Raw genomic sequence first — 72089 nt, forward strand, 5'->3', positions numbered from 1 at the left:
GTTCAGGAGTTCAGGAGGAGCGAGGACAGGTGGGTACTCTCCCAAGAGTAGTGTACCCGATGAAGTAACCCAGTTCAAGAGCTCAAGGGACGCCCCAAGCTGTGAGCAGTGGACCTAGCTTGGGAGCGAGTGCTGCTGCCTGGGAACCGACGACAGAGAGTCCTAGGAGGACCCAGGGAACCTCTACCATTGGTGCTACCAGGGTGACTGGTAGAGGGTCGCCCAGGAGAGGCGGTCGGTGTTACAACTGTGGGGGACGAGGACACTTTGCAAGGGAGTGCGGTCGCCCCAGGCACGGTGGAAACGTGGCTTTCACGAGGATAGGAAGCGAAGAAGCCAACGATAACTCAGGTGATATGCCGGTGATGAGGGAGACGAAGATTAACCCCTTTGTGTGTGAGGGGACGGTGAAGATAAGAGGAGCTGATCATGTGCCAGCGAGGATTCTGAGGGACACTGGATCCGACTTCACCCTTGTTAGTGAATCCCTCTTCCCAGAGGACTACAGAAGTTCCAGTACAGGGGAAGCCCTGATGAGGACGTTGGGGAAACAAGTGAGGATGCCCCTTCATAAGGTGACTCTTAATTCAGACTATGGTTGTCAGACTCTCGTGGTAGGGGTCTGTGCTTTACTGCCCAGGATGAAAGCTCAGGTGATCCTAGGGAATGACTCCTGTGGGGGATGTGTTCTCCCGAATTTGATTTAGGGTGAGGAGTATATAGAGCCCTATCGACAGAGCAGCAGGACGGGCGCCAGCAGTGGCGAAATGGAAATTGCGAGAGTGGCATTTCCGGTATGTGCGGTGACGTCGGGACGAGGTGTCAAGGAAGATGATGTGAGCGGATTTAGTCATGCCGAAGGGAACATGCCGGGTGACCTGGGGCTCGATCGTTTGTTCCGGGAAGAGGCCAGAGGACAAGCGACAGGTGAGGAAGGGTCGGATAGGAGTGTCCAAGTTACTGTCACCAGTTCTCTAGGTATTGACCACACCCGTCTAGGTGAGCTGCAAAATGAAGAGTTTCCTGAGTTGGTACGGGAGGCGGAAGGAGGTCTAGCCGGACCCGAGTCACCGACTCACTTCTTTATGGTGAAGGGAGTGCTAATGAGGTAGTGGAGACCGGTTAGGGAAGAAGCGGGTGATGATATGCTGAGAGTGAGGCGTCAGGTGGTGGTGCCAGCGCAGTACAGAGGCGCGGTGCTAAAGCTTGCACACTCAGTTGATCCCGTGGGTCACTTAGGAGTAACCAAGACCTTAAGCCGGCTTCGAGAACATTTTTATTGGCCGGGCATGGACGCGGATGTAAGAAGAATCTGCAAGACGTGTTTCCCGTGCCAGAGGGCGGGGAAGAACGTCCCTGCCATCCCGAAATCACCTTTGGTTCCAGTTCCTGCGTTTGGCCAGGCGTTTGAACGGTCTAATAATCGACGTTGTGGGACCACTACCTAGGACAAGAAAGGCAAATAATTACTTATTAACCATCATGTGTGCTTCGACGAGATTTCCAGAGGCGGTCCCAGTGCGGAAGGTGACATCGAGATGCGACATGGGACACCTTCAGTGGTTCTTTGCTTGGGTAGGTGTGCCCAAGGAGATCCAGTCCGACTGTGGAAGTGTTTTCCAGTCGAGGTGGTTTAGGCAGGCTATTGCAAGCTGGGGAATAGCCCAACTACGATCGTCACCTTATAGACCTCAATCGCAGGGAGCGATTGAGAGGTTCCACTCCACTCTGAAGACCATCTTAAGAGTGTATTGTGCAGAACAGGGAGCGGAATGGGATGAGGCTGTCTGTCCAGCCCTGTTTGCGATCCGAGATGCTATAGTTGAGTCTCTGGGATTCTCTCCTTTCCAGCTAGTGTTTGGGCAAGAAGTAAGGAGCCCGTTATTGATGCTGAAGGAGCAATTGACGGCGGAGAAGACATTAGTGACAATGGAAGAGTATGTGCAGAAATTCCATGAACGATTGGAAACGGCAAAGGAATTGGCTGCTGATCACTTGAAGACAGCTCAAGAGAAGATGTCGATCTGGTACGACAAAAAGGCTGTCCCAAGGGAGTTCGAGGCAGGAGCCAGAGTGATGATGTTGCTACCTGGGAGAGGTAGAGTGACGGAATCACGCTTTGGTGGTCCATACTCGGTTGTTCGGCGTGTGGGTCCTGTAAGTTATGAGATCAGCAAGCCGAAACGCCCCAACAAGACACAGGTATGTCACATCAACCGTTTAAAGCCATACTTCCCTGAGGAGCCAGAGGGCGCGAGAGTGAAGGGAGCAACACAGTCGCAAAAAGGGAAATTGGCTCTGTGTATGGAGATGAGCCAAGTGTTGCCAGTAGAGGAAAGAAAGTGGGCCCGTGCCGATGGTACTCGCCTGTCTAATACAGAAAGTTTGGTACATCTAGAAGAGAGGCTGCGTCATCTGGATCAAGGGAAAAGGAAAGATCTAGTGACCCTGATAAGAAGGAACAAGTCGCTCTTCACAGATGTGCCACGACGGCACAAGAGTGTGGTGCACGAGGAAGATGTGCGCGGAGGAAAGCCAGTCAAGCAGAGCGCTTATCGGGTGAGTTCTGAGAAGAGGAAGATCATGCGACAGGAGGTGGAATATCTGCTAACGAATGATCTCGCTGAGCCCAGCAATGGTGAGTGGAGCTCGCCCTGTGTGCTGGTCAAGAAGAGTGACGGATCATATCGTTTTTGCACCGACTATCGCAAAGTGAATTCCATAACCGTGTCGGACTCTCACCCGATGCCCCGAATAAGAGATTGCATCGACCAAGTGGGAAACGCAAGGTTTGTCACCAAGGTCGATCTGTTGAAAGGATATTATCAAATCCCTTTGTCTCCGAGTGCGAGAAAGATCTCAGCGTTTGCTACTCCAGATGGATTGTACCAGTACAAAGTGCTTCCATTTGGTATGAAGAACAGCGGAAGTTGTTTTCAGAGGATGATGAACGAAGTGCTAAGAGGGATGGAAGGCTGCGCCGTGTACATAGATGATATTGTGGTGTACGCCGATAGCTGGAAACAACACATGAATCGACTGACGGAGTTGTTCCAACGATTGGAAGAAGCGAACCTGACAGTTAATCTGGCCAAGAGCGAATTCGGAAAGGCCCGATTAGAATACTTAGGTTTCGTCGTGGGTCAAGGGGAAGTGACTTCAGTAGACCAGAAAGTGATAACAATCAAAGAATATCCGAATCCCAGGACGAGAAAAGAATTGTCGCGATATTTAGGGATGATTGGATACTATAGAGGATTTTGCAAGAACTTCTCGACAGTGGCACACCCTCTGACTGAGTTGCTATCTAAGAACGTTAGATGGAAGTGGAGGGAAGCTTGCCAGGAGTCTTTTGAGAAGACTAAGAATTTGTTGACTGAAGCGCCAGTGCTGATTTCGCCTGACTTTGAGTCAGACTTTATCTTGTACCTCGACGCTAGCAACGTGGGGATTGGAGCCATGTTAGCTCAACAGAAGGACGGAGTCCACCGTCCAGTGGCATTCTACTCGAAGAAAATCGAAAAGTACCAGAGGGCTTATAGTACAGTGGAAAAGGAAGCCTTAGCCCTGATCCTGGCACTGAAGCATTTCGACGCCTATGTGGGGTGGAGGTACTAGACCGGTGCGAGTGTTCACCGATCATAATCCGTTGACGTTCGTGCACAGGATGAAGAACTCGAACCAGAGGAGAACAAGATGGGCCCTACTGTTACAAGAGTACTGGCTGGAAATCAGGCACATTAAAGGAAGGGAGAATGTGGTAGCAGATGCCCTCTCCCGGATTTACTAACCGATATGACTCTTATTTTAAGAGGAGGGGTATGTTACTGTGCCTTCTCCTATTTCTTTCGTTTGCCTGCTTTAAGAGTCATATCAGCTCTCCCTACTGATTCTCTGAGATACAGGGAGTCTGTTGGTATTTGTGGCGACCAGACCGGCTGCCAGATAAGGGAGAAATTTACATTATAAGTTGTAGGTAAGGGGAAGGTGGCGCCCTGATATAAATGAAAGAGTACCCCCTACCTGCAGATCCGCCATTTTGTAGAAAACGCTAGCCGATTGCGGATTGGCCGACTTAGGTCACGGGCGACCAATCAGAGCCCGCCGTGACGTCACCGAGTGCCCTGGGTGGCGCCAACGTCAGAGTTGACCTGACTGTGGAGGTGAGAGGACGTGCCTCGGTCAGCTCTCAAGGATTTGAGGCTTTACGAGCCTTTCTCATTGGATGAGAGCTAGCCATCGCAGCCCACCATCGTTATTGGAGACCCTGCGCTTCTGGGAAGCAAAAAGGAAGCCAAGTTCATTGAGCGGAGGAGTGCCAAACTTGGAAAATTGGTCAGCGACGACGCTGGGCGGCGCCGCTCGACGCTGAGGATCTGGAAGGTGCGGCGTGCAGGCTTAGTTGTGATCGGGTCACATTCACTGAGGGCTTTGGAGGGACGACACCGTTCCTAGGACAAGGAGCAACGCCTTGTGGAAGGGACGAGTGCGTGCATTAGTGACTAGCTCAGTGCCCACTGGCGAACCAGGATTGGGATAGCTGAATCTCTGGGATTGGATCGGCGATGACGCGAAGGCTTCATGACACCTGAGGACCTGTGGAACGTTCCTGGATCGTCAAAGACCGACTCAGGAAGCGTGGGAATCTCACACCATCAAGGGACAGGCGTCATGAGCCAGGAATGTAAAGGTAGATCAAATTTCCCTCCCATTACCCCTTGTTTGAATAGGCTAGATAGGCCACGATATTTGCATATGTATGTTGCGGTATAGCATAAATACTTTAGTAGTAGGATAGGCTGCAGGGCAGCTTGTGTCCAGGACTGTTGGAGAAGACAGTGTGCGTGGATGGCAGGACAGTTGAAGAGGAGGTGGCGAAGAGGCCCTTCTGTGAGAGTGTGTGACTCCTGTCTAATCTGCCCAGTTGAAGGAGTGGTTGGAGGTCGTGAAAGAAGAGTTGCTGACGATCTCCAGATTTATTATCCTTATTTTCCTTTTCATGTATTGCTTGTGATTGTATGTGTGAACATGTAATTTGTGTCAGTAAATTCACACATTTTATCTTTGTGTTTAAGTGTGCCTCCATTATAATATTTCTCTATGAGCATACACGAGGGTTATCATAGTGCAACCTAGGGAACATCACGTTCTCTATAGACGTTCTTATCGCCTGGAGAGTGGTAAAGCGGCACAGACATATAAAAGTGTACCCTAGGCCATCCGACTAGTATCAGAGCCTGACTGGTGGCAACAGGTAATGTAATGGCTGGAGAGAGGTAAAGCAACACAGACTTTTATGGGAGAGTACCCTGGGCTGACAGTCCAGTATCAGATCTATTGGAGTAGCAACACTCTGGCAACAAACAGTATAGAATACACCCCCTGAACTGCATCGCTGGGGTGCAGATATAGTAACCCAGCTGGCGACCTTGTTAAGAAGAAGATAGGGAAGGCAGGCGGGAAAGAAGTTCCTGCAACCTTTTTGTCTGGCAGGCAAGACTCAGGGAGCTTATTGTTATAAGGTAAGCCTGAGTCTTCCTTCACTTCTCCACGGGTCTAGGCCGGAATTGTTAACAGCATTTTCCCCGTGTTTGACTGAAGGGCTCCCAGGGTGAATCAGTGGCACCCCCCTTTAGTGTTGGGAGCAAAGACCTGCGGTGGTGGGCATTGCTGGTCCTCTCCTGTGGGACCAAGGAGACTCTGGTGAATCCCGGGAGTCGGAGGGGCTGAGTATTCTGCCTTCTGAGCCCCTAGCAGTCGAGTTCTAATAAAGCCCCAGCCCACCCCTTGTGACACCAGAGACATGGCTCACCTTAACAGTGACCAGAGACATGGCTCACCTTAACAGTGACCAGAGACATGGCTCACCTTAACAGTGACCAGAGACATGGCTCACCTTAACAGTGACCAGAGACATGACTCACCTTAACAGTGACCAGAGACATGGCTCACCTTAACAGTGACCAGAGACATGACTCACCTTAATAGTGACCAGAGACATGGCTCACCTTAACAGTGACCAGAGACATGGCTTACCTTAACAGTGACCAGAGACATGGCTCACCTTAACAGTGACCAGAGACATGACTCACCTTAACAGTGACCAGAGACATGGCTTACCTTAACAGTGACCAGAGACATGACTCACCTTAATAGTGACCAGAGACATGGCTCACCTTAACAGTGACCAGAGACATGACTCACCTTAACAGTGACCAGAGACATGGCTCACCTTAACAGTGACCAGAGACATGGCTCACCTTAACAGTGACCAGAGACATGGCTCATCTTAACAGTGACCAGAGACATGGCTCACCTTAACAATGACCAGAGACATGGCTCACCTTAACAGTGACCAGAGACATGACTCACCTTAACAGTGACCAGAGGCATGGCTCACCTTAACAGTGACCAGAGACATGGCTCATCTTAACAGTGACCAGAGACATGGCTCACCTTAAAAGTGACCAGAGACATGGCTCACCTTAACAGTGACCAGAGACATGGCTCACCTTAACAGTGACCAGAGACATGGCTTACCTTAACAGTGACCAGAGACATGACTCACCTTAACAGTGACCAGAGACATGGCTTACCTTAACAGTGACCAGAGACATATCTCACCTTAACAGCGAGGAAATTTGGTGTTGGAGTATGTGTGATATACGGGTCGTTGGTGTGCCTCTGAAAGACTTAGTAGAGGAAGGCAATCATGGAAGCTCTTCAGTTCTCTGAAGGTAATGAAACAAGTAATGGTTCTCTAAGGAACGTGTTTCAGTTAGGTAGGCCAAGGAAATCACTATAGTTTGCCATACAAGTGATTTCATCTCTTTATAGTAAAATGAGGAGAAATCAAAGTTTCTTAATTTGTTATAAGATGTGAGATTACAGTGTAGGAGACCCGTTAATGCAGATGTACTCACCTAGTTGTGCTTGCATGGGTTGAGCTTTGGCTATTTGGTTCCGCCTCTCAACTCTCTATCAACTGATGTACAGGTTCCTGAGCCTACAGGGGTCTATCATATCTACAATTGAAACTTTGTATGGAGTCAGTCTCCACCACCTCACTTCCAAATGTATTCCCTTTTTTAACTACTCTGACACTGAAAAAGTTCTTTCTCATATCTCTGTGGCTCATTTGGGCAGTTAATTTCTACCTGTGTCCCCCTTGTTTTAAATAGCCCGTCTTTATCTACCCTATCAATTCCTTTGAGACTCTTTTATGTGGTGATCATGTTCCCCCAACTCTTCTGTCTTCCAGCGACGTGAGGTTTAATTCCCGTAGTCTCTCCTTGTAGCTCATACCTCGCAGTTTGGGTACTAGTCTGGTGGCAAACCGTTGAACCTTTTCTTTTTTAGTCTCATGCTTGATTAGATATAGACTCCATGCTGGAGCTGCATATTTTTTTTATTTATTTATTTTGAGATATATATAAGAGTTTTTACATTCTTGTACAGCCACTAGTATGCGTAGCATTTTGGGCAGGTTCCTGGATACGACTCCCATGAAGAATCGTTTTTACAACCAAGTACCCATTTTACTGTTGAGTTAAACAGAGGCTACAGTTAAGGATTTGCACCCAGATACTCCCCGGCCACGATACGAACCCATGACAAAGCAGGATATTGCAGGATTGGTCTGACATATGTGGTATACAAAGTTCTGAATGATTTCTTACACAAGTTTCTAAAGGCCGTTCTCATGTTGGCCAACCTGGCATATGCTGCTGATTTTATCCTCATGATATGGGCTTTAGGGGATAGGTCTGGTGTGATATCATCCCCCAAGTCTTTCTCTCTCTCTTACTCTTGAAGAATTTCATTTCCCAAATGATACCTTGTATCTGGTCTCCTGCTCCCAACACCTATCTTTATTATATTACATTTCCTTGGGTTAAATTCTAACAACCATTTGTTGGACCATTCCTTCAGTTTGTCCAGGACTTCTTGAAGCCTCAAGCAGTACTCCTCTGTCTTAACACTTCTCATAATTTTGGCATCGTCAGCAAACATTGATGTATCTGTGTCTTTTTCCTCGTGTTCTCAGCCTTTATGATGAGTGTCAGAGTAATGAGGAGAGCGGGAAGCAGCCGAGTGTACATCATCTCTCACAGTGTGGTGAGTAACAGAGGTGTGAGTACCCCGGGTGGTCGGGTTGGATGCCAGGGACGGAGTGGTGTGAGTACTGTCAGGTCCCCAGACCTCATGGCAATGGTCGGCCTTGGATGATCACCCAGAGATTATGACAAGATGGATGTAAAGCCGTTTTCATGAGCGAGTGGACTTAATGTCTTGGATCTGGAGTGGTTGGAGTCAAGATGCTGGAAGAGTTCTTCAAGGATAGTAAGGGAAGATGGAAGCCCAGGATGCCTAGGTTTCAGTTCAATCTTGTTTAATATTTACTAACCTTAAGATTTAAACAAAAAATCGCTTGTTTCAACTTTGAATAAATATGAGATTTTTAACAAGCAGGGTGACCATCTCCACAAATAATGCACTGATGTGGATAGGCCTGGCAAGCTGATCAGAAGCGTCGAGCAACAAGTGTGATAAAGTGTATCTGTATTCCGACAAACATCGTCTCCATGATTGAAGGGTTTCATAAATTACACTCGACGAGGAAGTATCCATGAAGGGGATTTGCCCAATTGTGTCCAAGGATTGAATAACACATAAGGGCATCAACCACTATTACGTAATTATATGTATAGTCTCTTCTTTACTTAGATGGTTTGATAAATGACTTGTAATCAGCTTCTGTTGCATAATTACAGATTATTATTACAGGTCGTTACCCATGGGGCTTGATGAGGATATTCCTCGTGTCGTATACGGTGGCTGTCGCATTTTTCTTCACACGGTACTTACAGCAGCAGGTAAGTAGTTATAAACTGACACGTGTAGCTTCCTTTAATTCAGTGTTTTACATTATTGCACTTGTTTTATTTTTTATTTAACCAACTGGGGAGCTCGTCATCCCTCCATGAAGTACAGGGCCACATCTTCATTACACACAATTTTCATCTTTGTAACATTTTCACGACCATAACAGACTCTTCCAGTTCTCGTATGAAAACAAAATATGTAGATGATGTCATATAGATTACAAAAGCTTCAAAGGAAGCCTATGGAAGAACAACAGAGATGAATCCCCATTTAACCTTTGACTTCCCCTTGATTCAGCTGATAAAGTGTTGTCAGTTATTTGTACTTACAGAAGGTAGATGATGCATTATTTAATTTAAAAGAAAAATATGAACATTTTGGGAAGTTTTAATTGTAGTTTATAACTGAAACAAAGAAACACTTGCTAAATGACTACAACTACCACCAATGCCATTACCTATACACTATTTGCACAACAACCATCACTACCACCATCATCTTGGTTGATGATTTCAACTTATGGCATCTAAAATGGAAAAAAATATGGCAAATACAGTCATTCCAGAAAGCATCTTAGGAAGAAGTCTAAATGAACAGTCACACACAAATGACCTCATGCAAATGTATGAGAGTTTTCCTTTAAACAGCAAATAGTAGAACCAACTAGAAAGGAGAACATCGTAGATCTTATTTTCACAAACAATGATGAGCTCATTAGGGTCATAACAATTACCAATACATGTTACTCCTATCACAACCTAATAGAAGTTCAGACAAGCATGACCTGTGCAGCCAGTCTCAATTTCAAAATGAGGAGAATTCAGTATATTCAATTTCAATAACAAACTGATTAATTGGGAACTAATAAACCAGGACAACGCAGAAATATGCTGGGAAGAACAGCTAGATAATGCAACTTTAACTAGTGTGTCGAGAACGTAGGCACAATAGTACAAGATATATGTGGAAATCACATACCATTAAAGAAAAAAGAGAAAAAGAGGCAAATTGGAACGAGAACGGCACTCCCTCTATATGTGAAGAAAATAAATCACAGAACATCTCAAATGTGCCACTCTATCCTGTGACGGTAACGCGTTGGTGTTCGGCTGTTCAAAGCTAGGGGTATGGCCTCGTCACATAGAATTAAAAAAAAATAGAAAATCTGGAACTTCGTCTGTGGTAAGGTAAGGAGAAGACACACAAAACACAAGTAAATTTTAACAATGAAATTTTAATTACGTTAAATAAACAAAACATGAATAAAATGGACATACAAATTCGTATAATAGAATTAATCAATCAAAATAATAAGAATAATTATATGACAAAATGAAAAGTTACGTTAAGACAAGTGAGCAATAACAAGCTGTGCAATATACAATAAAATGAGAGGTGCAGGAATATTGGCTTTAAGCTATCACCTCTCTTAGTACACGTAAGCCAAAGCTCAGTCTACCAGGAAGAAGTGTTAACCATATGAAAGCACTGAATATTCTGAGGACTGAGGTCGTGGCGGCCCCAGACATCAAGTAGTATGGTGGGTGGAGTGCAGTTGCAGCCAGACCGGCGGCCAATCATCGAGGAGCCGGCAACAAGACAGGTAGTTTGGCGGTTTGAGGCTGAGCAGGTGTTCCTGGCTGCATACGTTGTGCGCTCTGGCAAACCTTGCTGGTGTTGTTGTCATTGTTGGACATTTCTTCCATAGTAGTTTTATATAGATGTATCGACGTATTTTTGGAGGGAAGAGCAGGCTCAATCTCTTGAAGGAGATTATCGTCACAATCCCAACAACGACTAGGTGGAGATATGGAAATGCTCGAGCTTAAGGTGCAGAGAATCATATAATTCAGGAGAGGCAAAGAGTACAAATGGCTATAAGTGCAAAAGAGAGGAATAAAAAAATTCTTGTTCTCAAGTTCAAAATTTAGAATAAAATTTACATATAGCATTGGACCTTGAACAAGTGTGATGGAATGTTTACAAATAACAAAGAAATGAATGAAATACATAGGCTACAGAACGACTCAGACTCCTTGAATTCTACATTCATCAAGACGTGCACAACATCACATCACAGGCTGTTGTGCATCTGTGCATCCTAAGTATCTGTTGGATAGGAAGCCTAGATACCGGTGTTATCCCTTACGTACTCAAAACAATGGAGATCGCGCCACATCAAAAAGGAAGTAGTAAATCAGATACGAATAATTATAGACCAATGACCCTAACAACATTTGTCATACAAATCTTTCAAAGAGTGCTAAGAAGTAAGATCACTAATCACATGGACTCGCAATATCTATATAACCCTGGACCACTTGGTTTCAAAACAGGGTGCTCTTGCCTCTCACAATTGCTAGATCACTTTGACATGGCAATAAATGCCACAAGAGGAAAGCACAATGCTGACTTATTATACACAGACTTTGTAAAAAGCTTTTGACAAATGTGACCATGGTGCTATTGCACACAAAAGCATTCAAAAGTAATTACTAGCAAAGAAGGGAAGACGGATCCTTAACTTTCAAACGATGAGAAATCAGAGTGCAATAGTTAACAAAGTAAAATCAGGATCATCCAGAGGGAAAAGCTCCGTCCCCCCAAGGTACCCTGCTTGCTCCTGTATTTTTTTTCTTCCATTTATCAGACATATGCAAGTAAACAATCTATTGTGCTGTGTCATCCTTTGCATATGGCACTGGGATTTTGATAAGAGTAGACAATATAGAGGACACAGAAAACCTCCAGTCTGATGTTCAGGTCATTCAAAATGCCACAGATAATATGTTTAATGGAGCTCATGTGTTCTGAAAGAAACGAAAATATAAAAACGGAAACTATAAAATCACAGTTAAGGTGCTAGGTGACGATGCACCGAAACTTCCTCAAACACAATAAATTTTTGTTGTGAATAATCTTCATGGTAAATGGTCCAACGTTTTCTAATAGATCAACATCAAACCATGAAAAGAAAAAAGTTATAAAAATTGCAAAAAAAATCCCGATTTGAAATTAGTGATAAAAATCTTAAAATGTCAATAATTGTTATTTTATTAGCAGTTGGAGAACATATGTGGGAACCGACCTGTGAGATTTTTATTTATTTAATTTATATGAATTTATATATACGTTAATTTATATACTTAGATAACAATTTGTATAATGATAAGTGGACTGTATTTCTGCAATAATCTCATAATCTCACAAATCGATCCTCTACACATTAGGGGGTTTATTAAATTTATATATATGCAGCCAATCAAACTACAGTAATAGACTACATACATTGAAGAGGTTCCTTATCTTATTGTACAGCAGGCCTTAGTCCACCAGGTATAACCAGGATGTAGACACCACATTTTCCCTCTTTGAGGTAGCTTCCATCACCCTGGTAACTGATGCACAAAGCATGCTTCCTCGTCTTGACCTGTCAAAAGGGCGCTAGCTGTGAAGCCAGAATCCTAGTATATGACAGGTATATCAGAGAAAACACTGTACAAGGAACCATGAAGACCTGGCTAATTACCTTTAGTATGAGGCGATCTTATGCTCTAACCGATATCTAATGACATTAATGGCCATAAATGATAGATAAATGGGTTTCGGTAGAACACTTAACTTGAATTTGTTGACAGCGTGTTGATAATGATACACCTTTGGTTTCCATAACACTTCGTCCAAGTAAAATTAACAGGAGCCGTATTTGCTCCCGTGAGCCTCTGGTCTAAGTCTAACAATGGCTGCCCCTCCTTCCTCACTGACGCTACTGGCCTACATTGTCCAGATGACAGTAAGTGATAGAAGGGTCACATTTACTCTACTTTAATTCTGATAATTAAGTTAATTTATATGAGATGTTTTTATGATGGTAAAGTCCAAAGACTAATGTATTTAAGAATAATTCCCACCATAATAGGTGGTGAATTTTTAATAGTGTGTGGTAATGATATTCCGTTTTCTGTAGACGGTAATTCCACTACAAGTTACGTTTTCTATGGGTTAACTTGTTTATACAATACAGCAGCAATTATCTGTCTGTATGATATTATTATTAAATGGTGTCGGATTTTCCGACATAATTCCCCAGGGGCTGCTCACGGGTCGAAGTCCTATTTAGAACAGACGAACACCGATACTCCTCCTTCGAATTATTAGATTAGTTTGATGTTAGTAGTTAGTAATCACACATTTGTGCGTCTGTTCGTACAGGACGGATGTCCCGTACTAGAGTTGCAGGGGTTAGAAGTCTAATGCGATTTCATTTCCCTGTTAACTCTTGAAAGGCTAATATTCAAGCCTAAATACATATTATTTAACTCAGAAGACTGAATGTGATCAAGTACTACAGTCAAGTATGATTCAGGGACTGCAGTGAGATCAGTGACATTAGATATAACTTGAAATTTGTTCAGGTAACTGGTCACTGATATATAAACACTGAGGCCCATGGAATACATCTTGATTAAATAATAAATGTATCAAATCAGTCATCAGATTTATTGGGGTTTAATTTAGTTAATTGATTCAGAAGATTGAATAGCTCATCATTAAAGTAAAGTATGGTTCTGAGACTGCAGTGGGTTCAGTGACATTGGTCGCAGTGACTTGTAGCTGTTTTAGGCTACTGTTCACTGATTTGCCACTGAGGCCTCATGAACTCATCTCCAGCTTCAAATGATGATACTAACATCAACCTCTGTTACTATAGTCAGCTGTAATCTCCTTAGTATAATGCTACTGGAGAAATATAAACAGCTGACAAATTTAGATTTCTATTGGTATTGTTTATCTGCAGGCATAGGTCTCCTCAAGCTTGATACTGGGCCTGAGAGTAATTTACCTCCTGCAGAGTTTAACATGGTTATACCCTGATATTTAGTAGGGCTACTGATGAATCGATGACAATAGTCTGTCCCTACAAGGAGACCGAAGTCGGTGAGGTGATCAGACTTAATATTATCTGCCAATTTTATTCCTCTATTTCTCAGGAATTTGGCTGTTGCTCTCAGACCTTGAACTTGTAGGTCTACTGGTATTTTGTCCACCACAATGGCTTGTACTCTACAGACGTACCTGCCTAAACATACTGATGGTTGTACCACCTGGTAGACTTGAGGTCCTGCATCTGTTACAAACCCTGAGATATTGAATGACATCTGGGCTACAGGCTTTAATTGTAGTTCATCTGCCAACTTTTTAGTGACAAATGTTCTCTGGGATCCTTGGTCAAACAACACACGGGTATGGACCTTGGCCCTCTTATTCAGGATGGTAATTTGGGCAGTAGGTAAAGTTGTATTACCTTTAGACTTTGCTGATTGGACACTCTTTGTTTGTTGCACCTTGCAGTACTGTACTGTGGTGGGAATGCTATCTTCCACCTGGGGTCTTGAATACGTTAATTTCGGATATTTGCACAGTGCTGCATGGTGCCTACCTCTTCTACACCTGTTACAGGTGTTGAATTGGGTATCACAATAGTCTATGTTGTGTGACTTGAGACACCTCGAACATCTCCCTAATTCCTGGAGTCGCTCAATACGAGTGTCTCTGACTGGATAATTAGCACAACAGTATGTTGAATGTTTCATTTTGCAGAACATACATGTCCATCAGCCTACTGCACGTTTGGAAGTTACTGGTTTGGGTGAACTAGTAACAGTAGGCTTGGAGGATGCTGCTGCATTGTCAGATTTTCTGCACCTTGATGTTTGAGTAATTGGTTGATGTTTATTTGGGGTAGTTGTTTTACCCTTTAATTGACTCTTATTTTCTATTTCTGAAGGCTTGCAAGAGGCTTTAACTTCCTCATTTGCTCGTCGTTTGTTTATGATGGAATGTAAACCTTCAATGATGTCCTGTACTGTCAGGATGGTGTTATGTTGATGTGAATATAATTCATCTAGTATGTTGCTGGACAATTTTCGTTGAAGGACTACTTTGGTATCCATTCACTAGTAGTTTTATCAACCTTAAGACTGAATGTTCTTAGTAGTGACTCTAACTCCAAGCTGAAGGATTGTAATGAGTCAGCAGTCTGATCAGGTTGAGGTAAGTCCAGCAATTGTAGTACTAGATGTATGACAGTTTTCTCATTGCCAGCATTATTCCTAGAAGACTGGACTGGGAAATTAGTGCTGTCGCTATTTTCATTTACATTTTCTACTACTGGTTCAGCTTCACCTCTAGTTTGGAGACATGTTAACTTAGTAGCCTCAGGTATTGGGTTTTCAGAATCCACAGAGACTGTGGATAAATTGTCTGAGAACTGCTTAATTTCTGGTGGTATAATATTGGGTGAAGCTTTACTAGGTGAAGCTTTATCCTTGATGATTAAAGGATCTAATCTGGCTTGACATTTATTCTCAAAAAGATCCAGATCATCCATAACAGTATCAACTTTATTTGATGTACTCGCTATTTGTTCTGATTCAATTATCCTGTGTAAATGTTCCAACCTGCCTTGAGTTTCTTCTTCATATTGTGCTAGGTCAGACAGGAATGGTTCCACATCTTCAACTACTACGTCGTCGTGGACTTGATTTTGGTAAGATTTCCTATTTGCTTTCAATATATGCAATTGGGTTTGAATCTGTAATAGTGGTATTTTCAACCGATGATAATTAATTACAGGCTCATATAACAACTGTACATATTGGGCGAGATCTCTTGTTAGTTGGCGTTTGCTTGCTACTAAAGCACGCTTTGCTTTCTGTGGATTAGTCATGGTGACTTGTTAATTGGGCACCACTGGCTCATAAATTGTGAGCAAGTACTGATGGTAGCCTAGGGTTAAATTTTGCACTCACTAGGCGATAATCCTACTTCTACTAGAGGTTAGCACTTAAAATTAATACACATTATATATATATACAATCATACACACTAATGATTTGAGTGATAAACCAGTGTCATGGAAGTACCTTTAGGTTAGCTCTTCTATATCACCCTAGGATGGTAGAGACACTAATTAATCACTCAAAGGTGTAATGATCATAAGTAAATTATTATATATACAACTCAACTCGAGTTGATAAAAATTACACCCAAAATAGGGTCTGGACCATTCATTAATGGTGTTAGGTTGTTCAATATAGTACAACTGACTATGGTAATAATGGGACTAGGATGAACGATAAATAGTTCAAGTAGTCAATGGTAATTTCCTACCCTGTTGTGGGTTGGCAATTAGTAAATATTATACTGTGATCACTAGTGCAATATATATTAAATAATTCTCTATTTTGGAGAAATAATATACACAATTATTGATAATAGCCTCTTAATTGCCTCTATAAAACTTCTAATATTATCTAGAAGTATTAAATATTATTAGTGACCTCGCGAAATAAACTCCACAAAATTCGTAGATAATCTTTCACGAAATTTAACACCACGAAATCCGTGAACAATCTTGCGACACAGCCACTAATTTGGCTGGCTTCAATATTAGCGCTGTCATTTCACAGAATAACACGCCACCAAATCTGTGGGTGTGCATGAAACCGCTGACGAGGCTGATCTGAACTGAGCGGGGCTCGTGAACTTCACTTGAGGCAACGCCGCCGTCTTTGACTGCTGGCCTTTGTTTAAATCACACTGCACTAGTGGTTTAATGAATCCACTGGTTAACTGGTTCATCCGGTACTAAGATGACCAAATGTGGGTTCAGAGGACCAAATAATCCGGTTCGAAGGACCAAATAATGTGGGAACCGACCTGTGAGATTTATATTTATTTAATTTATATGAATTTATATTTACGTTAATTTATATACTTCGATAACAATTTGTATAATGATAAGTGGACTGTATTTCTGCAATAATCTCATAATCTCACAAATCGATCCTCTACACATTAGGGGGGTTTATTAAATTTATATATATGCAGCCAATCAAACTACAGTAATAGACTACATACATTGAAGAGGTTCCTTATCTTATTGTACAGCAGGCCTTAGTCCACTAGGTATAACCAGGATGTAGATACCACATTTTCCCTCTTTGAGGTAGCTTCCATCACCCTGGTAACTGATGCACAAAGCATGCTTCCTCGTCTTGACCTGTCAAAAGGGCGCTAGCTGTGAAGCCAGAATCCTAGTATATGACAGGTATATCAGAGAAAACACTGTACAAGGAACCATGAAGACCTGGCTTAATTACCTTTAGTATGAGGCGATCTTATGCTCTAACTGGGTCACCCTATCTAATGACATTAACACTTTCGCACTCTCGGTGCTCAAAAAAAAAACAATACCCAGATGCTTTCGGCACTTCGCGCGCCTATGCGGTAAGACCGAAAAAGTGTACACTCTTTTGACTGTCCTGACAACAATTGAAGGAGCACGTATTTAAATTTGGTATCACTGTGTTCGCAATGAAATTGTCTATAAGAGCATACCTATAAAATGCCGCCCAAGCATAAGGAGTATCAACACCAAATAAAAAAACTATGCAGATCACTCGCCGAGAGCGCCAAACAGCAACAAAATGTTTCCACTCTCTTAATGGTTGCGAAGCCTACAGTTGTCCTACATCGCTAATTTTGGTGTCATTGGAATCGCAATAAAATTCTCTACACGGACATATGCATATGAATGTTTAATATAGGTAATTGCCCACCCGCAAGAGTGTGTGAAGTGGAGAGTAGTTTGCCGCGAGCGCACTGGCGAAAACACAGGGGGGAAATCATGCTTGGAAAGTTTATACGTTTCCTGACCCTACTTTTCTATGTACGTATTTCTTTTTTATACCAATGTGTTCGCAATAAAATTTTCTATAATATGAACTGTATAACATTTGTACAAAGCATGTGTAAGAGAAGCGCCAAATATAGAACCACGTCGCTCAGTATGCGTTCGCGGCAGAAACGAACGCATTGTTTTCGTTCGTTTGATGTTTGTCATGTTTATACTTGTTGAAACATTTTATAATTTGTATGACAGTGATCGCAGTAAAATTCCCTACACAGACATATACATAACACATACAAATATTTCCCACGTGTTGGATATATCAATGGCTAATGGGAACCCACTGCCACACGCTCGCCACACCCCCAAACATACTTTGTGTATTTTTGTTTTTACTCATAGAAGTTTATGTGATATAATATTCATTCTGGTACCAAAAAATTCGCAAATAAATTCTCTACAAAACAAAAGTATCCCCATCCATTTCGGTTAAAAAATGGAATTTATAGAAATATTTTTTCGATTGACGAGAAAAGTAGGCTGTTATGCGGAATCGTAAGAAAAAACAGCGACGAGTTATCTCTAATCTAAAGCGCGAAAGTGTTAATGGCCATAAATGATAGATAAATGGGTTTCGGTAAAACACTTAACTTGAATTTGTTGACAGCGTGTTGATAATGGTACACCTTTGGTTTCCATAACACTTCGTCCAAGTAAAATTAACAGGAGCCGTATTTGCTCCCGTGAGCCTCTGGTCTAAGTCTAACAATGGCTGCCCCTCCTTCCTCACTGACGCTACTGGCCTACATTGTCCAGATGACAGTAAGTGATAGAAGGGTCACATTTACTCTAATTCTGATAATTAAGTTAACTTATATGAGATGTTTTTATGATGGTAAAGTCCAAAGACTAATGTATTTAAGAATAATTCCCACCATAATAGGTGGTGAATTTATAATAGTGTGTGGTAATGATATTCCGTTTTCTATAGACGGTAATTCCACTACAAGTTACGTTTTCTATGGGTTAACTTGTTTATACAATACAGCAGCAATTATCTGTCTGTATGATATTATTATTAAATGGTGTCGGATTTTCCGACAACATATCATATATATGCCAGAATGGCATACAATGTTCATGAATCTTTGATAAAATTATTGTTTGAAAGTACAGTATAGTTTACTGTAAAACATTTTTTTCAATGTGGCCATCCAAATATGTGCCAGATTTATAAGTAAAAAAATTATAACTCCAAACGTTATTGCTTTATGACTAAACAAAGTTATAGAGACGTTAGATGTAAGAACTTTGTACATAATATGTATAAATGGTGTGAATCGGTCAGAAACTTAATTTTTTATCAGGTCACAAAGTTAAATTCCTATTTTAGAGATAATTGAAGTTGAAATTATTGACTACCCATATTAAAATATGGGTAGTTCTAATTAATGAATTGTCTTTTATGTTTTAATAAACATTGCTTGGCATTCGTACTCGATCATGTGAAAGTTGTAGGTCAATTTGTTGAAATGAAGTAAAAAAAAAATAACCCCCCAAAAAACATAATATATGGACTCGTTAGGGATAACTGTAAAACAGACACTGGGCCCCTTAACTATCTAACAGTAGGTTAGACATATATATAAATGAGATTGGGTGGATATAAATCGGAGCTGACTGGCACGGGCCAATTGACCTTCTGCAGTTACCTTCATTCTTATATTTTTATGTTCATATAACGAAACATATATATTGAAGTGACTTTATTGTCCATATATAAGTGATGAGGCCCTCATATGCTCTTTATTCATCAATACAACCAAAATAGTCAAAGATAATAGAGCATGAACTCTGTAAATAAATCGGCCAAAAATAATGTAGGGAACAACTTCTGCCACCTGTGGCTGATTAACATGTTGACCAATTTCGTTCCAAGTTCACATGCTTAGTGCCAGATTTACATTCTCCAAGATGTAGAAGTCACAATAAAATCCGCATAGAAACAAAGGAGAGAGAGAGGGAAAAAAGAGGTTGTCAGCTTTTCGTACAAAGGAACATAAGAAATATCACCATTGGGCAATGTATTTATATGATAAATAATATAATACAGCATAATAACATACTAACTCATTATTATGTGTGAAATTTGGCCCTCCAGGTGGCACCAGGGACATATCCACTTTGTGGAGCCTCCTTACTACTACTTGTATTTTGTGTGCGTCAAACAGGTGCTTGTATCACTTTATCCCTGACTGCCAGTAAATACGTGTTATCGTTATTATCAGTACCGGTTGCCGCTCGTCGCACTCGCATTTATTTGTTAAAAGTTCGTAAAAAAATCCATTTCATAACATATTGGGATGAAATTTTCAGGACGCTGATGCCAAATAACGTGAGATTTGTTTAAAAGTTTTCACTATATTTCATATTTAGAAAGGTCTCCTCCATCACCGGGCCCCTAAAGTCATACTGTAGAAGGAAAAAGCTATGTATAGGATATTTGGTTTATCATATCAGTAGGATTTATCTTTAAAGAACCCACTTATCTGTTACAACCGAGAAAAAGGCCTGGCTCGATAACATGAACCTCTCAGACCAGGGCTGCTATACCAATAATGATAATTTTTAATAGTGCACTACTCTAGAGTGAAATCTTGTTGCACACTTACAGGCCCTTTCAAAGCTGGAGATATTGCCGACCTAGAGATTGGCATAGATTCTTTACTGCAGGAATCCACTATAAAACTTCAACATCTTTGGGACCGATTAAAATGTTTATATCTGTATTCTCTAAAGCTCAGGCAAGAGAGAGATATATAATAATTTACACCTGAAAAATATTAGAGGGATTGGTTCCAATTCTGCACAAGGAAATAACATCACATGAGACCAGGAGGCATGGCATGATGTGCAAAATAGCCCCCATTGAAATGAAGAGGTGCAATAGCTACTCTTAAAAGGAGCTCTATAAACATCAAAGGCCCAAGACTTTTCAACATTCTTTCTTTACACATAAGGGACATAACTGACCGGCCTCTCACGTGACAAAGACAGATCTCGATAAACACCTCCAAAGATTTCTAATCAACCAGATTGTGTTTCATATGCATTCAACAGCCTGATTAACCAGACCCCCAACCAGGAGGCTTGGTCAGAAACTGGGCTATGGGGACGTTAATCCTCAGAATCACCCCCAAGGTAGCCACCACTACGACCACCTCTACCATCAGAACTACTACCACCACCACTACTAATACAACAACTACCACAACTACAACTACCCCACTACTATAACACCACATCTACCCCTACCACTATAACCACCACCACCACCGCTGCAATCACCGTAGCTGCCTGCCACTGCCACCACCACATAACAACAGCTATTTACAATTTATTCACAATACAATAAATTTAATAACACTGAGACTTGGAATACTCTCTAGTTTTCTCTTGAAGATGTTCATGTTTTTTTCTGGCAATATTTCTTATACTCGCTAGGAGGAAGTTGACCAACCATGGACCTCTGATGTTTATACAGCGTTCTCTGATTGTGCCTGTGGTACCCATGCTCTTCACTGGTTCTATTCTGCATTTTCTTACATATCGTTCGTTCCAGTATGATGTTATTTTACCGTGTAGATTTGGGACCTCGCTCTCCAGTATTTTCCATGTGTATGTTATTTGATATCTCTCTCGTCTCCTTTCTAATGACTACATTTGGAGAGCTTTGAGACGATCTCAATAATTTAGGTGCTCTATTGCATCAATGTTCTCTGTACTCCCTTATATTTCAGCAATCTCTCCTGATCTGAAGGGAGAAGTGAGTACTGAGCAGTACTCAAGATGGGACAGCACAAGTGATTTGAAGAGTACAACCATTGTGATAGAATATCTAGATTTGAAAGTTCTCGTAATCCATCCTATCTTTTTCTGGCTGATGCAATATTTGGTTGGTTATGCTCTCTAAACGTAAGGTCGTCAGACATCATTGTTCCAAAATCCTTTACATGCTGTTTTCCTACTATGGGTAGATTTGATTGTATTTTGTACCCTTTATTACGTTCAAGGTTCTCATTTTTACCGTTTCTGAATACCTGGAATTTATTTATCATGTTATTTTTTGCTGGCCAGTCGAAAACTTTATTAATATCAGCTAGACGTTTTTCAATGTCTTCAGCAGAGGTAATTTTCATGCTGATATTTATGTCATCTGCAAAGGATGATACTAAGCTGTGCCTAGTATTTGAGTCGTTATCTGATATGAGAATACGGAAAAGCAGTGGTGCAAGGACTGTACCTTGAGGAATAGAGCTTTTTACTGTGCTTGGACTCGATTTTATATGGTTGACTGTTATTCATTGTGTTCTGTTCGACAGAAAAGAGTATCCAGCGTCCTACTTTACCAGTTATTCCAATTGACCACGTTTTGTGTGCTATCACTCCATGGCCACATTTATCGAATGCCTTTGCAAAGTATGTGTATACCTCATCTGCATTCTGTTTTTCTTCTAATGCCTCAGTGACTTTGTCGTAGTAGTCAAGTAGCCTTTTCTTTTCTACCACAGACGTGGCCACACATTTAAAATGTGTGCTAACATTGCTAGCACACTTGCAATGTATGATAACCAGCATATATACATTTTCTTCTGTCCTCCATGGACAGGGCGAGAGATCTGTTAAACACATAGGTCAGGGGGGTCATGTAGCTGTGAAAGGCATGATCTTCCTGCTCTAAATCCATGTTGGCCTGGGTTGTGGAGATCATTGGTTTCCATGAAAGTAGTGATCTGACTACTGATCACTCTCTCAAATACTTTTTATTATGTGAAACATTAGTGCAACTGGTCTATAATTCTTTGCCAATGCTTTGCTCCCTTCCTTGTGAAGAGGGGTTATGTCTGCTGATTTAAGCGTATTTGGTACCTCCCCTGTGCCCAAGCTCTTCCACCACACTATACTGAGTGCCTGCGCTATAAGCACTTTGCATTTCTTTATAAATTTTGAATTCCACGAGTCTGGCCCCTTGGGCTGAGTGCATGGGTATGTTGTCAGTTTCCCTTTCAAAATCTTCCATGCTTGTGTTGATATCAGTTATATTTACAGGGGTTTGAATATCACGCATAAAGAAGTTGTCTGGACCTTTCACTTTCATGTTGTTTATTGGAGTGCTAAACATGTTCTAATACTGTTTTTTTTTAGGATTTCACTGATTTCTCTATCATCCTCCGTGTATGAACCTTCACTTCTACGAATAGGTCCAATACTGGCAGTGGTTTTTGCTTTTGATTTCGCATATGTGAAGAAATATTTAGAGTTTTTCTTTATTTCTTGAATTGCTTTCTGTTCTATTTGCTTTTCTTCAATCTGATAGGAATGCTTCAGTCTCTGTTCTATTTCTTCAATCTCCCTTATTATTTAAATTATTCCTTCTTTGTTTAGAAAGTCGTGTATGATTAAGCATTTCCGTTATTTTTTGTCTTCTTTTATATTGTCGTCTTCGTTCTCTTTCTACGTTGGACCTCTTTCTGGCTTTCCTCAAAAAACATACCTTGAGACAGAAAGTGTTTGAGACACACTTCATATGCTTCAGAAGTCAGTTTTTCTATTCCTTGTGTAGGATTTTTATTACTTACAACAGTTTCCCAATAAATGTTTGAAAGGTCTCTGTATATTTTCTCCGAGTCTATTATTTTATAATTACAATTAAATTTACTGAATAAACCTTCTCGCTTGTTGTTTCTCTTGGACATACTACCGTTATTATGTTAGTTTGCACTTCAATGATCTTGTGGTCCGAATCTATAGTGTCTGAGATTGTAATGTCTCTGATAAGCTTATCATTGTTTGTGAATATCAGGTCCAGCGTGTTTTCGTTCTTAGTTGGTTCTGTAATCTGCAGATTGAGCGATAATTTTTCACAGAACCACAGTGGTTCTCTGACCTGTGGTTGGTTATTTCCAGGTTGATTTCCTGCTATAAAGAAATTGTTTACTATCCTCCATTTTAAAGTGAGTAGATCGAAATCTCCAAGAAATATAATACTTGGTACTGGGCTTGCAGGTTAACAAGAATAGTCTTTATTTTGTGTATCTGCTCAGAAATTCGTAAACTGTTGCCTCTGGCTGTTTGTATATTAGAATAATGATTAGATTTATAATTTCTATCTTGATCGCAAGTACCTCTACCACCTCATTGGATTAGTTTAGAAGCTCTGTGCATTCCTGTTCCTCTTTAATATACAGACCTTCTCCTCCACTTGACCTAATTACTCTGTCACAACTATACAGATTATATAATATGGGATCCATATTTCACTATCCATGTAGTCTTTCGTGTGGGTTTCTGTAAATGCACCAAATATTGAGTTCGGTTCTGTTAGAAGGCCGTTTATAAACTTAACTTTATTTCTTGATTTTGACTTTAGGCGTTGTATGTTTGCAAATATAAATTATTTCCCATACTGCATGTCACTTCTGGTGGGCTTTGGTAGTTCTCCACCCTGGACCTGGGTGTACTGTTTTGGTAGTGATTCGTCCAGTGTTGGTAGTAGTACGAGTGTTGTGTGGTGTAGTACCTGTGTAAATGATAATGACCTGCATTCCAGTCTTGTTGATATCACCCTCTTCCTCTGTAACCCTGGAGTGGTTCTATCTGCCTTTTCCTCTGTCTCATATGTTCTATTCTGTTTATGCCTGCCATTTAAAAAAAAATATAGTAATAGCATATTGATCTTCCCATCTATAACGCTGTGTACCTCTCATGTGGAATTCCGGCCAGTGAAGATTTTAACATTTTCTTTCATTGATTGAAAACTTACATAGTTTAGGGTGCACTCTATTTACAAACTATAAACTATTTACATAGTTTATCTGCACTCTGTTCCAAAATGGCACGAACCGCTAGAAAAAAAACTCCCTGCGTTTTCGAGGATGCAGTAAAGGGCATTTTGTGCCTTTTTCCAATATTTCCTGATTCCTTGTGCGTAATTTTTGCAAATATTCTCAGTTTTTATTTTCTCCATGTTATTTATACCTGCGCTTGTCTTGGCCACCTGTTTATTTTCCACCTCTTTTCATCGTCCCAATTCCTACGTTTATGCACTGTTTTCCACTGTTGCTCTCATTGTTTATATTACCTGGCTCTGCAATATGGCTGTTGTTTTGTACCACAATACCTTCTCCCTCCACACTACTGCTGTTGCTCTCTAAACTACCGGTTCCTGAGTTTTGGTTGCTGTCCAGTGCTGTTTTTCACAATCCGCATATATCGCTGGTAGCTTTTCTGTGAATGTTAATCTGTGTGCCTGAGGCATGACATTCGTCAGTTGGGTTATGTTTTACCATTTTAACCTGTCATTGTAACAAATCAGGTATATCCCATATCTTTTTGTGCATGGTTTAGATAATTCTGCACAGTTCAGGTGAAATCTTGTGTTGCAGATGTAACAATTGACGCCTACTATACGCCTCCCAAAAGTTTAAAAACACTTGCCACACACCTCCATTATCTTATGTATTGTATTATATTGTATTTGTGCTTTACCGTATGTATCCCATGCTGACTTTAGTAAATTTTACTATTTATAATATTATATGTATATATTTATGATATTGCATATATGGTTATTGGTTAAAAATTTATGGGAAGGAACTTATCATATAGTAGAGGGAGATGGTCACAGTGGGATGTACAGTCGACCGTTGTTGTCCCAGTTCGCGGGATGGATGCCACCAGTTGCCAGTTCCTCAATTAAAACATTGATTTATTGTTTGCCTGTATAACCATATAGAGTTTTCCGCCTAATTCCTGGTTTGCAATGGTATTCACTCACTCTATTACTAATTCTTAGATTTACATTCCCGTTTTAAAGTATACCTTCATAGTATATTATCACTGAGGAACGTCCCATACACTGGGTAGGCCTCGTGGCTGGTGTAAACACAGCCTAGTGCATTGCCTTCTTTTGGCATTTGTAGTTTTATCATTTTCCATGTGCAATTTGTTACGAACCTTACCTCCTGTGGAGGTTGGTTTCGGTTGTAAAATGTTGGTGAACACAGGGAGAGTGTATATTAGTATAAATCCCCAGCTGAGATCAGGGAGGCCGCGAGTCATCATTATTGCTCCACCCAGTAAAGTAGTGCCTTCTCAGCTGGAGATCATCAGAAATAATGTGAACTTGAAAAGCTTAACTAAGTAAGGGAAAAATGGACTCTATTAAAAAGTATGCATGGGGGAATATAGTAAATAAAATCATTAATGTGTTTGATAGCATATGTAAAGAGTAGAGTATTAAGGGGCGATGATGCAAGAGAGGTGGACGCAATCTTGACTGGAGGGGGAGGTGTATCGCTGCCGACCGTTCCTGCTATTTGAGGGGTTTTCTCTGGCCGTTCAGTCAGATAAGCCTATCCTTGTCTATATCCAGGGTTGCAAGATTGGGTAGAGTAATATTACAGAAGTTGGAGAGGTTTTATAAGAGTCCAGGTTTCCTAGAGGCAAAAATATATGTGTCGTTGGATAATAGCGGTTTGTGGCTGGGTGCATGACACCAGGAATTTGACAGTGAGCCGTGGGGCGGTCAGAGCCACTTGAGTTTATAATATATAGTGATCTTATGTTGTAAGGAAAACGCCTTGTTAAATGTAATCCTGTGTGACTTGTACGTATAAATTTGACTTGTGTACTAGGCTGTTTCCCTTACTCCTCATACTCCCTAGACAACATTGTAAGGACCACCACCACCAAATTCTCACTAGCTCTCTATGACAACAAAAACGTATCACTGCTGATGACATCAGTAAGACCAGGCCCCTACACTTTCAACTTATATATATGTGTTGTGTTACACGTTCCACTTCACTGCTCAACGAATCACTGTTCACTATATTTGACAGTGCATGCGGATATCAGCTATCCATTAGCCTCGTGGCACTGGCTCCCATGTGGTCACAAGTTTATTCTCTATTTAACTTAATGTTCCATTGTTAATGACTGTATTCACCTTTCCTTCGGGTTTGTGATGACTGTGATCAGTGATCCATGGCTGTAACCCTCCAAAAAACTGGTATATTTTGAAATTTTAACCGAGCACTGCCAACACGTCTTTCCCTCCCTTCACTCCCCACTAAGCATTGGGGGTGGTGTACAGTATGGACAAAAAGGCTGAAATATCTTGGAAAACACTGAACTGGGTAAACAAATGCCTGAAAGACAAGGAGCAAAAAGTCATAGACAGAGAGGCGGTTACAAAAAGGAGGAATATAGCAAGTAGGACACAAAAGGCTTAATCCTCGAAATGCTGCTATTTATGTCAACGACCTCCCAAAGCTGATGCGGAAAGTAAAAAAAAGGAGGTCTGCTGGAAATTATAGAAGGATGTTGATAAACGCCAGGCATGGAGGAGCAAACGGTGTCTGTGTGTCGATATTAACACCATCTGAGGAGTGAGGTGCGGCGATATCGACGCCATCTGCAGACCTGCTCTCCAACCCCGATTCATTAAGGTGTGACAAGGACAACGCTACCCGTTGGTGGAGGTGTGGCAAGGTCAGCACCATCTGTGGAATGCTCCTGATCATAACTCATTTAGGAGGTGGCTTGATGATACTGCCCTCTGGTGAGGGAGGTAACAACATCAACGCGATATCGTGTGCATCTGATCATATTTCCTCTTCCCTAAATGCTGTCATTCCATGTTATCCTCGTGTACTTATTGTCTGGCTAATGACTTTTATATCCGCAAAAGGGATGAGGAGGGTCTCTTGAGCTATTGAAGTCAGTTCGCCCATGGCAGTCCAGAACTCCCAACTTGTCCCAGCGAGGACAAGTGACCGGCGTCGGTAGAAGACAGTGTTTTGTCTATGTAGTGTTACTAGTTGAACTGACGAACCGTAACTGGCCGTAACAGTCTGGAATTCAGTCCCAAAGAGGTGTAAAATAATGATGATTGGAAAATGAGAAACGGAACCAGAATGCATCTACACCATAACGAGAGGCCAACTACATTGACTGGAAAGAGGGAATGATTTGAGTGAAAAACATTTCAGCACTAACGCCAAAGGCACACATAATAGGCAATAGGCAGCATATGTAATGGTAGTAAATAATAGATTTTAAATTCTAAATTAGCATTTAAAACCTAAATTAGGACTCCTTAAAGGCAATCTTCAACACATTGTTTAGACCAAAATTAAATAGCAGTACTGGCAAGAAATGAGGATATGTGATGAGGATAAACTAATGGGACTCACAACCCTAGAAGGTAGAATTAACAGAAGGGATATGATCACAACATCAGAGATACTGAGGGGAATAACCAAGGCGGCTATCTATCTTGAGATGATTTCGGGGCTTTTTAGTGTCCTCGACCAGGCCTCCACTCCCAGGAAGCAGCCCGTGACCGCTGACTAACACCCAGTTACCTATTTTACTGCTAGGTAGCAGGGGCATAGGGTGAAAGAATCTCTGCCCATTGTTTCTCGCCGGCGCCTGGGATCGAACCCAGGACCACAGGATCACAAGTCCAGCGTGCTGTCCGCTCGGCCGACCGACTCTCTTCATCAAGGTGAACAAAGACAGCTTCTTCAAATTGAGAGAAATTGGGACAGAAGATCACAAGTGGAAGCAGGAAATGCTAAGAAGTCAAAGGAATGGAAGGAATATACAATGTAGGGATAGTAAAAAAATATAATATACACAGAAAGAAGAGGCTAAAGAAGTCATCTCCATCCACAACCTTATAGCTAAATTTGATAAATTATTTGGACATCAGAATAGTTAAAATGAAATACAAAGGGGTACAACAAGGTTCGTATGTGGGGCATAAAGAACTTGATCTCACTACCCCATAGACAAGTGCTGACAGGTAAGTACACACACACACACACACACACACACACACACACACACACACACACACACACACACACACACACACACACACACACACACACACACACACACATACACACGATGCCAAAATTATGAGAAGGATTAAGACAGAAGAGGACTGATTGAGGCTTCAAGAAGACCTAGACAAGCTGAAGGAATGATCAAACAAATGGTTGTTAGAGTTTAACCCAAGCAAATGTAATGTAATGTAATGAAGATAGGTGCAGGGAGCAGGAGGCCAGATACAAGGTACCATCTGGGAGATGAAATACTTCAAGAGTCAGAGAAAGAAAAAGACTTGGGGGTTGATATCACGCCAGACCTGTCTCCTGCAGCCCATATCAAGAGGATAACATCAGCGGCATATGCCAGGCTGGCAAACATAAAAACGGCATTCAGAAACTTGTGTAAGGAATTATTCAGAACTTTGTATACAACATATGCTAGGCCAATCCTGGAGTATGCAGCCTCAGCATGGAGTCCATATCTAGTCAAGGATAAGACTAAACTAGAAAAGGTTCAAAGGTTTGCCACCAGACTAGTACCCGAGCTGAGAGGTATGAGCTACGAGAGAGACTACGGGAATTAAACCTCACTTCGCTGGAAGACAGAAGAGTTAGGGAGGACATGAGCACCACATTCAAGATTCTCAAGGGATTTGATAGGGCAGATAAAAACAGTCTTTTTAACACAAGGGTCACACGCATTAAGGGACACAGGTGGAAGCTGAGGGCCCAAATGAGCCAGAGAGATGTTAGAAAGAACTTTTTTAGAGTCAGAGTGGTTGACAAATGGAATGCATTAGGAAGTGATGTGGTAGAGGCTGACTCCATACACATTTCAAGTTTAGATATGATAGAGCCCAATAGGCTCAGGAACCCGTACACCAGTTGATTGACGGTTGAGAGGTGGGGCCAAAGAGCTAAAGCTCAACCCCCGCAAGTACAACTAGGTGAGTACACACACACATATGGGCGCCGGTGGCTGAATGGACATCATGCTGGATACATAATCCTGTGGACCAGGGTTCGATTCCCGGCGCCGGCGAGAAACAAAATGGGCAGAGTTTCTTTCACCCTGATATCCCTGTTACCTAGCAATAAAAAGGTACCAGGGAGTTAGACTGTTACGGGCTGCTTCCTGTGTGTGTGTGTGTGTGTGTGTGTGTGTGTGTGTGTGTGCGTGCGTGTGTACTCACCTAATTGTACTCACCTAATTGTGCTTGCGGGGGTTGAGCTTTGGCTCTTTGGTCCCGCCTCTCAACCGTCAATCAACTGGTGTACAGATTCCTGAGTCTACTGGGCTCTATCATATCTACATTTGAAACTGTGTATGGAGTCAGCCTCCACCACATCACTTCCTAGTGCATTCCATTTACTAACTACTCTGACACTGAAAAAGTTCTTTCTAACGTTTCTGTGGCTCATTTGGGTACTCAGCTTCCACCTGTGTCCCCTTGTTCGCATCCCACCAGTGTTGAATAGTTCATCCTTGTTTACCTGGTCAATTCCCCTGAGGATTTTGTAGGTTGTGATCATGTCCCCCCTTACTCTTCTGTCTTCCAGTGTCGTAAGGTGCATTTCCCGCAGCCTTTCCTCATAACTCATGCCTCTTAGTTCTGGGACTTGTCTAGTAGTATACCTTTGGACTTTTTCCAGCTTCGTCTTGTGCTTGACAAGGTACGGGCTCCATGCTGGGGCCGCATACTCCAGGATTGGTCTTACATATGTGGTGTACAAGATTCTGAATGGTTCCTTACACAGGTTCCTGAACGCCGTTCTAATGTTAGCCAGGCTCGCATATGTCGCAATTGTTATTCTCTTTATGTGGGCTTCAGGAGACAGGTTTGGTGTGATATCAACTCCTAGATCTTTCTCTATGTCTGTTTCATTAAGTACTTCATCTCCTATTCTGTATCCTGTGCCTGGCCTCCTGTTTCCACTGCCTAGTTTCATTACTTTGCATTTACTCGGGTTGAACTTCAACAGCCATTTGTTGGACCATTCAATCAGTCTACCCAGGTCATCTTGTAGCCTCCTACTATCATCCTCTGTTTCAATCCTCCTCATAATTTTTGCATCGTCGGCAAACATTGAGAGGAACGAATCTATACCCTCTGGGAGATCATTTACATATACCAGAAACAGTATAGGTCCAAGGACTGACCCCTGCGGGACTCCACTTGTGACGTCTCGCCAATCTGAGACCTCACCCCTCACATAGACTCGTTGTCTCCTGTTGCTTAGGTACTCCTCTATCCACCGGAGTACCTTCCCTTTCACTCCAGCCTGCATCTCCAACTTTCGCACTAGCCTCTTGTGTGGCACTGTATCAAAGGCTTTCTGACAATCCAAAAATATGCAGTCTGCCCACCCTTCTCTTTCTTGCCTTATTTTTGTTGCCTGGTCGTAGAATTCAAGTAACCCTGTGAGGCAGGACCTGCCATCCCTGAACCCATGTTGATGCTGTGTTACAAAGTTCCTTCGCTCCAGATGCTCCACTAGTTTGTTTTCGCACAATCTTCTCCATCAGCTTGCATGGTATGCAGGTTAGGGACACTGGCCTGTAGTTCAGTGCCTCCTGTCTATCCCCTTTCTTGTATATCGGGACTACGTTAGCTGCTTTCCAAATATCTGGCAGTTCTCCTGTTGCCAGTGATTTGTTATACACTATGGAGAGTGGTAGGCACAGTTCTCTTGCTCCTTCCCTTAGAACCCAAGGGGAGATTCCATCTGGGCCTATAGCCTTCGTCACATCCAACTCTAGTAAACACTTCCTTACTTCCCCACTGGTAATCTCAAACTCTTCCAGTGGTTCCTGGTTAGCTATTCCCTCACTTACCTCTGGAATTTCTCATTGCTCTAAGGTGAAGACCTCCAGGAATTTCTTATTCAATTCCTCACACACTTCCTTGTCATTTGTAGTGAATCCTTCCACCCCTATCCTTAATTTCATAACCTGTTCCTTTACTGTTGCTTTTCTCCTAATGTGGCTAAGCAACAATTTAGGCTGAGTCTTTGCCTTGCTTGTGATGCCATTTTCGTATTGTCTTTCTGCCTCTCTTCTCATCCTGACATATTCATTCCTGGCATTCTGGTATCTTTCTCTGCTCTCCAGTGTCCTGTTATTCCTACAGTTTCTCCATGCCCTTTTACGTTGCTGCTTAGCTAGCCTACATTTCTGATTAAACCATGGGTTTCTCATTTTCATTTCTCTGTTTTCCTTTTGGACTGGGACAAACTTGTTTGCAGCGTCCTTGCACTTCTGCGTGATGTAATGTGTGTGTGTGTGTGTGTGTGTGTGTGTGTGTGTGTGTGTGTGTGTGTGTGTGTGTGTGTGTGTTGTGTGTGTGTGTGTGTGTGTGTGTGTGTGTGTGTGTGTGTGTGTGTGTGTGTGTGTGTGTGTGTGTGTGTGTGTGTGTGCGTGTGTGTGTGTGTGTGTGCGTGTGTGTGTGTGTGTGTGTGTGGACAAGAAAATTAGTCAGTAGTTAGTAACAGTTGATTGATTGGCAGTTGTAAGGCGGGCCAAAAGAGCAGACCTCAACCCCCGCAAGCACAACTAGGTGAATACACACGCTCACACATACACACACAAACACACACACACACACACACACACACACACACACACACACACACACACACACACACACACACACACACACACACACACACACACGCACACACACACGCACACACACACACACACACACACACACACACACACACACACACACACACACACACACACACACACACACACACACACACACTCTCTCTCTCTCTCTCTCTCTTGACAAGGGACAAAATGGCAGGAGGCCGCAACAAGGACAAGGAAAGCAGCCAGGGAGATCAAACAAAGGAATTGCTAACCCAAGTTCTGGAGGAATTCAGAAGGGAGATGAATGAAATGAAGATTACAATTAACAATCTGCAAAGTGAGCTAGCATCAGCAAGGGAGGAGATCAAATCTCTCACAGAGAAAAATAAAGAGACCGAGCATCAGATTATCATCCAAAGGGAAGGTGGGAATGTTACATTGGAAGGAAATGCCTCTGTACCTGATACATTTGCGGATATACTGAAAAAAAACTCAGAAGCAATGGACACAGTGACGGAGGTAGCGATGCAAGCAGCTACGTCACAGGAAGCAGCAAGGTGCACCACTCAACTGCTGGAGAGGAAAAGATCAGTGGTAGTTGTAGGCATCAAAGAACAGGAAGGATCCAACAGGCAAGAATGGAATGGCAAGGATAGAGAGGCAGTACATGGGCTACTGAAGGGGTTACAGATGGAAGGGGCTGTACATAACATAGAGAAGGTTTTCAGGTTGGGCTGGTACAACAAGGACAGAAACCGACTTGTAAAGGTGGTGTTTACATACGAAACCACAAAGGAGGACATTCTCGAAAGGAAGAGTCGTCTGCAGCATACGGAGGGATACAAAAAAGTATTCCTGCAGAGGGACAGGACGAAGGAGGAGAGAGCCAGGGCAGCAGAGGCAAGGAGGAAGCGCAGGGAGAGAGGAGCAAACCAGGAAATCACAGCCCCCAACACAACAGTCCCAGAGGCAAGAGGAGAACCCAAAACCAGCATCCCAGCAACACCAGAGGGGGGGGGGGGCCACACCACCACCCCCCTCTGCATAGAAACCCTCCCTTCCCCTCACCCTACCTGCCCCCACCCAACCCTCCCTCCCACCCCACCCCATTCTGACCCTGACACCCCTTCCCTATTCCCATCATGTCCCCCCTCCCACGTTTTTCCCCCTGTCCCCCCTTCCCCTTCATCCCAGACCCTCCCTATCCCTCCTCCCCCTCACTGCATATCCTCCATGTCCCCCCTACCTCCTTAACCCACACCCTACCTGTCCCCCCTTCCCTTCAACCCCCACCCCCCACCCCAAAATCCTCTGAGACCCTGCAAACCACCTCACAGATCCTCTCACCCACGGAACAGCTTCCCACACCAGCAGAATGCTTGCCAAGAAAGGGACATGAAAATGAACAGAAGAAAGTGAGCTTCAAGGCGATGTACACTAACATAGACGGGATTTCAAATAAAACAAGTGAACTAGGAGAATGGGCACTAGAAGAAAACCCAGACATAATAGCACTCACAGAAACAAAGTTAACGAAAATCATAACAAATGCAGTGTTTCCACAGGGCTACTATGTAGTGAGGAAAGAGAGAGAAGGGAGAGAAGGAGGTGGGGTAGCTCTGCTACTAAGAGAAGGTTGGAGTTTCGAAGAGATGGTAATTCAGAACTGTGAAGGTTTCAGTGACTACATTTCAGGCACCATAGCAACTGGAGGACAGAAAATTATAATAGTAGTCATATATAACCCCCCACCAAATGACAGAAGACCCAGACAGGAATATGATAGAAACAACTTGGCCACCATCAATATCATAGAGAGAGCAGCTTCTGTGGCTAGCAGGAACGGATCCAGACTTCTAATCATGGGAGACTTCAACCATGGGAAGATAGATTGGGGGAACAGAGACTCACATGGAGGCCCAGACACATGGAGAGCTAAGCTGCTGGATGTGGCAACAAGAAACTTTCTAAGTCAACACGTCAAGGGACCGACAAGAATGAGAGGAGGGGATGAACCAGCCTTGCTTGATCTGATATTTACCCTAAATGAGTCGGATATAAGGGAAGTTAAGTTGGAAGCCCCCTTGGGAATGAGTGATCACAGTGTATTGAGCTTTGAGTACCTGGTTGAGCTGGGAATTATCACCCCCAAAAAAGAACTGGGAACCAAAGGGCTGGCGTACCGAAAGGGAAACTATGAGGAAATGAATAAATTCCTATGGGATATACATTAGGACACAGAACTCGGAACCAAGTCCGTACAAGACATGATGGACTATGTCACCCAAAAATGTCAGGAGGCTGTAAGCAGGTTTGTCCCAGCCCGACAGGAAAAAACAGAGAAGCAAAGGAAGAATCCGTGGTTTAATAAGGAATGTATGAAAGCAAAGGAGCAAAACAAAAAGGCATGGAGGAACTTCCGTAATAACAGAACACCAGAAAGTAGAGAGAGATACCAGAGAACCAGGAACGAGTATGTCAGTGTGAGAAGAGCAGCTGAGAAAAGGTATGAAAATGATATAGCTAATAAAGCCAAGACCGAACCCAAGCTACTACACAGTCACATAAGGAGGAAGACAACAGTGAAGGAACAGGTGATGAAACTTAGGGTGGGCGAGGACAGGTACACAGAGAATGACAAAGAGGTGTGTGAAGAACTCAACAAAAGGTTCCAGGAGGTCTTTACAATAGAACAGGGAGATGTCGCGGCGCTAGAAGAGGTGGCAGCAAACCAGGTGACCTTGGATAGGTTCGAAATTACAAGAGATGAGGTCAAGAAGCACCTATTGGAGCTGGATGTGAGAAAAGCTGTTGGGCCGGATGGATTCTCGCCATGGGTATTCAAAGAGTGTGCAGGAGCACTTTGCCTACCACTCTCCATAGTGTATAGTAGGTCACTGGAAACGGGGGACCTACCAGAAATATGGAAGACTGCTAATGTAGTACCAATGTACAAAAAGGGTGACAGACAAGAGGCACTGAACTACAGGCCAGTGTCCTTAACTTGTATACCATGCAAGGTGATGGAGAAGATTGTGAGAAAAAACCTAGTAACACATCTGGAGAGAAGAGACTTCGTGACAACCCATCAACATGGGTTCAGGGAGGATAAATCTTGCCTTACAGGATTGATAAAATTCTACGATCAGGTGACAAAGATTAAACAAGAAAGAGAAGGGTGGGCGGACTGCATTTTTTTGGACTGTCGGAAAGCCTTTGACACAGTACCCCATAAAAGGTTGATGCATAAGCTAGAGAAACAGGCAGGAGTAACTGGTAGGGCGCTCCAGTGGATAAGGGAGTACCTAAACAATAGGAAGCAGAGAGTTACAGTGAGGGGTGAGACCTCAGACTGGCGTGAAGTCACCAGTGGAGTCCCACAGGGCTCTGTACTTGGACCTATCCTGTTTCTGATATACGTAAATGATCTCCCAGAGGGTATAGACTCATTCCTCTCAATGTTTGCTGACGACGCCAAAATTATGAGAAGGATTAAGACAGAGGAGGACAGCTTGAGGCTTCAAGAAGACCTGGACATGCTGCAGGAATGGTCGAACAAATGGCTGTTAGAGTTTAATCCAAGCAAATGTAATGTAATGAAAATAGGAGTAGGAAGCAGGCGACCAGATACAAGGTATCACTTGGGAGATGAAATACTTCAAGAGTCCGAGAGAGAGAAAGACCTGGGGGTTGATATCACGCCAGACCTGTCCCCTGATGCTCACATCAAGAGGATAACAGCAGCAGCATATGCCAGGTTGGCTAACATAAGAACGGCCTTTAGAAACTTGTGTAAGGAATCTTTCAGAACATTATATACCACATATGTCAGACCAATCCTGGAGTATGCGGCACCAGCATGGAGTCCATATCTAGTCAAGCATAAGACTAAAATGGAAAAGGTTCAAAGGTTTGCCACCAGACTGTACCCGAGCTGAGAAGTATGAGCTACGAGGAGAGACTACGGGAATTAAACCTCACTTCGTTGGAAGACAGAAGAGTTAGGGGGGACATGATCACCACATTCAAGATTCTGAAGGGAATTGACAGGGTTGATAAAGACAGGCTGTTTAACACAAGGGGCACACGCACTAGGGGACACAGGTGGAAACTGAGTGCCCAAATGAGCCACAGAGATATTAGAAAGAACTTTTTTAGTGTCAGAGTGGTTGACAAATGGAATGCATTAGGAAGTGATGTGGTGGAGGCTGACTCCATACACAGTTTCAAGTGTAGATATGATAGAGCCCAATAGGCTCAGGAACCTGTACACCTGTTGATTGACAGTTGAGAGGCGGGACCAAAGAGCCAGAGCTCAACCCCCGCAAGCACAACTAGGTGAGTACAACTAGGTGAGTACACACACACACACACACACACACACACACATAGGGGCCTCGTAGCCTGGTGGATAGCGCGCAGGACTCGTAATTCTGTGGCGCGGGTTCGATTCCCGCACTTTCACCCTAAGTGCCCCTGTTACCTAGCAGTAAATAGGTACCTGGGAGTTAATCAGCTGTCACGGGCTGCTTCCTGGGGTGTGTGTGTGTGGTGTGGAAAAAAAAAAAAAAAAAGTAGTTAGTAAACCGTTGATTGACAGTTGAGAGGCGGGCCGAAAGAGCAAAGCTCAACCCCCGCAAAACACAACTAGTAAACACACACGCACACAGACAGTGCACCCTAAAGAGGGGTGCAGAAGCATTAAGTGTGTCTCTCTCTGTGGTGTATAACAGGTCACTGGTAACATGAGACCTACCAGAAAGCTGGAAGAACAGCTAATGTAATCCTAATATACAATATGGGAGACAGGCAAAGAGGCACTGAACTACAGGCGTATCTCCCAAACACGTATACCATGCAAGGTGATGGAGAAGATCGTCAGGAAACGGCTCGAAGAACATCTAAAGGAAATGATTTTTGTAACACACTACCAGCATGGCTAGAGGGATAGTAAATCGTGCTTCACAGGCTTAAAAGAATTCGATGACCAGGCGACGAAAATTAGGCAAGAAAGAGATGGGTGGGCAGACTGCATTTTCTTGGATTTTCAAAAAGCCTTTGACAAAGTACCGAAAAAAAGGCTGTTGCAAACGTTGGAGAAACAGGCAGGAGTAAAAGATAAGGGTGCTCCAGTGGATAAGGAAGTATCTAAGCAACAGGAAACAGCGAGTAACTGTGAAGGGGGAAGACATCAGAGTGGCGAGATGTCACCAGCGGAGTCCCACAGGACTCTGTACTTGAACCCATCCTGTTTCTGATATATGTAAACGATCTTCCAGAGGATATAGAAACCTTCCTCTCAATGTTTGCTGATGATGCAAAAATTATGAGAAGAATCAAGACAGATGAAGATAGGCAGCCCCCACCTACCCCCAGCACATACCCTTCCTTGGCATTGCACAATGCCCACCATATCACCCAGATCTTCCCTCCCCCCTTACCCCCAGTATCCCCTACCTTCCCATCCCCTGGTCTTCTTCCTGGCCCAAGCAGGCCCAGACGAGACCTAAGCCCTCCATCCCCTCACTGTACCTCCCTCCAAACTCGTGTCAATTACACCACAGGAGGGAGTGCCATCACCCCGAGCAAATCCTGCCACCCAACCCCCGTGCACTCCCTGCCCCTCCACCCCTAGGAATTCTTCCTGACCCAAGCAGGCCTGGGCAAGACCTAAGCCCTCCATCCCTCACCCCATCTTTCCCTAAACTGGCAACTACCTCACAGGAGGATGAGCCTACCCAAGTAGCAATGCCCATTCAACAACTTCCTACACTTGTGGGGAAAGAGAGTGAAAATGGGTGTAGGAAAGTGAGCTTCAAGGTAATGTACTCAACATCGGTGGGATTGCCAATATAGCAAGTGAACTGGCAGAAAGGGTACAGGAAGAGAACCCAGATGTAATTGGACTCACAGAAACAAAATTGTCAGGAGTCATAACAGATGCTGTGTTTCCAAAGGACTACCAGATAGTGAGGAAAGAGAGGGAAGGGAGAGGAGGTGGAGTAGTGGCCCTGCTGATAAGGAAGGACTGCAGTTTTGATAAGTTGGAAATTCCGGGCTGTGATGGGTTCAGAGATTACATAACAGGAACTATGACAATGGGTGGACCTAAGATAATAGTTACGGTCATTTACAACCCTCCCCTAAACGATAGAAGACCCAGACAGAAGTTTGATAGAAACAACATGGCAACCAATCATATAATAGAGAGAGCAACTTCAGTTGCCTGCAGGAACGGTTCCAGACTCTTAATCATGGGTAATTTCAAGCATGGAAAGATAGACTGGGAGAATGGGAACCCACATGGTAGTGAAGATACATGGAGAGCTAAAATCTTGGATATGGCAAAAGGGAACATTCTGAGCCAACACGTCAGAGAACCTACAAGAATGAGAGGCAATGATGAACCCGCTAGACTCGACCTGATATTCACATTGAATGAATCAGAAATAAGGGAAGTCATATTTGAATCCCCAGTAGGAATAAGTGACCTCAGAGAGTTCATATTTGAGTATCTGGTGGAGGAAGGGATAACATATCCAAGGATGGGATCGGAAGGGAAAAGAGTAAATTACCGAAGAGGAAAATATGTTGAGATGAAGAACTTCCTGAGGGGAATACCATGGGAAACAGAACTTAGAGACAAGAATGTACAGGTCATGATGGATTATGTCACCCAGAAGTGCCAGGAAGCTACAGATAAGTTTATCCCAGTCTAAAAGGAGAAAAACGAAAAACAACAGAAGAATCCATTGTTCAACCAGGAATGTAAGGTAGCGAAAAAAATTGAGTAAAAGAACATGGAGAAACTACAGGAATAATAAAACACCAGAGAGCAGGGAGAGATACCAGAGGGCAAGGAATGAGTACCTCAGAGTGAGGAGAGAAGCAGAGAAAGATTTTGAAAATGACATTGCGAGTAAAGCTAAGGCCCAATCAAAACTGCTCCACAGCCACATCAGGGGGAAAAACAGCAGTGAAGGAACAAGTGATGAAGCTGAGAAAAGGGGAGAACAGATACACAGAGAATGACATGGAGGTGTGTGAAGAACTCAATAGGCGATTCCAGGAGGTGTTCACAGAAGAACAAGGAGAAGCCCCTGCACTAAATGAGACAAACCAAGCAACCTTGGAGGAATTTGACCTCACCAGTGATGAGGTCAAAAGGAATCTGTTGGAGCAGAATGTGACAAAGCCTGTTGGACCTGACAGAATCTCACCGTGGATACTAAAAGAAGGTGAAGAGACACTAAGAGCCACTCTTTATGGTGTATAACAGGTCACTGGTAACAGGAGACCTACCAGAAAGTTGGAAGACGGCTTATGTAGTCCCAATATACAAAAAGGGTGACAGGCAAGAGGCACTGAACTATAGGCCAGTTCCCTAACTTGTATACCATGCAAGGTGATGGAGAAGATCATGAGGAAAAGGCTCGTAGAGCATCTGAAGGAAAATAGTTTTGTGACAAACCACCAACATGAGTTCAGAATGGTAAATCGTGCCTCACAGGTTTAATAGAATTCTATGACCAAGCAACAAAAATTACGCAAGAAAGAGAGGGTGGGCAGAGTGCATTTTCTTGGACTGTCAGAAAGCCTTTGACACAGTACACCATAAAAGGCTGTTACAAAAGTTGGAGCAATAGGCAGGAGTAAAAGGAAAGGTGCACCCGTGCATAAAGAAGTAGCTAAGCAACAGGAAACAGCGAGTAACTGTTAGGGGAGAGACATCAGAGTGGCGAGATGTCACCATCGGAGTCTGAGTTGGAAGATGGAAATCAGCACATCAGCAATCATGTTTGCTGATGATGCAAATATTATGAGAATTGCAGTCTCCGTGGTGTAGTGGTAAGACACTCGCCTGGCGTTCCGCGAGCGCTATGTCATGGGTTCGTATCCTGGCCGGGGAGGATTTACTGGGCGCAATCCCATAACTGTAGCCTCTGTTTAACGCAACAGTAAAATGTGTACTTGGGTGAAAAAACGATTCTTCGCGGCAGGGGATCGTATTCCAGGGACCATAGGATTAAGGACTTGCCCGAAACGCTACGCGTACTAGTGGCTGTACAAGAATGTAACAACTCTTGTATATATCTCAAAAAAAAAAAAAAAAGAAGAATCAAGACAGATGAAGATAGACAGAGACTACAGGATGACCTGGACAAACTGGAGGAATGGTCTAGAAAATGGCTGCTAAAGTTCAACTCAGGATAGTGTAAAGTAATGAAATTAGGCAAAGGGGACAAAAGGCTGAACACAACGTACCATCTGGGAGGTGAAATCCTGTAACAACCAAATAGAGAGAAAGATCTGGGGGTTGATATCACACCGAACCTGTCCCTAGAGGCCCACATCAAAAGGATATCATCAGCGGCATATGCTAGGTTGGCCAACATAAGAACTGCCTTTAGAAACTTGTGCAAGGAATCGTTCAGGATACTCTATACCACTGATGTCAGACCATTCCTGGAATATGCAGCTTCTGCCTGGAGTCCATATCTAGGTAAACACAAGACAAAGTTAGAGAAGATTCAGCGGTATGTCACCAATCTCGTCCCGGAACTGAGAGGAATGCGCTACGCGGAAAGGCTAAAGGAGCTGAACCTCACGTCCCTGGAAAACAGAAGAGTAAGGGAGGACATGATAATCACCTACAAAATTCTCAGGGGAACTGACAGGGTGGACAAAGACAAACTCTTCAGCACGGGTGGAACACGAACAAGGGGACAAAGGTGGAAACTTAGTACCCAAATGAGCCCCAGAGACATTAGAAAGAATTTTTTCAGTGTCAGAGTAGTTAGTAAATGGAACGCACTAGGAAGTGATATGGTGGAGGCTGACTCCATACACAGTTTCAAATGTAGATATGATAGAGCCCAGTAGGCTCAGGAATCTTTACACCAGTTGATTGACAGTTGAGAGGCGGGACCAAAGAGACACAGCTCAACCCCTGCAAGCACAAATAGATGAGTACATACACATTCATATACACACAGACACACACACCTATAGGGCTCTGTACACGAACTTGTTTCTGATATAGGTGAATGATCTTCAAGAAAGTATAGACTCATTCCTTTCAATGTTTGCTGATGATGCTAAAATTATGAGAAGGATTACGACAGATGAGGACAGCAAGAGGCTACAGGATGACCTGGACAGACGGAAGGAATGGTCCATCAAATGGCTACTAGTGTCGGAAAACCTGACACTATTTACTAATATTAAATACAATAAGCAGATAATATTGCTTGCTGTATACACAAGCTAACCCATAGAAAATGTAGCTTGTAGTGTAATTTCCCTTCAATAAAAAATGGGATATCATTACCACATAGTGCTATAAATTCACCAGCTATTCTGATGGGAATTATTCTTTAATACAGCAGTCTTTGGACTTATTACATCATAAAAAATCTCATTTGAATTAACTTAATTATCAGTATCGAAATAAAGTAAATGTGACCCTTCTATCACTTATTGACATCTGGACAAAGAGAGCCAGGAGCGTCAGTGGGGAGGGAGGTCAGCCATTGTTTAAGAACATAGTGGCAGGAACAAATTTAGCTCCTATAATTCTCCTTTGGACGAAGTGTTATGGCGATCAAATTAGCGCTTCTTCCGTCATCAACACGCAGTCAACATCCAAACAAGGGAAATGTCTTACCGAAACCCGTTTCTTGCCACATTTCTGGCCTGTTAATGTTAGGAAGATATAGGGCGAACCGGTTAGCATGCTTGACAAGCCACTAAACCCAGGAACATAGAAGAGGAAACAAGAATTAATCTTGGTACATCAGTTACTTGGGTGTTGGAAGCTAGCCTCGCACGAAGATTATTTGATGTCTACATCCTAGTTATACCTGGTGGACTAGGCCTGCTGTACAATAAGATAAGGCCTCATAATTGTATTACTAATATATGTAGTTTAATACTGTAGTTTGATTGGCGACATATATTAACTTAATATACCCCCTCCCCCCAATGTGTAAGAATCGATTTGTGAGAATATTGCAGAAATACAGTCCGCTAAACAAATTGCTAATATATATAAATATATAAATTAATGTAAGTATAAATTATATATAAATTCATATAAATTAAATACATATAAATCTCACGAGTCGGTTCCCACAACTAGAGTTTAACTCGAACAAGTGCAAAGTGATGAGGATAGGCGTAGGGAGCAAGACTCCAAACACAAAGTCCCAGCTGGGAGAGGAAATCTTTAAGGAGTCAGAATGAGAGAAAGATCTGGGGGTTGATAACACACCAGACCTGTCCCCCTGATACCCACATCAAAAGGATAACATCAGCAGCATAGGCAAGGCTAACGAACATAAGAACTGCCTTCAGAAACATTTGTAAGGAATCATTCAGAACCTTGAAGACTTGATGTGTCTGACCAATACTGGAATATGTGGCTCCAGTGTGGATTCCACATCTAGCCAAAACAAAACTAAGTTAGAAGAGGTTATGAGGTATGCCACCAGGCTAGTCTCCGAGCTTAGTGGTATGGCAACGAGGATTATTGGAACTAAAACTCACGACACTGGAAGACAGAAGAGTTAGGTGAGACATGATCGCTACCTATAAAATTCTCAGGAAAATTGACAGGGTATATAAAGATAAACTGTTTTGCATGGGTGGTACGCAAACCCAGGGAACATAAGTGGAAACGTAGTACCCAACTGAGCTACAGGGACGTTTGAAAGAACTTTTTCAGTGTCGGAGAAGTTAACAGATGGAATGCATTGGGGAGCGGAGTGGTGCAAGCAGACACAAAACAGTTTCATATGTAGATATGTTAGAGCTCGCTAGGCTCAGGAACCTGTACACCAGTTGATTGACAGTTATTATAGTCTGTGGGCTGGTTGGTGTTTTCGTCGTTGATCCTTCTCTACGGACAACCCAACCCACAACTCGGTAGAGTGCTTATACTAGATCACCCTTGGCGCTTCTGGCTCTTGGAGAGGGGCTCAACGTCACACGTTTAGGGGATGCGGCTCCAACACTTAGCCTCGTTGTCACGTGCACACACCCACTCGAGCCGCTGTGACTCCCCACTCTCTCCTTAGGTGATATGATCTCCTCAATCCCCTTTTTGACTTATTAGTATTACCTTTTACCCTGTCCACGGCAGTGGTTCTTGGTTCTTTCTCTCTCTCTCTCCTTCTTTACTACCTCCTGGGAAGCCTCACTAGGACAAGGGCAAACACTAGCAAATTGTGATACATTTACTGGACAAAGCACATACACAATACATACACACATATAATAATAATGAATCCTATACTCTATAATATCACAATCAGGTTGCACTCCAACACCATCAGAACTCTATTATCAGCTTATCAAGTGGTATCCTATCTCCTGGTTCACCACCTGATACTATCAACCTCCTCAAGTTGATCAAGTCTACATACACTGTTGCACCATCAGCAAGATAATATATATATATAGAAAATCAGCACTTGAATGCAATAACATATATCAGTATAAATGTTCATTGATACACAACAATGATCAATCGATCCCTGTCAGTCCTGGAACGCATACATCTGTAGGTAATCCACCCTACGGCTGTAACTCTAAACTTCAGTGTAAAACACTCCTTGACATAAGAATGCCAACAGTCACTCACCTCTCACTGCGTCTTGCACGCTAATGACAACCAAACACTATCAACTCCCTATAAGTAATCCACCAGAACTTCCCCTTCCACCTCTGGAAGTTCACTACCCTAATCTCTTTAGGTTCTTCCGGGCTTCACTACCAGGATCCTCTGCAGCTCCTCCAGGCTGCTATCATGAAGTTTCCTTGAGCAACTATGGTGCTTCACCCTTCTGCTAGGTTCCTCCACAGCTCTCTTGGCTGCTACACCATGAAGTTTCCTCGAGCAACTATGGTGCTTCACCACCTCTACAGAAGCACGTGGCACTCCTCTTCACTGCTTCTCACAGCTCGAGGTCCTCGCCTCCACTATCTTGGAGTCTCATCAGCTACTTCATCTGCTGGCTTCGAAGTTCTCAGCAACTTCTTCCCCAAAGAACAAACCACAGATTATAAGGTCGAGGGCGCTTCTTCCTCTGACGAGGCTTGGTCAGGGCGCTCCACGGCCCACAATAATGCCTCCGGGCGGCTTAATATTCACTAATTATCGCCCACGACTTGAGACCACACGTCCCCAGCTCGATTCCACAGCTGGTACGTCTGCACACTTCTCTTCTCTTCGAGATATATCACTAGGGGTTCCCTTCTGACGGGAGCTCAAACGGAGCGCGGCTTCCCCCTGCGATGTCTGGCACTCAAGTGAGGTCAAGGTCCTCCGGAAGCGAGCCTCACGCCTCCAGCAAAATGTCCACATCTCCTCGCCAGTCATTTATCTGTTTTCTTCTTCATTGCCCATAATCTCAAACTGTTATACATATCCAAGCAACTATTTTACTTATGCGTTATCACCTCAATATTTGCTAGACCTTCTAATCAGGTCAGGCTTGATGAATAACTCTCAAGGAGGGAGACTCGTTTCTCCTGCAGGCTGAGATCATAACACAGTTGAGAGGCGGGACCAAAGAACCAAAGCTCAACTCCCACAAGCACAATTTCATGAGTACAAATGCACACACACACAGTTTGTAGGACTCGCGGCTGAGTAAACAGCGCTCTGGAATCGTAGTCCTAAGGTCTCGGGTTCGATTCCCGGCTGAGGTAGAATACAAATGGGCAGTTTTTTTTACCCTGATGTCTCTGTTCACATAGCAGTAAATACGTACCTGGGAGTTATCCAGCTGCTACGCGTTGCTTTATGGGGCTGTGTGTGTGTACTCACCTATTTGTACTTGCGGGGGTTTAGCTCTGGCTCTTTAGTCCCGCCTCTCAACCGTCAATCAACTGATGTACAGATTCTTGAGCCTACTGGGCTCTATCACATCTCCATTTGAAACTATGTATGGAGCCAGCCTCCACCACATCAGTGCCTAAAGCATTCAATCTGTTAACTACTCTGACACTGAAAAAGTTTTTCTAACGTTCCTGTGGTTCATTTGCGTACTCAATCTCCACCTGTGTCCTTTGTTTGCGTACCACCCTTGTTAAACAGTTTATTCATATCAACCCAGTCCATTCCTCTGAGAATTTTGTAGGTAGTGATCATGTCTCCTCTTACTCCTTTGTCTTCCAGTGTCGAGAGGTGCATTTCACGTAGCGTTTCCTCGTAACTCATGCCTCTTAGTTCTAGGACTAGCTTAGTGGCATACCTCTGAGCTTTTTCCAGCTTCGTCTTGTGCTTGACAAGGTACGGGCTCCATGCTGGGGCCGCATACTCCAGGATTGGCCTTACATATGCTGTGTACAAGATTCTGAATGATTCCTTACATAGGTTCCTGAAGGCTGTTCTGATGGTAGCCAGCCCTCGCGAATGCCGCAGACGTTATTCTTTTTATGTGGGCTTCAGGAGACAGGTTTGGTGTGATATCAACTCCTAGATATTTCTCTCTGTCCGTTTCATGAAGTACTTATTAATTTCCCATTTGGTATACTGTGTCTGGCCTCCTTTTTCCACTGCCTAGTTTCATGACCTTGCATTTACTCGTGTTGAACTTTAGTAGCCATTTGTTGGACCATTCATTCAATCTGTCTAGGTCATCTTGTAGCCTCCTACTATCCTCCTCTGTTTTAATCCTCCTCATAATTTTTGCATCATCAGCAAACAATGAGAGGAACTATTCTATACCCTCTGGGAGATCATTTTCATATATCAGAAAGAGTATAGGTCCAAGGACTGAACCCTACGGGACTCCACTGGTGACGTCTCGCCAATCTGAGGCATCACCACTCATTGTGACTCGCTGTCTTCTGTTGCTTAGGTACTCCCTTATCCAATGGAGTACTTTCCCTTTCACTCCTGCCTGCAAATGGCAAATATGCCATTTGCAGGTAAATTTTCAGCCTGCTTTTTCTCCAGCTTTTTCACTAGCATCTTGTGAGGTACTGTGTCAAAGGCTTTCTGTCAATCCAAAAATATACCGTCTGTCTACCCCTCTTTTTCTTGCCTGATTTTTATTCCTGGTCATAGTATTCAATTAATCCTATGAGGCAGAACTTGCATTCCTATGAGCCCATGTTGATGCTGTGTTACAAAGTTCTTTCGCTCCCGATGTTCCACAAGCTTTTTTCGCACAATTTTCTCCATCAGCTTGCATGGTATGCAAGATAGGGACACTGGTCTGTAGCTCAGTGTTTCCTGTCTATCCCCCTTCTTGTATATCAGGACTACATTACCAGTATTCCAAATTTTTGGCAATTCCCCTGTTACCAGTGATTTGTTATACACTATGGAGAGTGGCAGGCACAGTGCTTCTGCTCCTTTCTTTAGTATCCATGGGGAGATTTCATCCGGGCCTATAGCCTTTGTCACATCCAACTCTAGGAAGAGTTTCCTTTCATCCCCACTGATAATCTCAAACTCTTTTAGTGGTTCCTGGTTAACTATTCCCTCTCTCATCTCTGAAACTTCCCCTTGCCCTAGTGTGAAGACCTCCTGGAACTTCTTATTCAGTTCCTCGCACACCTCCTTGTCGTTTGTAGTGAATCTGTCTGCCCCTATCCTAAATTTCATTACCTGTTCCTATACTGTTTTTTTGTTCCTGATGTGGCTTTGAAGCAATTTAGGTGGAGTCTTTGCCTTGCTTGTGGTGTCATTTTCGTATTGCCTTTCTGCCTCTCTTCTCAACCTGACATATTCATTCCTGGCACTCTGGTATCTTTCTCTGCTCTCGAGTGTCCTGTTGTTTCTATAGTTTCTCCACGCCCTTTTACTTTGCTGATTAGCTAGCTTACATCTGGTTAAACCATGCATTTCTCATATGCATTTCGTTGTTTTCCTTTTGGACCAGGATGACAAACTTGTCTGCTGCCTCCTTACACTTCTGTGTGATGTAGTCCATCATGTCTTGGGCCGTCTTTCCTCTGAGCTCAGTTTCCCATGTTATGTCTGTTAGGAATTTCCTTATCTTTTCATAGTTTCCCTTTCGGAATGCCAGTCTTTTGTTTTCAGTTCCCCTTCTCGATTTTCTTAACCCTTCTTCAACCAGATACTCAAACGTCAGTACACTGTGGTTGCTCATTCCTACCGGGACCTCGAAACCGATATCCCTTATGTTACAGTCGTTCAGAGTGAAGACTAGGTCAAGTCTCGCTGGTTCATCGTTTCCTCTCACCCTAGTGGTTTCCCTGATATTCTGGCTTAAGAAGTTTCTTGTCGCCACTTCCAATAGTTTAGCTCTCCACGTATCCTCACCTCCATGCAGTTCCTCGTTCTCCCAGTCAATCCTTCCACGATTGAAGTCCCCCATGATGAGCAGATGGGATCTATTTCTACAAGCCGCAGAGGCTGCCCTTTCAATTATAGTGTTATCTGCCATGTTGTTGTTGTCATACTCTGGCCTGGGTCTTCTGTCATTGGGTGGCGGTTTATATATCACTGCTACTATTATTTTTGGTTCTCCCATTATCATGGTTCCTGTTATGTAGTCTCTGAATCCCTCACAGCCCGGGAAAGCCATCTCCTTGAAACTCCATTCCTTTCGCATTAGTGGGGCCACTCCGCCTCCTCCCCTACCTTCCCTCTCATTCCTTATAACTGTGTAGTACTGGGGAAACACTGCATACACTATGATTTCTGAGAGTTTTGCTTCTGTGAGTCTGATTACATCTGGGTTTAATTCCTGTGCTCTTTCTATTAGTTCTCTTGCCTTGCTTGTAATCCCATCTATATTCGAGTACATCACCCTGAAACTGACTCTCTTCTGTCCTTCCTCAGTGTCTGATGATTCCCCTTAATCAGGAAAGCAGGGAGGCTTCGGGATGGGAGGGCCTAAGGAGGAGGACCTGGGGGATCTGGGGTTTGCGGGGGCTGGGAGTATCTGGTACGGGTTGGGTGGTGGAGGAGAGAGGGCTTGGGGGGATGAGGGAGAAGAGAGGGAATGGGGGGGGGAGGGTGAGAGGGGGAGGTTTTTGGGGGGGTGAGTCGGGGAGACGTGGGGGTATGAGAGGAGGGAGGGCCAGAGGGGGTATGGGAGGAGGGAGGGCTTGGGGGGGGTGAGGGGAAGGGAGAGCTGAGGGGGGTGAGGAAGAAGGGAGGGCTTAGGGGAGTGGGGGAAATGGGCGGGCTTAGAGGGGTGGGAGAGAATGGAAGGCTTAGGGAGAGCTTAGGGAGGTGGGGGGGGGGGAACGGAGGGCTTGGGGGTGGGGGAGACAGAAGGGCATGGGGGAGAAGGGAGGGATTGATGGGTTGGGGGGAAGGGAGGTAATGGGGATGGGGGTGAGTGGGGGAGGATGCCCTATGTGGGCACTTAATGGGGGCTGGCAGGGGTTGGGGCAGGTAGGATGTCTATTGGGCAGAAGGGGGGGGGGGGTGGTGGTGCTCCTATCCCTGTAGCTGTTAAACTTCTTGTGGAGTGTTCCCCATTCCTCTCTGGGATTGTAGAGTTTGGGGTTGTGGTTCCCTGACTTTTTTCTTTCTCCCAGTGCTCCTTCCTCGTATCTGCTGCCCTCATTCCCTCGTCCCTTGTCATATCCCTCTGCAAGAATACTTTTCTGAACATCGGTGCATGCTTCTTAATACCTGCTACTACTACTGCTCTATTTCTCTCTATCTGCCAGCTAGAACATCTAGCTGCTTCCTGAGAAGAGGCCACTTCCATGGCAACTTCCCTTGCTGCAGACCTAGCTTCAAGGTTCTTTTAAACAATTCTGCAAATGAGGGTTGTATTGTAGAGGTCCCCTCTACAAGAACTTTACCACCTTCCTGAGGGGTGGTTTGCATCTGCTATTGAGTAGGATTCTCTCGCAGGCTTTTAATTTCCTCCTTTGCTGCCTTCAGCTCATCCTGCAGGCTGGTTACTGTCTCCCTCATTAACCTCATTCCTTCACTGAAATCTTTCCACATTTGTTCGATTATATCCTTAATCCAGACCTCCTGTCTTTTCCCTTCCTCTGGGAATGATCCTGTCATATTTGTCCTCCTGCATTTGTTTCCCTGAGTTAGCCTCTCTGCCATGTTTTTCCCTATGAGAGAGAGAGAGAGAGAGAGAGAGAGAGAGAGAGAGAGAGAGAGAGAGAGAGAGAGAGAGAGAGAGAGAGAGAGAGAGAGAGAGAGTGTGAGGGCGGGGGGGGGGGGGTTGAGCATAGTGGGAAAGGGAGGGAGGGGGGGGTCGTGATTTGGGAGAGTTTAAGGCTTGTGAAGTTGGTGGGATGGGGTGAGGTGAGAGGAAGTATTGACGGTCACCAGGACCTGTGTCTCATGGAAGTGTCAAGAACCTGTACCAGGAACAAGCGACCCAGAATTGTAGGTCCAAATATCCCAGATATATTTTGAATTAATTATTTAAAGACACTCGGTACACCTTATTGATGACCTAGAGAGGGGTACCTACCATCATCTCACCCCCAAGCAAGCACATCTAGGTGAGTTTGAGGAGATGTCCATAGGATGGGGTTGGGTCGCCTGTTCTCCTGCTTCCCTGACATGCACGTGTTCCTGGCTGTCTCCATGTGTTCCTTGTATACTGTTCAGTCCTATCTTCCTCACTGATCATCAATCAATAAGCACAACATAGTATCCGTTCCTAAACGGTGCACATACTTTGGGGGATTGATCCCTATGAATGCTATAATCCGCTTTACACATAATACTCTGCAAGGCAGTTCGTAGGTTCTGGCTAAACTGTCCCACGACATGATACACTGATCTTGCCACTCAACCTTTTTATTTTTTCTTAATTAATCTACTGTTGTAGCTCACTATATACTTGATCACTGCGTTTGTGTACACTCCTGTGACAAAAACTGTTTCTTGTCTCCGTAACACTACAATATCTCGAGACCATTGATGTTATCTGTGGATGACCACTGACACACGTGTGTCACCCATGGTGGACTGTGACTGACTGCCTGTGTGTGTGTGTGTGTGTGTGTGTGTGTGTGTGTGTGTGTGTGTGTGTGTGTGTGTGTGTGTGTGTGTGTGTGTGTGTGTGTGTGTGTGTGTGTGTATGTGTGTGTGTATTCACCTAGTAGTATTCACCTAGTTGTGCTTGCGGGGTTGAGCTCTGCTCTTTCGGTGTCAATCAACTGGTGTACAAGTTCCTGAGCCTATTGGGCTCTATCATTTCTACATTTCTACACTTGAAGTCTCCACCACATCACTTCCTAATGCATTCCATTTGTCTACTACTCTGACACTGAAAAAAATTCTTTCTAACGTCTCTATGGCTCATTTAGGCACTCAATTTCCACCTGTGGCCCATAATGTGTGTGCCCCTTTTGTTAAATAGTTTGTCTCTACCTACTCTATCAATTCCTCTGAGGATCTTGTATGTGGTGATCATGTACCCTCTAACGCTTCTGTCTTCCAGTGACGTGAGGTTTAATTCCCGTAGTTTCTCCTCGCAGCTCATACCCCTCAGTTTGGGTATTAGTCTGGTGGCATACCTTTGAACCTTTTACAGTTTAGTCTTATGCTTGACTAGATAGGCTGGAGCCGCATTATCCTGGATTGGTCTAACATATGTGGAATACAAAGTTCTGAAGAATTCATTACACAAGTTTCTAAAGGCCGTTCTTATGTTGGCCAACTTGGCATATGCCGCTGATGTTATGCTCTTCATATATCATCTTGATATGTTTGTACTCACTTAGTGGTACTCACCTAGTTGTGTTTGTGGGGAGCTCTGGCTCTTTGGTCCCACCTCTCAACCGTCAATCAACTGATGTACAGATTCCTGAGCCTACTGGGCTCTATCTTATCTACATTTGAAACTCTGTATGGAGTTAGCCTCCAGCACATCAATTCCTAATGCATTCCATCTACTAACTACTCTGACACTGAAAAAGTTATTTCTAACGTTCTTGTGTGTATGTGTGTGTGTACTCACCTATTTGTGCTTGCGGGGGTTGAGCTTTGGCTCTTTGCTCTCGCCTCTCAACTGTCAATCAACTGATGTACAGATTCCTAAGCCTACTGGGCTCTATCATATCTACATTTAAAACTGTGTATGGAGTCAGCCTCCACCACATCACTGCCTAATGCATTCCATCCGTTAACTACTCTGGCACTGAAAAAGTTCCTTCTAACGTCTCTGTGGCTCATGTGGGTACTCAGTTTCCACCTGTGTTCCCTTGTTCGCGTCCCACCAGTGTTGAATAATTTATCCTTGTTTACCCAGTCGATTCCTCTGAAGATTTTGTAGGTTGTGATCATGTCACCCCTTACTCTTCTGTCTTCCAGTGTCGTAAGGTGCATTTCTCGCAGCCTTTCCTCGTAACTCATGCCTCTTAGTTCTGGGACTAGTCTAGTGGCATACCTTTGGACTTTTTCCAGCTTCGTCTTGTGCTTGACAAGGTACGGGTTCCATGCTGGGGTCGCATACACCAGGATTGGTCTTACATATGTGGTGTACAAGATTCTGAATGATTCCTTACACAGGTTCCTGCACGCCGTTCTGATGTTAGCCAGCCTCGCATATGCCGCAGACGTTATTCTTTTTATGTGGGCTTCAGGAGACAGGTTTGGTGTGATATCAACTCCTAGATCTTTCTCTCTGTTCGTTTCATTAAGTACTTCACCTCCTATTCTGTATCCTGTGTCTGGCCTCTTATTTCCACTGCCTAGTTTCATTACTTTGCATTTACTCGGGTTGAACTTCAACAGCTATTTGTTGAACCATTCACTCAGTCAGTCTAGGTCATCTTGTAGCCTCCTACTATCGTCCTCAGTTTCAATCCTCCTCATAGTTTTTGCATCATCGGCAAACATTGAGAGAAACTTTTCTATACCCTCTAGGGGATCATTTACATATATCAAAAACAGTATAGGTCCAAGGACTGACCCCTGCGGGTCTCCACTCGTAACGTCTCGCAAATCTGAAACCTCACCCCTCACACTGACTCGTTGTCTCCTGCTCCTTAGGTACTCCTGTATCTAACGGAGTACCTTCCCTTTCACTTCAGCCTGCATCTCTAGCTTTTTCACTAGCCTCTTGTGTGGTACTGTTTGATACAGTACCACAGTTTTGCCAGTACCAGGCTTTCTGACAATCCAAAAATATGCAGTCTGCCCACCCTTCTTTTTCTTGCCTTATTTTTGTTGCCTGGTCATAGAATTCAGGTAACCCTGTGAGGCAGGACCTGCCATCCCTGAATCCATGTTAACGCTGTGTTACAAAGTTCTTTCGCTCCTGGTGTTCCACTAGCTTTCTTCGCACAATCTTCTCCATCAGCTTGCATGTTTCAGCTCCAGCTGTGTGTTTGTGTGTGTGTGAGTGCGTACTCACCTATTTGTACTCAGTTATTTGTGCTTGCTGTGGGACATTTGGGGCTTGAATCTGATTATTTAAATATTAATGTAGTAAATTAAATTACGAAGGACCACCCGCTTTTAAAGTAAAGAGGGAAACTGAGAATTTCTGATCATTAGATAATTCCTAGATGAACCAGTAACTATGGATAAAATACTAGAGAATATGATCATAGAAATAATTAATGGGCTGTATAATTAAATGAGTCAAACCCTGAAAATCCTACATTGGGGAGTTATTACTGGAGGTAAGTACGTCCAGGAACTAGTGTGGTTCGTTCACTAATCCAAATAATAATAATCTAATCCTATGAATTATAGTGAAACTAATGTCATTACCATGAATGGGAACATAGATTATGAGTATAGTAATGAGAGTCACAATAAACACATGTTAATCCTAAGGAATTCTGCATATTAATAATTGTAATAAATTCATGAGTAAATATAAAGAATCTTAGCTTAAAGACGATTCCTTTAGGCAAGCCACGAAGTTTCCTCTAATTCTCTGGACTCGGTTGGCTGACGAATGGGACGGATTAACATGGGTGAAGGTGGCAGGGAGATTCTTCTCACGTGCTGCAAGACAAATATTTACAGTAGCAACTAATTTAACTACTGAATATTTATATTCAAGAAATTGAGAGTTACAGGTGACAAAATTAATAACCTGTTATTAGATGTTATCGTGCGTCGTAACGGTCAATCACCCAGCTACTACAAAACTCTTTACAAGATGCATCACATAAAGGGAATATACTTAGCTGAAAGGGCACTGTATAAGTTTTAAGATTGCCGTAATTCGCGTCCCCAGGCTCCGGCTAGGCCTATCCTGGATCGTGGCGCGCTTCACTGGCTGGTCACGTGTCGTCAAGAACCAGATTAGAAGGTCCTTTATATGACACCAGCACCAGTTGAAGATATTATCTGCAAGGTTATTCACGCCTCACAGTGGCGACTTTCATCTGAGGATGGATAACGTCTACCCTAATGGCTGGGTAATGGCGTCACCTCGTGAGTACGGTATGAGCAGGTCTACCTCAGAGCGGCTCTACGCGTGTACTGGGTTGGTCCTCAACCCACGCCGCGTCCCGCGTTCATCAAACAAATTATTGTCACGAACATTAATATTTCTCGCATTTACGCTTGAAATGTTGAAGACTGGACGGGTTTATTATTTAGAGGAGGAAAATATTATTATTTGCCAATTTAGAGATAGTAAATATATAAGGGAGAGGAATTAATGTCTCCCCATGGCATTCACTCTTGACGTTAACTTTTATTACTAGATAATCGCTATGACTCCAACGCTCTATTCGGCTTTTAGTTAGAGGTCAATTCATCTGTAATTAATTATCATACAGAATGCCTTAGTTATAGAGAATCGAATTTAATTCTCAGATACATTGGATATAATGTGTTTATTGTAATGAAATCTGACGCAATACTGGCGTCGGGTGACGTGAGAATTCTAGCCTACTGCACAGATGAAATTATTAGTACATGAGAATTCTACGTGTTGTTAATTTTACTTACTACAATAATTAGTAGAGTTAGTAATAAGTAATGAGAATACAACAGTGTTGTATTCGGTGTTGGAAATATCCAACACTTGCGGGGGTTGAGCTTTGGATCTTTGGTCCCACCTCTCAACTGTCAGTCAACTGGTGTACAGATTCCTGAGCCTACTGGGCTCTATCATATCTACATTTGAAACTGTGTATGTAGTGTTATGATCCCAGGTAGCTGAAAAACGAGTTTCCCCTTTGAGAATTATTCTATCAAGCCTGACCTTACTAGGAGGTCGGAGATATACAGACATGAAGATTCATATATAGAAATAATTAGGTAAATTCAGTAAACAGTTTAAAACAATGGGCAGTGAACAAGAAATTAGATAAGTGACTGGTTAGGAGATGTGGATAATTTGCTGGAGGCGTGAGCCTCGCTTCTGGAGGGATTTGACCCCACTTGAGTGCCAGACATCGCAGGGGGGGAAGCTGTGCTCCGTTTGAGCTCCCGTCAGAAAGGAACCCCTAGTGATATATCTCCAAGAGAGGAGAAGTGTGCAGACGTGCCAGCTGTGGAATCGAGCTGGGAACGTTGTGGTCTCAAGTCCTGGACGGCGAGGAGTGTTTATTAAGCAGCCCAGAGACATTATCGTGGGCTGTGGGAGTGCCCTGGCTAGACTCAGTCAGAGGGAGGAGAGCCCTCGACCAGACAATCTGTGGTAAGCACAATTTAAGCCAGTTCATAGTGATTGCTTGTAGTTGGTCGTGTGCCCAGCGACAGTAGCTATGTTTATTTATAAGTTAGAAGAGTTTTGGTAAGGCAGGAAGCCTAAATGAGAGGACGGAGATGAGAGAGACAGCTGGCGGGACGAGCAGCGCGTCCTCTCCAGTTGACCGTCTGAAGCCAACTGACTGGCGCGGAGGACCCTCCCCAAGTTGAGGAGCCGCCTGCCAGGCAAGGCGAAGCATGGACCCGCCCAAAATGGGGGTGTGGGAACCGACCTGTGAGATTTATATCTATTTAATTAATATGAATTTATATAGAATTTATATTTATGTTAATTTGTATACTTTGATAGCAATTAGTTTGATGTTAAGTGGACTGTATTTCTGCAATAATTTCACAAATCGATCCACTACACATTAGGGGAGGGTTTATATTGAATTTATATATATGCAGTCAATCAAACTACAGTATTAAACTACATATATTGTTAAACATTGAAGAGGTTCCTTATCTTACTGTACAGCAGGCCTTAGTCCACCAGATATAACTAGGATGTAGACACCAAATTATCCTCTTTGAGGTAGCTTCCATCACCCAGTAACTGATGCACAAAGCATGCTTCCTCGTCTTGACCTGTCAAAAGGGCGCTAGCTGTAAAGCCAGAATCCTAATATATGATAGCTATATCAGAGAAAACACTGTACAAGGAACCATAAAGACCTAGGCTAATTACCTTGTTTGAGTCGATCATTTATGATCTAACCGGCCCACCCCTAAATAATGACATTAATGGCCATAAATGAAAGATAAATGGGTTTCGGAAAGACACCTCCCTTGTATTTGCTGACAGCGTGTTGATGATGAAAGACCACTACTCTGATCTTCATCACACTTCGTCCAAGAGAATTTATAGGAGCAGATACTAGCTCCAACGACTCTGGTCTTAAACAATAACAATGGCTGACCCCACCCTTAACACTGATGCCTGGCTTACTTTGTCCAGATGACAGTAAGTGATAGAAGGGTCACATTTACTCTATTTTAATATTGATAATTAAGTTAATGTATATGAGATGTTTTTATGATGGTAAAGTCCAAAGACTAATGTATTTAAGAATAATTCCCAGCAGAATAGCTGGTGAAATATAATAGTATGTGGTAATGATATCCCGTTTTCTATAGACGGAAAGTTCCACTACAAGTTACATTTTCTATGGGTTAACTTGTGTATACAATGCAGCAATATTATCTGCCTGTATGATATTATTAAATGGTGTCTGATTTTCCGACATAATTCCCCGGGGGCTGCTCACGGGTCACAGTCCTATTTAGAACAGACGAACACCAATACTCCTCCTTCGAATTATTAGATTAATTTGATGTTAGTAGTTAGTAATCACACATTTGTGCGTCTGTTCGTACAGGACAGATGTCCCGTACTCGAGTTGCAGGGGTTAGAAGTCTAATGTGATTTCATTTCCCTATTAACTCTTGAGAGGCTAAAATTCAAGCCTAAATACATATTATTTAACCCAGAAGACTGAATGTGATCAAGTACTACAGTCAAGTATGATTCAGGGACTGCAGTGAGATCAGTGACATTAGATATAACGTGAAGCTTGTTCAGGTAACTAGTCACTGATATATAAACACTGAGGCCCATGGAATTCATCTTGATTAAATAATAAATGTATCAAATCAGTCGTCAGGTTTATTGGGGTTTAATTTAGTTAATTGATTCAGAGGATTGAATAGCCCATCATTAAAGTAAAGTATGGTTCTGAGACTGCAGTGGGTTCAGTGACATTGGTCGCAGTGACTTGTAGCTGTTTAGGCTACTGTTCACTGATTTGCCACTGAGGCCTCATGAACTCATCTTCATCTTTAAATGATGATATTAACATCAACCTCTGTTACTATAGTCAGCTGTAATCTCCTTGGTATAATGCTACTGGAGAAATATAATCAGCTGACAAATTTAGATTTCTACTGGTATTGTTTATCTGCAGCCATTTGTCTCCTCAGGCTTGATACTGGGCCCGAGATTAATTTACCTCCTGCAGAATTTAACATGGTTATGCCCTGATATTTAGTAGGGCTACCGATGAATCGATGGCAATAGTCTGTCCCTACAAGGAGACCGAAGTCGGCGAGGTGATCAGACTTAATATTATCTGCCAATTTTATTCCTCTATTTCTCAGGAATTTGGCTGTTGCTCTCAGACCTTGAACTTGTAGGTCTAGTGGTATTTTGTCCACCACAATGGCTTTTACTCGACAGACGTAACTGCCTAAACGTACTGATGGTTGTACCACCTGGTAGACTTGAGGTCCTGCATCTGTTACAAACCCTGAGATGTTAAATGACATCTGGGCTACAGGCCTTAATTGTAGTTCATCTGCCAACTTTTTAGTGACATATTTTCTCTGGGACCCTTGGTCAAACAACCCATGGGTATGGACCTTGGCTCTCTTTTTCTGGATGGTAATTTGGTCAGTAGGCAAAGTTGTATTACCTTTAGACTTTGCCCATTGGACACTCTTCGTTTGTTGCACCTTGCAGTACTGTACTGTGGTGGGAATGCTATCTTCCACCTTGTGTCTTGAATACGTTAATTTCGTATATTTGCACAGTGCTGCATGGTGCCTACCTCTTCTATACCTGTTGCAGGTGTTGAATTGGGTATCACAATAGTCTATGTTGTGTGACTTGAGAAACCTTGCACATCTCCCTAATTCCTGGAGTCGCTCAATACGAGTGCCTCTGGTTGGATAATTAGCACAACAGTATGTTGAATGTTTCCTTTTGCAGAACATACATGTCCCCTAACCTACTGCACGTTTGGAAGTTACTGCTTTGGGTGACCTAGTAACAGTAGGCTTGGAGGATTCTGCTGCATTGACAGATTTTCTGCAACTTGATGTTAGAGTAATTGGTTGATGTTTGTTTGGGGTAGTTGTTTTACCCTTTAGTTGACTCTTATTTTCTATTTCTGAAGGCTTGCATGAGGCTTTAACTTCCTCATTTGCACGTCGTTTGTTTATGATGGAATGTAAATCTTCAGTGATGTCCTGTACTGTCAGGATGGTGTTATGTTGATGTGCATACAATTCATCTAGTATATCGCTGGACAATTTTCGTTGAAGGACTACTTTGGTCATCCATTCACTAGTAGTTATACCAACCTTACGACTGAATGTTCTTAGTAGTGACTCAAACTCCATGCTGAAGGATTGTAATGAGTCAGCAGTCTGATCAGGTTGAGGTAAGTCCAGCAATTGTAGTACTAGATGTATGACAGTTTTCACATTGCCTGCATTATTCCTAGGAAGCTGGACTGGGAAATTAGTGCTGTCGCTATTTTCATTTACATTTTCTATTACTGGTTCAGCTTCACCTCTAATTTCAGTTTGGAGGCATGTTAACTTAGTAGCCTCAGGTATTGGGTTTTCAGAATCCACGGAGACTGTGGATAAATTGTCTGAGAACTGCTTAATTTCTGGTGGTAATTGGGTGAAGCTGTAGTGGGTGAAGCTTTATCCTTGTAGAGTAAAGGATCTAATCTGGCTTGACATTTATTCTCAAAAAGATCCAGATTATCCATAACATTATCAACTTTATTTGATGTACTTGCTAATTGTTCTGATTCAATTATCTTGTGTAAATGTTCCAACCTGGCTTGAGTTTCTTCTTCATATTGTGCCAGGTCAGACAGGAATGGTTCCACATCTTCAACTACTATGTCGTCGTCAACGTGGACCTGATTTTGGTAAGATTTCCTATTTGCTTTCAATATATGCAATTGGGTTTGAATCTGTAGTGGTGGTATTTTCAACCGACGATAACTAATTACAGGCTCATATAACAACTGTTCATATTAGGCGAAATCTCTTGTCAGTTGACGTTTACTTGCTACTAAAGCACGCTTTGCTTTCTGTGGATTAGTCATGGTGACTTGTTAATTGGATAGTACTAGCTCATAAATTGTGAGCAAGTTCTGATGGTAGCCTAGGGTAAAATTCTGCAATCACTAGGCTATAATCCTACCTCTTCTAGAGGTTAGCACTTAAAATTAATACACATTATTTATATACCATCACACACACTAATGATTTGAGTGATAAACCAGTGTCACTGGAAGTACCTTTAGGTTAGCTCTTCTATATCACCCTAGGATGGTATAGATACTAATTAATCACTCAAAGGTGTAATGATCATAAGTAAATTATTATATATACACAACTCAACTCGAGTTGATAAAAATTACACCCAAAATAGGGCCTGCACCATTCATTAATGGTGCTAGGTTGTTCGATATAGTACAACTAGACTATCGTAATAATGGGACTAGGCTGAACAATAAATAGTTCAACTAGTCAATGGTAATATCCTACCCTGTTGTGGGTTGGCAATTAGTAAATATTATATTGTGAACACTAGTGCAATATATTAAATAATTCTCTATTTTGGAGAAATAATATACACAATTATTCATAATAGCCTCTTAATTGCCTCTATGAAACTTCTAATATTATCAAGAAGTATTAAATATTATTAGTGACCTCGCGAAATAAACTCCACAAAATTCGTGGATAATCTCTCGTGAAATTAACACCACGAAATCCGTGAACAATCTCGCAAAGACACAGCCACTAATTTGGCTGGCTTCAATAGTAGCGCTGTCATTTCACAGAATAACACGCCACCAAATCTGTGGGTGTGCATGAAACCGCTGATAAGGCTGAAATGAACTGGGGGTTCCTGAGCTCGCTCGAGGCAACGCCGGCGTCTTTGACTGCTGGCTTTGTTGTTCACTAATTTATTACACTAGTTTAATTTGATGACAATCTAGCTCTCTAGACCATCTAGGTTCGAATGATCATATAATCTAGGTTCGAAGGACCAAATAATGTGGGAACCGACCTGTGAGATTTATATTTATTTAATTTATATGAATTTATATTTACGTTAATTTGTATACTTCGATAGCAATTGGTATGATGTTAAGTGGACTGTATTTCTGCAATAATCTCACAAATCGATCCACTACACATTAGGGGAGGGTTTATATTGAATTTATATATATGCAGTCAATCAAACTACAGTATTAAACTACATATGTTGTTAAACATTGAAGAGGTTCCTTATCTTATTGTACAGCAGGGCTTAGTCCACCAGATATAACTGGGATGTAGACACCAAATTATCCTCTTTGAGGTAGCTTCCATCACCCTGGTAACTGATGCACAAAGCATGCTTCCTCGTCTTGACCTGTCAAAAGGGCGCTAGCTGTAAAGCCAGAATCCTAATATATGACAATTATATCAGAGAAAACACTGTACAAGGAACCATAAAGACCTAGGCTTAATTACCTTGTTTGAGTCGATCATTTGTGATCTAACCGGCCCACTCCTATCTAGTGACATTAATGGCCATAAATGAAATATAAACGGGTTTCGGAAAAACACCTTCCTTGTATTTGCTGACAGCGTGTTGATGATGAAAGACCACTACTCTGATCTTCGTCACACTTCGTCCAAGAGAATTTATAGGAGCAGATACTAGCTCCAACGACTCTGGTCTTAAACAATAACAATGGCTGACCCCACCCTTACCACTGACGCCTGGCTTACTTTGTCCAGATGACAGTAAGTGATAGAAGAGTCACATTTACTCTATTTTAATATTGATAATTAAGTTAATTTATATGAGATGTTTTTATGATGGTAAAGTCCAAAGACTAATGTATTTAAGAATAATTCCCAGCAGAATAGCTGGTGAAATATAATAGTATGTGGTAATATCCCGTTTTCTATAGACGGAAAGTTCCACTACAAGTTACATTTTCTATGGGTTAACTTGTGTATACAATGCAGCAATATTATATGCCTGTATGATATTATTAAATGGTGTCGGATTTTCCGACAGGGGGAGTCCACTCTCACAGTATGTAGAGAACAGATAGATGTTGGAGGCAAACATTTTGTGTGATTATTTTTGTTTATGTGTTTAAGGGGAAACATTTTTATTGGAGTGCCAATGGGTTGCAGGTTTGTCTTTGGGGAAGAAGTTGCTCAAAACTTCGAAGTCAGCACAGAGGGGGTAGTTGATGAGACTCCAAGGTAGTGGAGCAGAGGACCTCGAGCTGTGAGGAGAAGCAGTGAAGAAGAGTGTCATGAGCTTCTGTAGAGGTGGTGAAGCACCATATTTGCTCGAGAGAACTTCATGGTGTAGCAGCCAAGAGAGCTGTGGAGGACCCTAGCAGAAGGGTGAAGCACCGTAGTTGCTCAAGGAAAACTTCATGGTAGCAGCCTGGAGGAGCTGCAGAGGATCCTGGTAGTTAAACCCGGAAGAACCTGAAGAGATCAGGGTAGTGAACTTCCAGATGTGGAAGGGAAGCTCTAAATGATTACTTGTAGGGAAGTGATAGTGTTTGGTTGTCATTAGCGTGCAAGACGCAGTGAAAGGTGAGTGATTGTTTGCATTTTGTGCCAAGGTGTTTATACTGAAGTTTAGAGTTACAGTCGTAGGCTGGATTACCTTCAGATGTATGTGTTCTAGGACTGATAGAGTGATCGATTGATCATTGTTGTGTATCAAGGAACATTTATACTGATATATGTGTTATTGCATGCATATGCTGATTTTCGTTGTAAATGTTTATAGATATATATTCTCTTGCTGATAGTGCAACATTGTATTGTAAGACTTGATCGACTTGAGGAGGTTGATAGTATCAGGTGGTGAATCAGAAGATAGGATACCACTTGATAAGCAGATGATAGAGTTCTAACGGTGTTGGAGAGTAACCTGACTGAAATAGTAGAGAGTGTAGGATTCATTATTTTTATATGTGTGTATGTATTGTGTATGTGCTTTGTCCAGTAAATGTATTCAAATTTGCTGGTGTTTGACCTTGTCGTAGTGAGGCTTCCCAGGAAATAGTAAAGAAGGAGAGAGAGAAAGAACCAAGAACCACTGCTGTGAACAGGGTAGAACGGAAAACTAGTAAGTTAAAGGGGATTGAGGAGATCATATCACACAAGGAGAGAGAGTGGGGGAGTCACAGAGGCTCGAGTGGGGTGTGTGCACGTGACAACGAGGCTAAGTGTTGGAGCCGCATCCCCTAAACGTGTGACGTTGAGCCCCCTCTCCAAGAACCAGAAGCACCTAGTGTGATCTCCTAGTGAAGTATAAACACTCTACCGAGTTGTGGGTTGGGTTGTCCAGAAAAAAGGATCAGCAACGACAACACCACCAACCCACAATTTATAATAGTAGTCAGCCTCCACCACATCACTGCCTAATGCATTCCACCTGTTAACTACTCTGACACTGAAAAAGTTCCTTCTAACGTCCCTGTGGCTCATGTGGGTACTCAGTTTCCACCTGTGTCCCCTTGTTCGCGTACCACCAGTGTTGAATAGTTTATCCTTGCTTACCCTGTCGATTCCCCTGAGGATTTTGTAGGTTGTGATCATGTCTCCCCTTACTCTTCTGTCTTTCAGTGTCGTAAGGTGCATTTCTCGCAGCCTTTCCTCGTAACTCATGCCTCTTAGTTCTGAGACTAGTCTAGTGGCATACCTTTGGACTTTTTCCAGCTTTGTCTTGTGCTTGACAAGGTATGGGCTCCATGCTGGGGCCGCATTCTCTAGGATTGGTCTCACATATGTGGTGTACAAGATTCTGAATGATTCCTTACACAGGTTCCTGAACGCTGTTCTGATGTTAGCCAGCCTCGCATATGCCGCAGACGTCATTCTTTTTATGTGGGCTTCAGGAGACAGGTTTGGTGTGCTATCAACTCCTAGATCTTTCTCTCTATCCGTTTCATTAAGTACTTCATCCCCTATTTTGTATCCTGTGTTTGGCCTCCTGTTTCCACTGCTTAGTTTCATTACTTTGCATTTACTTGGGTTGAAATTCTACAGCCATTTGTTGGACCATTCACTCAGTCTGTCTAGGTCCTCTTGTAGCTTCCTACTATCATCCTCTATTTTCAATCTTCCTCATAATTTTTGCATCATCAGCAAACAAAGAGAGAAACGAGTCAATACCCTCTGGGAGATCATTTACATATATCAGAAACAGTATAAGTCCAAGGACTGACCTCACCCCTCACACTGACTCGTTGTCTCCTGTTGCACATGTACTCCTTTATTCAGTGGAGCACCTTCCCTTTCACTCCAGCCTGCATCTCCAGCTTTTTCACTAGGCTCTTGTGTGGTACTGTATCAAAGACTTCCTGACAATCCAAAAATATGCAGTCTGCCCACCCTTCTCTTTCTTGCCTGATTTTTGTTGTCTGGTTGTAAAATTCAAGTAACCCTGTGAGGCAGGACCTGCCATTCCTGAACCCATGTTGATGCTTTGTTACGAAGTTCTTTTGCTCCAGATGTTCCACTAGCTTTCTTCGCACAATCTTCTCCATCAGTTTGCATGGTATGCAGGTTAGGGACACTGACCTGTAGTTCAGTGCCTCCTGCCTATCCCCTGTGTGTGTGTGGGGGGGGGGGGTGTCTGTCTGATTGTGTGTTAAAGTGAAATATATATAAAAGACATAATATAGCTAAAATTGATTAGTTAGAAAATCGAGGTCCTGGAGCTAATTGCTCGTTTCTCATGGCACAAATAGTGAATTCACACACACACACCTCATGGTAGACAATGGTGAATGCAAAAATTTTGAATGAATTTGAGAGTGAAGATATTTTGGAGCAAATAAAGAGCAGTGTGACGAGTCCCGCCATAGATGGAATCAGATGATAATAATGTTCAAGGATGACTGCAAGACACTGATAAAGGATTTAATTGAGAAATTTTGAAGCAAAATGTCAAAACTTTGAGAGGAACTACGGAATTTCAGAATTAGGGTGGCGACAACTGAGTGAAAACAGCGCCATTAGAGATAATGAAACATGACTTGGAAGCTAAAAGCTTTTGGCAGAAGGAAATGGAGAAAATAAGAATAACTTGAGAGAAGTTAGATGTAAAACACAGGAGATAGTTGTAAAGTGGGAACATAAATAAAATAAGAAAGTTGGCAGATGACTTGAACATAACTCAAATGAAGGAGACAAAAGATGTATTGTACCAGGAGAGGCTATCAACCATTAAGACAAAACTCGAAAACCTGAACCCTGTAACAAATTGTCAGTATGAACATTGCAGTGGAAAAAAAAGATGATGGATGCTGGTCTCCAAATAGCAAATTCACAGACAATAAAACAACAAACTATGAGGATAATACTAAAAGAAAGAACGTTAATATTTCAGGGTCTGCCTAAGATAAAAACAACAGACACCACAGTGAATCGTATGCAAATAGAAAGAGAATCATTAGTAAAGCTCCCGAGACGACTTCGCCTTCCAGAGGTTTAAACAGATCTGGGAGAAATGTACAATCTGGGGTCATATACTGTCACGAGAAATGTAAGGGCTTGTGTCATATACTGTCACGAGAAATGTACGGGTTGGGGGTCATATACGGTCACCAAAAATGTATGGGCTGGGGTCATATACTGTCACGAGAAATGTACAGGCTGGCGGTCATATACTGTCACGAGGAATGTACAGGCTGGGGTCATGTACTGTCACGAGAAATGTACTGGATGGGGTCATGTACGTCACGAGAAATGTACAGGCTGGGGTTATGTACTTGCCACGCGTCACTCACCTTGGCTTTGTGTTACAGGGGTTACAGTTAAAAACGACGGTGTTTTTCACTGACGGCGAACCACTCACTACTTCTGCCGTCGCCACTCCAGACTCTTCCAAGACTATCAGCTCACAGTCCTCGGCGTCCTTATACTGCTGGGACTCGACTTCCTCGCACTTCTCTGAAGTGTTTAGTCTTCTGTAGTCGCTGTGCACTTATCAGGCTGCATTACTTCATTGAATGAGGCTCCTGGACTTCGGAACTCGAGAGCTCAACCAGCGCACGTCCGCTCTCAATGAAGCGCCGTGAATCTCTGCGGGTTCAGTGCCCTGCAGGCTCTGAGCCAGGCCTCCCGGTGACATCACAGCTTCCAGGGGCGGGCTCTCATTGGTCACTCACGTCACGTGACCACAGTCAGCCAATCGCCAGCTTGCTGGCGTCTTCATATTTTAAGCGCAATCCAGGCAGGGCCGTCGCCATTTTGTATGTACTAGGGGCGTAAGCCCTCTTACAAGCCAAAACTAAAATGACAGTTTTAGTCCGAAAACGTACTTTTGCTAGCTGTCACCTATGTCAAACTGATCCCTGCAACTTAGGTAATCTGCAGGGTGTATAGACATGACTCTTCTCGCTGGATAAGGGAATATATAGGAGAGGGCACCGTAACAACTGTCACAAGAAATGTACGGGCTGGGGTTAAATTCTGTCACGAGAAATGTACGGGCTTAGATCATATATTGTCACGAGAAATGTACGGGCTGGGGTCATATACTGTCACGAGAAATGTATGGGCTGGGGTTGTATACTGTCACGAGAAATGTTCAGGCTGGGGTTATATACTGTCACGAGAAATGTTCAGGCTGGGGTCATATACTGTCACAAGAAATGTACAGGCTGGGGTCATATACTGTCACGAGAAATGTTCAGGCTGGGGTTATATACTGTCACGAGAAATGTTCAGGCTGGGGTCATATACTGTCACAAGAAATGTTCAGGCTGGGGTCATATACTGTCACAAGAAATGTACAGGCTAGGGCTATATATTGTCACAAGAAATGTACAGGCTGGGGGTCATGTACTGTCAAGAGAAATGTACAGGCTGGGGTCATATACTGTTACGAGAAAATAAGAAACCTAGTCCAATCAAACTGATAGTTACTAATGAAAATGCTTCAAGCATCTTGATGAATTGAATAAGAGTTCTCGGAACAATGAGAGGGGTTTCACAGGCTCTTCCTCCAGAATGATATGAACAGGCAGGAAAAATACAATGATAGAACAAACAAGGAGCAGGGCAGAGAAAAGGATTGAAGGAAGGAGAGTGGGCAATATAGCCAGATAGAGGAGGGAGTGAGACAAGAGACAAGAGATTTCTAATTCCCGTAGGAAACGCGAGAGCAACACCTACAAAGTAGAAATATAGTGTAAGAACATGTAAACAGGTAACATGACTAACGAGCAGCTAGAACCCCAGGGTAGAAGGAATCGGTTCCTAGGCTTGACAAGGAACGAAAAACTAGAATACCTCTAGCTCTTCCCCCAAACCAAACATAACAGAAATCCAACATATCTACAAACTTACTTCCGCCAACATTCCCCCATGGAGATTCCCCTAGGCTGGAATCTAGACTTTCAAAGGACAATACAACAATAGAGACTCGAAAGATCAGGTACACCAAAGCCAATGGATTGTCTGATAAAGCATATGAACTTGACTAAAGGACTGAGGAAACAGTAATGTAATGTAATAACATTAGTAGATACCAAAGTAACTGGTATGGTTAGCATTTCCCAAGGAAATTCCAAATAATGAGAAGCGAAAGACTACTGAGAGGAGGAAAAGATTGTAGAAGAAGTAGTAGAGAGGAACACTCCTGATGCAACATGTCAAAGAGGAAACACGGAGAAAGGGTAGTGACCAAACAGCTAGGCTAGATCTGGTCTTTACGCAGAAAGAGATGGACATTGCAAACGTAAACATGAAATGCCATTAGGAGCCACTGGCTACTCTGTTCTAGTCCTGGAATACGTGGTGACAATGACGACCATAAAAAGATGTATCAAGGGGGATAATATAAGGTTAGCATACAAGAGAGAAGAATACCAGAAGGTCAGCGAATTCCTGTAGCAGATAGAATGGGGAAGAGAACTCAGAGAAAAATCAACACATGGCATGATGGACTACATATCTAACAAACTCAGACAGATTTAATCCATTACACACATAAATTACAATAGTGTGATGCATCAAATGATTTGTTTTGGATTTGTTCATTTAATCCATCACTAAGGGAAACAAAACGCGCATTAGCCATTGGTTCAACAGCAAATATCTGAAAGCAAAGGGAACAACAACAAAAATCATGGAAGAAATATTTAGAGCACAGAATAATAAGAAATTCCAATGCATACAAAGAGGCCAGAAATGTGTACACAGAAACTAGGAAAGTAGCAGAGAAGCAGTATGAGAATGACATTGCACACAAGGCTATGTCCGAACCAGAACTGTTTCATAGTCCATAGGGTGCCTGACAGCTGAGCGGACAGCGCCTCGGATTAGTAGTCCTGATGTTCCGGCCTCGATCCACGGTGGAGGCGGAGACAAATGGGAAAAAAAAATCTTTCACCCTGATGCCCCTGTTACCTAGCAGTAAATAGGTACCTGGGAGTTAGACAGATGCTACGGGCTGCTTCCTGGGTGTGTGTGTGTAACAAAAATGAAGCCTGGTCGAGGACCGGGCCGCGGGGACGCTAAGCCCCGAAATCATCTCAAGATAACATCTCAAGATAGTCATAGCAGGAGGAAGATGTCTGTGAATGATTAGGTTATCAGACTTCATAAGAGTGAGGAAGGACATGGAAAATTATTAAGAGGCATGCAAGGAACTTAAAATCCTTCAGGAAGTATTAAAGTTGTACACACAGAAATCACAATTGCGTGATGCTTGAAATGAACAAATCCACAAGGGCCGTGATGAGGATTCGAATCTGCATCCAAGAGCATCCCAGACGCTGCCTAAATCGACTGAGCTACGACATGGTCAAAAGGAGTTGAAATCGAAGTTCTACTGAACTTACTGGATCCTGCAGCCTCTCCGAGGCACAAACCAGGGTTTTACACAACTCCCCCCCCCCCCCATGCCTATTGACATAGCTCGAGTGCATGGGGGGGAGTTGTGTAAAACTTTGGTTTGTGCCACGGAGAGGCTGCAGGATCCAGTAAGTTCAGAAGAACTTCGTTTTCAACTCCTTTTGACCATGTCGTAGCTCAGTCGATTAAGGCAGTGTCTGGGATGCTCTTGGATGCAGGTTCAAATCCTCGTCACGGCCCTTGTGGATTTGTTCATTTAATAAAGCTGTACCCTGAATGGCACTAGAATTTAGAGCCCAAACTGAACAGAAAATTCCAAAGAAAACGCATTGAAATAACAGTGACACCATTAGAAGTAAAGAAGCAACTTCAGGAACTAGATGTGACAAAACACGTGGGACCAGATAAATATCGCCTTGGATACTAAAACAGGCAGCAAAAGCCTTGTACAGCTTGTCATAAGATTTAATTTCTCCCAAGAAATGCGAGAACTTCCTGAAAGCTGGAAAATGGGTTATGTGGTACCACTTTACAAAAAAATGGGGAAGATAGAAACCATTAAATTAGAGAACCATATCACTGACAAGTATTCCATACAAGTTCCTAGACAGACAATTTAGACGCAGGCTACCACCTACCACCTAAATGCCTGCCCACAGGCAGGCAGAGTGTAGAGAGGTTACAAGTGGAGTATCACAAGGGACGAATTTAGGGCCCATCTTGTTTCTAATATATATATATTCCAATAGCATATAATAGAAATGACAAGAAATTGGCTCCATATTAACGTTTGCAGATGATGCAAAACTAATGAGAAGAGTCAGGTCAGGGATAGATTGTGATGCATTGCAAGCGGATTTTGACACACTCCAGAGGTGGTCTGCAAATTGGCTGCTAGAATTTAACCTAGCCAAATACAGTGTTATGACGATTGGAACAGGAGTGCGAAGATCATTACATCAGTATAGGATGATGTAAAGACTAATTCCTTAATCAGAAAAGGAAAAAACCTGGAAGTGGACATAACCCCAAATTTAATGTCAAAAGCACACATTAGCAGAATAACAACAGCCGCATATGGCATATTCGCCAACATCCGTGTATCCTTCAGAAACGTGGAGAAAGGATCCTCCCAGGCCTTATATACAGTGAATGTGTGATCTATTCTTGAATATGCATCCTCAAAATGGAACCCTTAGCTGAAAAATTGCTAGGAAAACTGTAAAATATCTAAAGACATGCAACTAAACTAGTTTCGGAGCTGAGGGGATTGAGATATGAGGAAAGACAGAGAGCACTTGATCTTACAATGCTGGAGGAAAGGAGAGATAGTAGGGACATGATAACAACATATAACATTCTGAAGAAAATTGACAAAGCAGCATTGTTGAAAGCTAAGAGCAGAACAAGGGGGTCATAGACGAAAACAAGAGATGCAAATGAGTGACTGAGATGAAGAAGAACGTTTTCAGATACAGCTAGCTATCAATAAATGTAATAGATTAGATGCAGGAGTCGTTGAAGATAATCTGAGTCAGAATATAAATGTATATATGATGAAAAACTCGAGAAATGAGTCATTTCATTAATTTACGAGCGTTCGGGAGCTAGGGCTTGCTGCAAGCAGAACAAGGTTAGTACACACACACACAAAGTGGGATGAACAAAGCAGAGAGTACCGGAGCAACAGAGTACCGGAGCAACAGAGAACAATGAATTACTTTGAACGGGAAAGACGTCAGAGTGGCGTGATGTCACCAACGGAGTCCCACAAGGTACTATAATTCGCTTCAATGTCCAAACGGTTTGGAAAAGGTGGGAGGGAGGAAGAAGAATGAGGAGTTGAAATTCTTGAAGAGGATGTAGATGGGGAATAAGGAGGCTAAAAAATTTGGTGGCCTATCCACCGCGGGTTGCCTTATAGTATTTTTTAATGATCTTTATATTGGGTTTGTTGTTCTGACGTGTGTTTGGGAGGCGGGAGGCGGCGTGGTAAGCTGGGTGGGCTTGATGGGTCTGTACCAGGGCTGGAGGTGAGGTGGGGAGTAGCATGGTGTGTAGGCATTGGGTGTAGATGTTTCAGTCTTGGTTCTTCATGTGGCTTCTTTCGTCTGCTGCAGGTAGAGGTTTTTCTTGTGTTCTAAGTCTTCTCGCGCTTCTTTGTCTTCTGTTTTTTATTTGTCTGAGACTTCTATTTTGTTGACATGGCCGTGCTGTCGTTGGAGCTTGGTGAGGAAACCTCCATGAGAAAGTCTTGCACACAGTTGGTGTTGAATTTTTGGTGGGGTGATGGTGCTCCTACTGAGATTTCCTCGTCTGAAGAGTTCGAAGTGTCGTCTGGAGCCGGTGGTTTAGTCTTCGGTCGAACAGCCTGGGTTAGGTTTTAGTGTGGTGAAGTGGTGGTTGCAGCTACCACGGGAGCTTTGGTGGTGATGCTGGCAGGTGTAGACAGTACATCGGAGAGCGCGTCGGCTATGATGGTGATTGTCGGATCGTTGGGAGCTGGTGTGGAGGGTGTATTCTTTTGTGTAGCTTGGGTCTTGGGTGGTCTGGGTTGAGGTCGTCATTGTATAGTGCTTGTGGTATTCCCTGTGGTAGTAGAGTATCACAAGGTACTTGGACCCATCCTGTTTCTGATATATGTAACGATCTTCAAGAAGGTATACTCATTCTTCTCAGTGTTTACTTATGATGCTAAGACTATGAGAATGATTAAGACACAAGAAGAAATGAACAGCCTGCAAGATAACATAGACTGATGGAATGGTAATAAATGGCTATAAAACTTTAACGCAAGTATGTATACAATGATTAAAATAGGTAATGGAAGTAGAAGGCCAATCACAAGGTACGAGTTAGGAGATGAAGTCCTTCAGGAATCAGGTAGAGATCTAGGGATTGATATCACAACAAACCATTTCCTAAAAGCCTATATCGAAAGGATATCCTCAGCGGTATATACTACGCTGGCCAACATGAAAACGGCCTTCAGAAACTTGCGTAAAGAATCATTGAGAACCTCCTGTACCACATGTGGAACACCAATCCTAAAGTATCAGATCCAGCGTGGAAGCCATACCTATAAAAAAAAACAGACATAGCTAGAGGGATTCATAGGTATTCCGCGAGGCTAGTCCCTGAGCTCAGAGGTAGTTCTTGGAAGACAGAAGAAATGAGGGAGGCATGAGTACCACCTACAAAATTCCCAGGGTAATTAACAGCATTGATAAACACAAACTATTTACAATAGGTGGAACACTCACACGGGAACAGCAGTGGAAATTTAGTGCTCATATGTGCCACAGACACAATAAATAGTTTTTTTCAGTGTGAGAGTTGTTAAGAAATAGAATGCATTATTAAGTGATGTTCTGGATGGAGACTTCATTCGTAGTCTTAAATATAGATATGATAGAACCCATTAGGCTGAGGAACCTGCACACCAGTTGATCAACAGTTTAGAGGCGGAACCAGAGAGTCGAAGCTGAAATCCTGTAAGCACAATTAGCTGATTACTAATAGGTGAGTACATACACAGTGTGTTGTAATCCACAAGTTAGTAGGAATTATTAGCTAGAGGATCATTACTACAACACTTAACGAATGATGATTGGAAGTACATGTTAAGTAGACACACTATGGATCACATATCTAAGAAAGGTCAATGGATTAAGACCGAAGCTGTTTAGCCAAATTAATAATTCCTGGAAAGAGGAATTATTCTTCGTCAGGCTTCTAGGATCAAGGTTACCGCTCTAGGGATAAGGTTAATCGGATTATACCTTCCTTGAGAGGCGGGGTGAAATGGTTGAGGTAGATGGCTGACTGGAATCAGTCTGATTGTGGGAGTTAAACTGGCAAGTCCTCTGGATCCCCGTTTGCGGCAGCAGCGAAGTGTAGCAGATAGCTATGCGAGAACCTGATGTGATCTTAGTGACGAAGTTAAGTCTGCAGTATGTGAGTATTGAATGAAAGACTAACCGGGTGTGGAGCGTTGTAGTAATCATTCCGTATTAGGGACTTAGGCGGAAGTTACGAGTGTGGGTGGTGATCGCGGAGGTCAAGTGGTCTATGGGTATTGGAAGTGTATTGACCTAATAGAGTAGGTTAATGTGTATTTATTTGTCAGAGTCTATTCTTTGTAATTAAATGACAAAACCCGACGGCCTTTAAATACCTTCGATATGTTCATTCATTGTGTTCCAGTACAAACCGAGTCGTACGCCTCAAGGGTCTGGTGTGTGTAGGAGTATAGGTGGGAGTAACGGTTGCTGAGGCAAGGTGTTATGTGTTGTATAATCGCTGTGTTCGGAATGAACCGGGGTTCAGCGTCACGACAAATCATGTATACAATGATTAAAATAGGAAATGGAAGTAGAAGGCCAATCACAAGGTACGAGTTAGGAGATGAAGTCCTTCAGGAATCAGGTAGAGATCTAGGGATTGATATCACAACAAACCATTTCCTAAAAGCCTATATCGAAAGGATATCCTCAGCGGTATATACTACGCTGGCCAACATGAAAACGGCCTTCAGAAACTTGCGTAAAGAATCATTGAGAACCTCCTGTACCACATGTGGAACACCAATCCTAAAGTATCAGATCCAGCGTGGAAGCCATACCTATAAAAAAAAACAGACATAGCTAGAGGGATTCATATGTA

The sequence above is a fragment of the Procambarus clarkii genome, chromosome 85 (assembly GCF_040958095.1).
Source record: "Procambarus clarkii isolate CNS0578487 chromosome 85, FALCON_Pclarkii_2.0, whole genome shotgun sequence".
NCBI classification, from domain to species: Eukaryota; Metazoa; Arthropoda; class Malacostraca; order Decapoda; family Cambaridae; genus Procambarus; species Procambarus clarkii.